This window comes from Nicotiana tabacum, chromosome 7 (assembly GCF_000715075.1).
Source record: "Nicotiana tabacum cultivar K326 chromosome 7, ASM71507v2, whole genome shotgun sequence".
Lineage (NCBI taxonomy): Eukaryota > Viridiplantae > Streptophyta > Magnoliopsida > Solanales > Solanaceae > Nicotiana > Nicotiana tabacum.
The window spans coordinates 10,644,662-10,716,750 of NC_134086.1; the positions used below are offsets into that span (position 1 = coordinate 10,644,662).

General features: G+C 37.2%; 1 protein-coding gene and 1 long non-coding RNA gene across 3 annotated transcripts; both read right to left on the bottom strand.

Annotated features, from left to right (window-relative positions):
• Positions 1-9,132: 9,132 nt before the first annotated feature.
• LOC142182637 (uncharacterized) lies at positions 9,133-18,191 on the bottom strand. The gene is made up of 3 exons (XR_012711478.1): positions 17,600-18,191; positions 12,033-12,075; positions 9,133-9,375 (listed from the first exon to the last, which is right to left on the bottom strand). It is a non-coding gene; the product is annotated as an uncharacterized LOC142182637 (long non-coding RNA).
• Positions 18,192-19,162: 971 nt separating this feature from the next.
• On the bottom strand, positions 19,163-39,546 carry LOC142182638 (tryptophan--tRNA ligase, cytoplasmic-like). Of its 2 annotated transcripts, XM_075256931.1 has the most exons (14): positions 39,312-39,546; positions 38,801-38,973; positions 33,136-33,203; positions 29,744-30,115; positions 29,466-29,651; positions 28,756-28,807; positions 28,606-28,671; positions 28,172-28,258; positions 24,945-25,037; positions 23,260-23,340; positions 20,950-21,021; positions 20,427-20,495; positions 20,172-20,282; positions 19,163-19,590 (listed from the first exon to the last, which is right to left on the bottom strand). In XM_075256931.1, exons 4-14 carry the CDS (start codon positions 30,082-30,084, stop codon positions 19,540-19,542), a joined length of 1,209 nt encoding a protein of 402 aa, XP_075113032.1. In that variant the 5' UTR covers positions 30,085-30,115; positions 33,136-33,203; positions 38,801-38,973; positions 39,312-39,546; the 3' UTR covers positions 19,163-19,539. The 2 variants fall into 2 exon arrangements, with proteins under 2 accessions (XP_075113032.1, XP_075113031.1); XM_075256930.1 differs by lacking the exon at positions 33,136-33,203.
• Between the last annotated feature and the right edge of the window lie 32,543 nt (positions 39,547-72,089).

Consider the following 72,089-nt stretch of genomic DNA (forward strand, 5'->3'; position numbering starts at 1 on the left):
GTGAGTGAATGCAAGAATTGCAGAAGAGTTAAAATTCCAGATGATTTGTGTTTCCACAAGCTTATGAAGGAGTGAGTTCAATCTCACTATGGTATTACAGCAACAATAGAGTATGTGTGTTATGATTTATTGAGTGCGTTTTGTTATATGGCTTTGATCCAAGTTGGGGAGTTTGCTATTAATTAAGTTGATTGCACGGTCAAGAGCTATATTTTTCCAGTCTGCCACAGAGATGCCTCGGTATTATTCGATCCCGGTTCCACCTATCATTATGTGTCCTCATATTTTGCTCATTATTTGGGACCCGTGAGTTTCTTGCTTTACCTATTCATGTATCTACCCCAGTGGGTGATACTGTTGTTGTAGACCGTGTGTACCGGTCATGTGTGGTGACTATTGGGGGTCTAGAGACCCGAGTGGATCTATTGCTATTGAGCATGGTGGATTTTGATGTTATTTTGGGCATGGATTGTCTATCTCCGTGTCGTTCTATTCTAGACTGTCATGCTAAGACAGTCACTTTGGCTATTTTGAGTCGACAGGTTCAAAAATTGAGATCAAAAGATATAGCATAAGTGAAAGTACAGTGGAGAGGTTGGCCCGTGGAGGATGCTACTTGGGAGACCGAGCAGGAGATGCGGAGCAGGTACCCGCACCTATTTGAAACTCCATGTATGTTTTTTAACTCGCTCGAGGACGAGCGTTTGTTTTAGTTGGGGAGAATGTAACGACTCGAACCGTCGTTTCCTGTATTTTCATCCCGTATTCCCCGTTAAATGCTTATTCATGTTTCAATATGTGTACTTGGTGAATTTGAGTCAATTCGGATCGAGTTTGGTATGAAATGGGACAATTAGTCTCTTTAAGGAAGAATTAGTTTGGAAAAGTCAACCAGACGTTGACTTGTGAGTTAGAGGGCTCGGAATTGAATTCCGATGATTCGGTTAGTTTCGGGGGATGACTTAAGGCCTAGGAGCGCAATCGGAATTAATTTTGGAGGTCCAGTGAAGAAATTAGCACATTTTGGCGAAGTTAGTATTTTGGCGATTTCCGGTTGATAGGTGAAATTTTGATCCGACGGTCGGAATGGAATTCTGAGAATTTCTGAAGCTTCTTTATGTCATTTTGGACTTGTGTGCAAAATTTGAAGTCAATCGGTCGTGATTTGATAGGTTTAGGCATCGGAAATAGAAGTTGGAAATTCTAAAGTTCATAAAACTTGGATTGGAGGTTGATTCATGATTTTAGCGTTGTTTGATGTGATTTGAGGCCTCGAGCAAGTCCGTAATGTATTTTGGGACTGGTTGGTATTATTGGTCGGGGTCCCGGGGGCCTCGGGTGTGTTTCGGATGCCCAACGGGTCATTTTTGGAAGATTTTGCCGTTTTGAGCATAAATGTAATGATCTAAAGGTTCATTTTTAGTTCTAGAGATCCAAATTTAATTTCGATACTTCCAGAATTTAAATCATGAATTATAGGACTGATCTGGAAATTTTGGTTTAATTTCATCAAGTCGCGATTGGGTTTTTGACGTGAAATGTGAGTTAATTATTTAACGAGCGAAATGGGTATTGAACTGGGCAAACGAGCTCCGAACTGAGTTTCGATTGAAGGGTTGTGTTCATATTATTATTTGTGACTCATAGGAACAAGAATCGTCTAATTCCGAGTTCGTATGATGGAGTTAGAGCCATTTTAGTGAAAAATGGTTGTGCTGCAAATTTCTTAAAAGCTGTTGTATTTTCTGCAGCAGTGAACAGTACCCGCGCGTGAACAGTAACCGCGCGGGTGAACAATGAACAGTGACCTCATGCGCATGAATAGTGCCCCCGCGTGAACAATACCGAAAATTTCTGGACAGATTTAATGTCCAGCAGTCCGAGTTTGGTCATTTATTTTTGACTTCCAAGCTCGGATTTTGGGCGATTTTTAGCAAGAAATCTTGGGAAATCTTGAGGTAAGTCACTTGTGATTATTTCTACTCCATAATATTGAATTATCATCGAATAATCCGACTAGATTACATGTTTTTGAGGAGTAAATTGAAGATTTAGGCCTAGGGATTTGAAAATAAGATTTGAAGATTTGAGGGGTCATTTGAACTCCGATTTTGGTAAATTTTATATGTAAGGACTCGTGCCGAGACGAGGAATCCGGTGATGTGACTTTCGTAATTTTTCGAGAAGTGGGCCCGGGGCTCGGGTTTTGCGAATTTCGATATTTTTCGAGTCTTTTCGATTGAGTTATATTCCCTTAGCCTATTGTAATGTATTCGTTGTGGTTTTGACCAAATTCGACGCGCGAAGAGGTAAATTCGAGAGGCAAGGGCATAGCGGAGTAGACATTGGACCGTCTTGAGGTGAGTAATGATTTTAAATGATGCACTGAGGGTTTGAAACCCCGGATTGCACAACATACTGCTATGTTGAGATGAGACACGCATTGTGTGACGAGCGCGAAGTCATTTACTATTGGGGATTATGACTTGGTCCCTCCCAGTTGATATTTTTACCGCGTAATTGATAAAGATTTATTGTTTTTCACTATGATTGGGCTTATTGCCATATTTGAGCTTCGTGCCAATTATCTGAAATCTTTTGTGAATTTACATCACTATTTTCCTCATGAATTGAAATATTATTTGAACTCAGTCCAATTGAATTATATTATTTTGTGAACTCAGCTACATTTATACTCAACTCGAGATTTAATGATATTTATAATGCTGTTGAGCTGAGCACTATTGTTTTACTGATGCCCAAGAGGCTTATGATTATTTTCTGCACTGATTGAGGCCGAGGGCCATACGTGAGGATATGTTGAGTGATGTGAGGAGGCTTTCGGCCTCGAGTGTTATATGTGAAGGCTTTCAGGCCTATTGATATTGCGCTTGGGCTGTAGGAGCCCCTTCGGAGTCTGTACACACCCCCGGTGAGCGTAGGGTACCCAGGTGAGTTGGGAGTGGGCCCGAGAGGCCGTTGCTTGTGTGTGGTGAGTTGGAAGTGAGCCCGAGGGGCTGATGTTGTGTGCTGGTGAGTTGGGAGTGAGCCCGAGGGGCTGATACTATACTGAGATTTACATATTGAGCCCGAGGGGCAAGCTTTTGATTTATCCTTTCTGTGGAAATTATTTGTCTTTACTGTTTTAAAAGAAGAATTATCTGATACTCACTATTTTACTGTATAACTGATTTTACTGCTTGGGATAGCGCTATATTGTGCCGTTATGAGATTTCATGTTTTCAGTCGTTATTTATTTTTATTACTCACTAGGTCGGAGTACTCACATTACTCCCTGCACCATGTGTGCAGATACAGGCAGAGCTGAGTTCGCTCCTGAGCGCTGATTCTTTCCAGACCAGGCGGTGACTAGGAGTAACGAGGTAGCTGTTGACGTCCGCAGCCCCGTTTTCTCCCTTATCTTTGTTATTTATGATAATTCCAGACTTTGTAAAATATTAGTATAGCGTTACGATGTGAAATTCCGAGGTTTGAAACCCTCAGGATATCATTTACAAGCATTACTCACCTCGAACCGGTGAAATCTCTAGCCCGCGACGCCTTTGCTCTTCAAATCGGCCTCCACGCGTGTCGAATCTATCTAAAATTAGAGCGAATACATCACAATATGATAAGGGAACAATACCCAATCGAAAACAATCGAGAAATAGAAAAAAATCTTGAAACTAGCAAAACCCGAGCCCCCGACCCGCTTCTCGAAAAATTACAAAACTCACATTACCGGATTCCTCGTCTTGCCACGAGTCCATACATACCAAGAACTCCCAAATCCGAGCTCAAATGACCTATCAAATACCAATTTGAAATATCAAAAACTGAAGCCCTAGTTCATCAATTTTAGGCTTAATTTCCATGAATTTCTAGACCAATTTCACAATATAATCGAGTTTTAAGTTCAAAGATCTTACCTCCAATCAATACTCTTCGAAACCCTCTTCATTTGCTCCCAAAAAGCTCTCAAGATGCTCAAAAATGGAGGAAAATGACCCAAAAATCGCGGATATAAACTCACTGCCCATATTTTTTGGAATTACTGTTCACCCGCGCGGTACTGTTCACGCGCATTGTCACTATTCACCCGCGCGGTTACTGTTCACGCATGGGGTTACTGTTCACGCTGCTAAAAAAATACTGCAACAACCACAGAAAATTGCAACACTTTTATTTTTCATTAAAATGGCTCTAGCTCCATCATATGAACTCGGAATTCGATGATTCTTGTTCCTATGAGTCACAAATAAAAATACGAACATAGTCCTTCAATTGAAACTCAATTCGAAGCTCGTTTGCCCAAATCAATACCCATTTCGCTCGTTAAACAATTAACTCATGTTTCGCGTCAAAAACCCAATCGCGACTTGATGAAATTAGACCAAAATTTCCAGATCAGTCCTATAATTCATTATCAAAATTCCGGAAGTCCCGAAATCAAATTTGGATCTCTAGAACTAAAAATGAACCTTTAGATCATTACATGCTTATGCTCAAAACGGTAAAAATCTTCCAAAAACTCTTCCAAAACTTATCCGAGCCTCATGGGATCCCAATAAAGTATACTAACAAGTCCCATAATATAACACAAATTTAGTTGTTCCTTTGAATCACCAAAAACAACGCAAAAATACTAAATTCACCTCGGATTCAAGCCTATGATCTTTGAAACTTCTAACTTTCACATCCGATGCCGAAACACGTCAAAACTAGTCCGAATGATCTCAAATTTTGCAGACAAGTCCAAAATGACATAACGAAGCTACAGCAACTCTCAGAATTTCATTCCGACCCTCGAATCAAAATCTCACTTATCAACCGGAATTCGCCAAAATACTAACTTTGCCAATTCAAGCTTAATTCTACACCAGTCATCACAAAAATATTCTGGACACACTCCTAAGTCCCAAATCACCTAACGAAGCTATCCGAACCATAAAATTCGCATTTCGATTGCTCTAACACATAAGTCAATATCCAGTTGACTTTTCCAACTTAAGCTTCCTTAAAAGAGACTAAGTGTCTCAAACCTTGCCAAAATCATTCCGGAATGACTTCAAATTTTGCACACAAGTCACAATCGACATTACGGACTTGTGCCATCTTTCGGAACCGCATTCCGACCCCGATATCAAAATTTTCACTTCCGGTCGTATTTTCTCAAAAACCTTCAAATTTCTATATTTAGCCAAATGACTTCAAAATGATCTCCGGACATCCGAATTCACTTCCGATCGCGCTCCCAACTCCAGAATCACCATACGGAGCTATTCCCAGACTTTGAATCCCAAACGGATATCTATAACACTGAAATGCCTTCCAACCCAAATTTATGCAATTCTTCTAAAATACTAACTTCCACAATATACGCTGAAATGCTCACGGGTTATCCAAAACCAAATCCGGACATACGCCCAAGTCCGAAATCATCATACGAATATGCTGGAACTTTCATATCTCAATTCCGAGGTCGTTTACTCAAAATTCCAATCTTAGCCATTTTCTTCAACTTAAGGTTGCCGCAATGAAAAGTTTCTTTCCAATTTGACTCCGAATTTCCCGAAATTCAACTCTGACCATACGTACAAGTCAATATACCTGAAATGAAACTGTTCATGACTTCCAACTGCTGAACGACGTGCTAGAGCTCAAAACGACCGGTCGGGTCGTTACATTCTCCCACACTTAAATAGGCGTTCGTCCTCGAAAGTTCCAAGAACTGCTCTTACGTTATCTGAAATCACTGTTTAACACCTCGTGCACCTGCCCATGCTACCACAACTCATATGGACACATTAGTTTGATCAAATCTGCACATATCCTCTTTTATCCATACAATAAGCTCAGAACCCAATTCCAATACCTGAAATTCTCTGACAGACCCGTTCCCTGTATATAAACACTGTATTAACTACACACGAGGTACCAGAACACGACTGCGTACCTTTGTTCAATTAGCACCATGTATCGCATAATTCACCATCTAACCACAATGACACTCCATGAACCTTAATAGCCAAAATTCTACGACTCTGATGCTCCCAATGCATATGATGATATACCTATACATTCTGTTATAATGCTGACGATACAACCACAACGGAGGAGATGTGCAGAAATTTCTAACCAATTGCAGAGTTAACCAAACATTAATTCTCTCATTTTTGACTAAAATCATCACCTCATTACTACCCAAATACTGGTAACTGCCCTGTAATATACCTCACATAATCTCACTGCAATGGTCCCCGATACCAATAGTCTCGCCTCACCTAGTACGAGCTGCTCAGACAACCAATCACCACAAACAATGACCAACGGTCGCACAAGATGCAAAAATGCGCCAATAGGCCATAATGCGAACAAGATACATAAGGAAATGATCCAGGAATGGACTGCTCAACTCACACAACTAATATGGACTTTTCCCCAGAGAATAGGAATTTATCAAGTCGTTTCACAACACACATGGCACAATCACAATATTACATGAGTTGACGAACATGGAACAACATATGATATTCCAACACCCCTCCTTGAGGAGCGCTATACTAAAATGAACACATCTGACTCACATGAAGCCCATAATCCTATTTAAATCCATTCACCCACTTCAGGTCGATTCTCCTCGCACTGAACTAGGCTGGTAGCCTTTCCTGGACCCGTAATAAGTCATTTCTTCTCATAACATGAAAGAACTACCACCATAGCCGGGACAACACCCCACAATCCACAACCAAATGAACCGAACGACTTCATATAGATCTTAGATATTCTTCCAACATTTCAACTTTCTTAAGTCCCCAAAATTTGACTAACTCCCAGATTTTTCAAATATTTCGGCAGAGTCTCCCTTGTAATTGGGTCTATCCACCTGTCAGAGTAACATCAAAACAACTCCTAACAGCATGTCCACAACCCAACAAGTACCACAAGTATATCAATAACACTAATCTCCACATTACAAGCCCGATATTATCACAATGATATTTTGACATGAAACGCATCATTTGTATGATCATCACCATATTTCTGGTCTTAATAGTTGTTCATAAATAATTCCACCATTATCAATAAATCTCATATTAACCACCATCTCATTCCAAATTTTCACAATACTGACAACAGAATGTGAGGCATGAAGACCTCATTATTACTTACTCGGATTAATGAGTCACATTTAACGCCACCTGGGAACTCATCTCATTAGCTAAAACTCAATGTTTACAGTACAAAAATGGCTGAATATGAACATAAAATATACAAGAATTATCAATTCAACCTAACTGGCATGACTCCCTTTTAATATTATCGTACGAATTAAACTTTACAAAGGAAAACTTTAAACTCATAATTATTTACCACAAGGACCTCGTCCTTACATAACCTCCACCGCAGCTTGCAGCCCGGTTTAAATATTTCACATTGTGCCAACTGCAGTTTTCAATTTCCTTTCTTTCTTCTTCTCAATAAATTTCGTAAACATTTTTTTTTCATAGCACATAACGAACCCTCATACCGATAGGGCATATAATTCATAAAAAAGTTGGAACCAATTATTCTGAAACACAGTAAACTCATTGTAGTGAATAATAAACATTACTTTAACCTTACCCTAAATCCTTCGAGCCCAATTTCTAACATCCAGAATTCTTTTCAAGGCCCGAATCTTACATACACACACTGTATAAGTCCAAACAAACTGTGTCAAGCCATAACAATAACCCTAGATATAATCGCATAACATACTACACAACTCATATACTCGCAACACCATTCTCGATCACCATAACCACTCAAACCAACCAAGTACCAGTAGGAAACCCCACATTAAACAGAACCTCGCTCCAAAACCTTCGTACCCCATCAATAATGAAGAAATATACAGGAACTCACAATACACAACACGTTCCCCATACCTGTAGAAAGCCTCTATTTTAAACCATGGTAGAAACCATCAAGAACACTTGGAAATCCATTTTCTCCTAATCAAGCTATCAGAACTAAATTCTCTAATTCAACCAGGCCACGCAGGTCATCAAACTCAGAAATATTGCCATATTACTACAGCTAGTTCAACAAAAATTCTTCACAAGCTTAGGTAACACAGACCGTAAAATACCTCAATTCCACTACTAAGGTCACCTTCATTCTCGTGACAATCAACTCAAATTTCTCAATTAGAGTCAAATTCAAATCTCAACACACACCCTGTTAGTAGAAAGAAACTCTCTACTCAACATTATAAGGAACACACCTACGTAGATTATTCCGCATGAGATAACCCACCTACTTTGCCTCCAATTAACATTTTTGTATACCTTCCACCGTCGTACACATTACACAATCATTTAGTCTTCCTAGGTCTAAACTCATCCTGTAACATGAAATTTACTTCACTCCAAACAGGAGACTTGAAAAGATTCTTCACGCCCATAACTCGGAGCTACACCTCTAATCACAATGGAAATCATACACTTAATAGTTCACCTATCATCTAGCAGATCTTCCTCGACACTTCCAAGTCATATAGAAACATCTCGCAGTACTAACATACCCATCACATTGCTACCCAGCCATCATTCCTACTAATAGGGCTATACCAGACATATAAGTTCAAAACACTTGCTCACACAATCAGCACCTCAGTGCTCAAGTCGTAGGAAAAGATCCGGCCTCAAGTCCTTCAGACTGGCCCAACATCAACTCATAGAGATCACGTCTCGCCCCTCAATCAGGGAATCACAAGCCATCAGGGCACATCTGATACTGAGCGCTCATCGCGCATGCGAACGCGTCGAAGGAATTTCAAGAGTTACTTTTCAAGCTGAATCAAGAACGCACGATAAGAATTCAAGAATGTGAAGTTTTCCTAAAGGTTCTGCAGCCTCTCGAGGATAAATACAGACGTCTCCGTACCGATCCGCGAGACTCTACTAAACCGACTCATGACTCGCGAGACCAATTAACCTAGGCTTTGATACCAACTTGTCACGACCCAAAATCCCAACCCGGTCGTGATGGCGCCTATCGTGAGGACAAGGCCAGCCAATCAACAAAACAGTACATCTCTTTATAATTACTTAGCAGGAATAAGTCTAAATCATGGGCAATATAATCTTAAATGCGAAATAAACGTGATAGAACAAGGAAAACCCTCCCAACTCAGCCCGAAATCGGGGTGTCACAAGTCATGAGCTACTACAGAGTTTACTAATATTTTACAAAGTCTGAAATTATCATAAATAATAAAGATAAGGGAGAAAACGGGGCTGCAGACGTCAACAGCTACCTCGTTACTCCTAGTCACCGCCTGGTCTGGAAAGAATCAGCACTCAGGAGCGAACTCAGCTCTGCCTGTATCTGCACACATGGTGCAGGGGGTAATGTGAGTACTCCGACCTAGTGAGTAATAAAAATAAATAACGACTGAAAACATGAAATCTCATAACGGCACAATATAGCGATATCCCAAGCAGTAAAATCAGTTATACAGTAAAAATAGTGAGTATCAGATAATTCTTCTTTTAAAACCGTAAAGACAAATAATTTCCACAGTAAGGATAAATCAAAAGCATGCCCCTCGAGCTCAATATGTAAATCTCAGTATAGTATCAGCCCCTCGGGCTCACTCCCAACTCACCAGCACACAACATCAGCCCCTCGAGCTCACTTCCAACTCACCACACACAAGCAACGGCCTCTCGGGCCCACTCCCAACTCACCTGGGTACCCTGCGCTCACTGGGGGTGTGTACAGACTCCGGAGGGGCTCCTACAACCCAAGCGCAATATCAATAGGCCTGAAAGCCTTCACACATCACACACGAGGCCTCAAAGCCTCCTCGTATAACACTCGAGGCCTGAAAGCCTTCTCACATCACTCAACATATCCTCACGTATGGCCCTCGGCCTCAATCAATCCAGAAAAATAATCATAAGCCTCTTGCAGTATTTTGGAGAGCGCGAAGCGCAAAAAAGCGACAAGGGCTCGCTTCGCTTCAAAAGCGAAGCGCAAAGCGAAGCGCACGCTTTATTAAAGTGAAACGCAATTCTTAAAAAAACATAATGTAAAATTATAAATAATCAAAACTTCAATTTAAATACTTAAAAGTAGGTACTAGGTACCACCAGTGTTTGGAAAAGCGCACGCTTCATCGCTTAAAGCGCGAAGCGACGCGAAGCGACAGAGTATCGCTTTTCTGTGCCTAAGGCGACGCGAACAGCTGAAGCGCACGCTTTAGAGGAAAAATCGACGAGGCGACGAGGCGAGAGAAGCGACGAATCGATCGCTTTTGTTCAAAAATCGCATCTGGGCCTATTTTTTTTAAAAAAAAGATTGGGTCTGTTTTTAATTTTATACGAAACAAACCCCTAATTGCTGCGCGACATAACAGAACACAATTGCTGCGATTTTCTCTCTTCTTCATTGAAAATTAGGGTTTTGGGACAGAAAGTTTCTGCTTTCTTTTCTCTTTTTCATCACAGCAGACCAGCACCAGTCCACAGCTCCAGTCGACCAGTATAGGTAAATTTTCTTCTCCTTTCTTCTTCTCATTTTTTTCTTCTTTCTTTCTTTCTTCTTCTCATTTTTTTCGTCACTGACTCGCTGGGCTGGAGTTTTGTCTTCTTTCTTCCTTCTTCTTTCTTCTTCTGAGTTTTGTCTTCTCTTTTTTACTTCTTTCATTATTTATAATTTATATATTTTATATTTTTCAGTTTATTTGATTTTTTAGTGTATATTTCAGTAATTAAAATTAATTATTATATATGTTATATTTTCAGTTTATGTGATTTTTTAAATGTATATTTCAGTTTATATAATTAATTATTATATATATTATATGTATTTTCAGTTTATTGATTATGTTGATTCTAGTAATTTAGTAGCTTTGATTTTGCTTGTCCTATGGTTTGTGGATGATTTGGTGGTACCTAGTACCTACTTTTAAGTATTTAAATTGAAGTTTTTGATTATTTATAATTTTACATTATGTTTTTTTAAGAATTGCGTTTCACTTTAATAAAGCGTGCGCTAAAGCGAAGCGAGCCCTTGTCGCTTTTTTGCGCTTCGCGCTCTCCAAAACACTGGGTACCACCAAATCATCCACAAACCATAGGACAAGCAAAATCAAAGCTACTAAATTACTAGAATCAACATAATCAATAAACTGAAAATACATATAATATATATAATAATTAATTATATAAACTGAAATATACATTTAAAAAATCACATAAACTGAAAATATAACATATATAATAATTAATTTTAATTACTGAAATATACACTAAAAAATCAAATAAACTGAAAAATATAAAATATATAAATTATAAATAATGAAAGAAAGAAGTAAAAAAGAGAAGACAAAACTCAGAAGAAGAAAGAAGAAGGAAGAAAGAAGACAAAACTCCAGCCCAGCGAGTCAGTGACGAAAAAAATGAGAAGAAGAAAGAAAGAAAGAAGAAAAAAATGAGAAGAAGAAAGGAGAAGACAATTTACCTATACTGGTCGACTGGAGCTGTGGACTGGTGCTGGTCTGCTGCGATGAAAAAAAGAAAAGAAAGCAGAAACTTTCTGTCCCAAAACCCTAATTTTCAATGAAGAAGAGAGAAAATCGCAGCAATTGTGTTCTGTTATGTCGCGCAGCAATTAGGGGTTTGTTTCGTATAAAATTAAAAACAGACCCAATCTTTTTTTAAAAAAAAATAGGCCCAGATGCGATTTTTGAACAAAAGCGATCGATTCGTCGCTTCTCTCGCCTCGTCGATTTTTCCTCTAAAGCGTGCGCTTCAGCTGTTCGCGTCGCCTTAGGCACAGAAAAGCGATACTCTGTCGCTTCGCGCTTTAAGCGATGAAGCGTGCGCTTTTCCAAACACTGCTTGAGAGCAGCGAAGTTAAAAGAGAATTATCCCTAAATGCATGAAATTGATTAGGAACAGAAATGAAACTAAGCAATAACTAGAAAAACAGAGAAAACAAGAACAGTATTAATACAAAGAAAACAAGACAAAATTTACCTGTCTAGTAGAACTCAGAAAAGGAAGATCTTTAGGTGAGTCACTACACAGTAGAGAGAGAGAAATCAACTGCAAATTAGAAGTGAAGCAGATACAAATGAATTGCAAAGTTATCTAAAGTGCATAATCTTGTATTGACCATGAAACATTCCAAAAGAACTCAGAAGCATGAAGGTGAATTACCACTTAGGAATTACAACTAGACTACAACAACAATAACTAGACTACGCTTAAACAAATTTCCTGAATGAAAGAGAAAAATAGCAACAGATCTGATTTCCTCTTGTTTTGACCAGAACTAAGAGTTGGCTAAATTATCCAAATAACATTTTGAGTAAGAAGTGGTTCACCCAAGAACTTGACTCAACCAAATCTCCTTCTCTAATCAACTGAAAAAACATTTTCGAGGATTTCTTCAACAAGTACTAAAATCTTAGGAAAGTTAAAAAAGGACGATGAAATTCATATAGCTGAGTCCAACTTATTGCTTAAGATTGAGATTGAAACGCAGTAATTATCTGCAAAAAAATAAAAAAGATTTGGGATTTGAACATACCTGAAAAATGAGATTCACACTTTGATTTGAGGGATTTTGACAAATGAGATTCACATTTTGGTCAAACCAACTGAAACAAACAAAGCCATATATAGCAGTTCTCAAAAAGCATAGAGCCAGATATTTAAGAGAAAAAGGAAAAAGAAATCGAAGGAAAAGGTTAGAAGAGTGAAATTTTGAAGGAAGCGTACTCAGAAATCTCTGATTCCAGCGGATTCTTAGAAGCGTGTGATACTTAGAAGCGGGATTCAGATTCCATCTCTGAGGGCCGATTCGCTAGGCAGTGAAATTTTCGCTGAGGGTCCGATTCTCTGAGAATTTTGTTTGGTGAAAGCTAGGGTTATGTTTGAAGAATTTGGCTAAGAGGTGAATGTTTCGTTCATACCAAAGAGCGACCCACCAGTACAGCTGAAATGTTTTAATTAATTAGAATAGGTATTTGCCTTTTACAAATTATTTTAAAAGTAAAAATATGTGGTATTTGAGCGACCTAGTCGCTGCAACATAGATTTAGCAGCGACTGTCCAAAAGTCGTCACAAAAAATATGGAGCCAAAATTTATTTTTAGCGGAACTGAAAATTCCAGCCACATCAGTGGGGACAGAAAAATAGTCGCTGCTAAACATTAACCATTTGTAGCGACATCTAAAAGTCGCTGCTAATAACATAGCTGTTGTAGCAACCTATAGAGTCGCTGCTATATATTGCCACTAATAATCCAATTTCTTGTAGTACTATTTCATGTATTTTGTTATTTCCGCACTTTTCAGTAAATTCAGACTCCTATTATATTGTGTTAGTGCTTCTGAAATCTATCTAAGTTTGTGGGAATTGTGGTAATAAGGTCGGGCTTGCCTAGTAGTGTGCTGGGCGCCATCACGGCCGGGTTGGGGTCGTGACAGAAAGCAGTTGTTGTGGATTGATTTGGTCATGAAAGTTTGAGGTAAGTGTTCGGTCTAACCTTAGCTTGAGGGATTAAGAGTCGAGTCATATTTTCTACTTGTTTTGTGTTATGTACGACCTATAGGCATGGTGACGGGTATCTATACGTTGGTGTCGAGCATGACCGTGAGTCCTAAATTGCTAAATTGTTGTATTCTTACTTGATCCTATGAGAACTTTGATAGATGATCTTTGATACTGAGCAAGTATTTAGTTATTTCCATGGACTTTGGTTATGATTGAGTATTGGTGTTAATTGTGTTAATTAGAAATTGAATAGGATTGGTTATAGCTGAATCTCCCTTGCCGGGATAGTTGATTTGATATTTTTGTTCCCTTGCTAGGAAATCATTATGTTATCTTGTTCCCTTGCCGGGAAATCATTATATTATCTTGTTCCCTTGTCGGAATTCTCTTTGTAATAATGTGTTGGATTGAAATGGGAGCGGGTGGTACGCCTACCACAAGATTTATGAAATGGGAGCGGGTGGTACGCCTACCACATGATTTATGAAATGGGAGCGAGTGGTATGCCTACCACAAGGTTTATGAAATGGAAGCGGGTGGTACGCCTACCACAAGATTGATGAAATGGGAGCGGGTGGTACGCCTACCATATGACATTATGAAATGGGAGCGGGTGGTACGCCTACCATGAGATATGAGAAATGGGGTCGGGTTGCACGCCTGCAACAAGATGAAACTTAAAATGAAAGTTGTCTTTATGTCTTTATTCCGTGTTAGAAGTTAAATTTTAGTATTTTCCATATTATTCCTGAGATTCTGCTTTCATCTGCTACCCCCGAAGCATGTTTTCCCCTCCCAGCTTTAATTGTTATATATATATATATATATATATATATATATATATATATATATACACACACACACACACACACACACACACAAATACAAGGGAGAAACAACAGAAATAAACAATTAAAGCTGGGAGGGGAAAACATGCTTCGGGGGTAGCAGATGAAAGCAGAATCTCAGGAATAATATGGAAAATACTACAATTTAACTTCTAACACGGAATAAAGACATAAAGGCAACTTTCATTTTAAGTTTCATCTTGTTGCAGGCGTGCAACCCGACCCCATTTCTCATATCTCATGGTAGGCGTACCACCCGCTCCCATTTCATAATGTCATGTGGTAGGCGTACCACCCGCTCCCATTTCATCAATCTTGTGGTAGGCGTACCACCCGCTTCCATTTCTTAAACCTTGTGGTAGGCATACCACTCGCTCCCATTTCATAAATCATGTGGTAGGCGTACCACCCGCTCCCATTTCACAAATCTTGTGGTAGGCGTACCACCCGCTCCCATTTCAATCCAACACATTATTACAAAGAGAATTCCGACAAGGGAACAAGATAATATAATGATTTCCCGGCAAGGGAACAAGATAACATAATGATTTCCTAGCAAGGGAACAAAAATATCAAATCAACTATCCCGGCAAGGGAGATTCAGCTATAACCAATCCTATTCAATTTCTAATTAACACAATTAACACCAATACTCAATCATAACCAAAGTCCATGGAAATAACTAAATACTTGCTCAGTATCAAAGATCATCTATCAAAGTTCTCATAGGATCAAGTAAGAATACAACAATTTAGCAATTTAGGACTCACGGTCATGCTCGACACCAACGTATAGATACCCGTCATCATGCTTATAGGTCGTACACAACACAAAACAAGTAGAAAATATAACTCGACTCTTAATCCCTCAAGCTAAGGTTAGACCGAACACTTACCTCAAACTTTCATGACCAAATCAATCCACAACAACCGCTTTCTGTCACGACCCCAACCCGGTCGTGATGGCGCCCAGCACACTACTAGGCAAGCCCGACCTTATTACCACAATTCCCACAAACTTAGATAGATTTCAGAAGCACTAACACAATATAATAGGAGTCTGAATTTACTGAAAAGTGCGGAAATAACAAAATACATGAAATAGTACTACAAGAAATTGGATTATTAGTGGCAATATATAGCAGCGACTCTATAGGTTGCTACAACAGCTATGTTATTAGCAGCGACTTTTAGATGTCGCTACAAATGGTTAATGTTTAGCAGCGACTATTTTTCTGTCCCCACTGATGTGGCTGGAATTTTCAGTTCCGCTAAAAATAAATTTTGGCTCCATATTTTTTGTGACGACTATTGGACAGTCGCTGCTAAATCTATGTTGCAGCGACTAGGTCGCTCAAATACCACATATTTTTACTTTTAAAATAATTTGTAAAAGGCAAATACCTATTCTAATTAATTAAAACATTTCAGCTGTACTGGTGGGTCGCTCTTTGGTATGAACGAAACATTCACCTCTCAGCCAAATTCTTCAAACACAACCCTAGCTTTCACCAAACAAAATTCTCAGAGAATCGGACCCTCAGCGAAAATTTCACTGCCTAGCGAATCGGCCCTCAGAGATGGAATCTGAATCCCGCTTCTAAGTATCACACGCTTCTAAGAATCCGCTGGAATCAGAGATTTCTGAGTACGCTTCCTTCAAAATTTCACTCTTCTAACCTTTTCCTTCGATTTCTTTTTCCTTTTTCTCTTAAATATCTGGCTCTATGCTTTTTGAGAACTGCTGTATATGGCTTTGTTTGTTTCAGTTGGTTTGACCAAAATGTGAATCTCATTTGTCAAAATCCCTCAAATCAAAGTGTGAATCTCATTTTTTAGGTATGTTCAAATCCCAAATCTTTTTTATTTTTTTTGCGGATAATTACTGCGTTTCAATCTCAATCTCAAGCAATAAGTTGGACTCAGCTATATGAATTTCATCGTCCTTTTTTAACTTTCCTAAGATTTTAGTACTTGTTGAAGAAATCCTCGAAAATGTTTTTGCAGTTGATTAGAGAAGGAGATTTGGTTGAGTCAAGTTCTTGGGTGAACCACTTCTTACTCAAAATGTTATTTGGATAATTTAGCCAACTCTTAGTTCTGGTCAAAACAAGAGGAAATCAGATTTGTTGCTATTTTTCTCTTTCATTCAGGAAATTTGTTTAAGCGCAGTCTAGTTATTGTTGTTGTAGTCTAGTTGTAATTCCTAAGTGGTAATTCACCTTCATGCTTCTGAGTTCTTTTGGAATGTTTCATGGTCAATACAAGATTATGCACTTTAGATAATAGAACTGTGTTATGCGTACGTATACTCTTTTCTTTTGGCGCATCAAAAATCATGTCACGCGAACGTATCCACAATTAATAACGCTTTGTTTATTTTGTTTAAGAAAAGTTTGGTTGAAGTTGCGCAAACGCATCCCTCGATTTTTTTTTAAAACGAGATTCGTAATTGTGTTACGCGAACGTATACACGGTCACAGTGGTTTGATTTATTAGGAGCGTGCTTAAAACATTTTCTACGAGTGCTTCAAGAGTTGATTGTTTCATATGCGTTTGAATCTGTTTGTGGAAATCTAAAATTTAGGAAATTTTTGCGGAAGGAAAGAGGTGGATTGATTATGGTAAGAGGAGCTAGTTTATGAATTGTCATAAAAATGGGCTAACTCTAAAATGGATCAACAATGTTATTATAGAAATGGGCCTCGCATATTTTCTGTTTCTAGGCCCAAAATTCTTTTACTTCAAAATTAAATCCATAACCAATGTAAAAGCCCAACCTTTCACCTACTCCTAGCAACTTCCCCCCAGATATTTACATTAGATTAAAATATTCTTGCAAAGAAAAAAAACTAATAATCTAATCAACGTTCAAACAAAGAAAAATCAAAGGAAACATTGGCATGATTTCATGTAATTATCAAATAAGACATAATAGCAGTAAAAGAATGAAGCAACAGTAGGAATTGGACTGAGCACCAATTCAAACAATAACAGGCTTTCTTAAACGCATAAAGCTCTATTTTTAACTTTAAACAAATTCTTGAAGATTCAGTATAAAAATGATACAAAATTAAGCAACAGAATACCATTTAATCTCATTCAACTGCTAAACAGATTCAACAAAGAAATTAAAGAAAAAGCGATATATAGAGTGATATGAATCAAACGGGGAATAGATAAACAGAAGTGAACCTGAATCGACTTGCGAGAAAAAGAAAAGAAAACAACTGCCGGAATCCGACAATCCACAGGAACGGAGACCTCCAAACGGACCTCAAATCTACTGGGTTTGGGTGGTGCTTTCAAGCTGCTTTTCGGGATGGTTTGGGAGTTGATTCGGGTCTGTTTTTAAGCTAGTTTCAAGCTGAAATTTGTGGAGAATTTTACTGGTTTTTCAGCGAAGAAGCAGTTGAATTTTCTGTTGTTGTTTGAAGCTTTAGGGACTGGTTTTCATGGTGGAATCAGCTAGTTTTTGAGGTATTTTCAGGTTGTCTTAATGGCTGAAAAGGTGTGCTTCATGGCTGCTTAGGAGCGAAGAAGATGAAGCTCAAAGGGAACAGCTCTGTTGAAGAAGCAGCAACGGCTGGAGATTATCGCCTAAAGAGCTTAGGATGTTCTCTAGCTTTTGGAGAAGATGAAGCACTGGGTGTTTTTCGATGGCTGGAGATGATGACTGCCGTTTTTTGTGTAGTCAAGGTCTACGACCTTTTTCATTTTAGAAGTTATGTGTTATTTTATAGGGGGTAAGATTAGTTTAGGTCAAATATAAATGGGTATGGGCTCAATGTTTTGGGTTTGAAAGAATTTTGGTCATGAATTTGGGCTAATTAACTTTGGATAGGAAGACTAAATAAAAATCTTTTTTTTTTCATTTTTTCTTTTTCTTTGGTTTTAAAATCTAATAAAATCCTAAATTAATCATAAATCAATCTAATTTGTAAAAATTAAAATTGTTTATCTATTAAAATAACTAGTTAACTTAAAACTAAATGAAAACACTACTTTCTAAAGACTAAAAGCTAAATATGTAAAAATAATATTTTTTTGTGATTTCTTAATAAAATTAATTCCTATGTGCAAATTGGACCTAAGATGACATGAAATTAAAACGTGACATTTTTCTATGATTTTAAAATATTAAAAATGCATAAAATGCAACTAAATAAAGAAAAACTTCTAAAATCTATTAAAAATCATTTTTGGTTTATTTTAGGAGTTATCTTCATGTAGGGCAAAAATCACATGCTCACAAGCTCACTGAGAATATGACCCTTGATAAGAGGGTGTAGAGGTCGAGGATTAGGGTAGAAGGTTAGTGGGTAGTTTTTTAGTTGCTCACCAATAGTCTTAGTAGCACGCATGTCCCTTTATATTCTTAGACTTTTATTACGTTATATGATTTTGTTCGCCTCAGGTATTGTATTCCATGTTGCTATTATTTGGTACTACTTATCCTTTATCTCCCTATTTTTCTTCTCTCTTCCTTTCTTGATTTTCTTCCTTTTCTTCTTTCCCTTTACAAGCCGGGGATCTATTGGAAACAATCTCTCTACCTGAATTAGGTAGGGGTAAAATCTACGTACGAACTACCCTCCCCAAACCCCACATTTTGGAAACATACTGGGTTTATTGTTATTTTTTATTAAAAATCTCGTTTTTATTGATATGGGTACACATGCGACGCGTGTATCCTAAAGCTAGTCTTATAATTGCAGTAACTTTGTGTAAAGGCAGAAAAATGTTCTCCATGGTTCAGATAAACTAACCAGAAACAAGAGACTTCATTAAAAATAGGGAAAGGGCCACAAATGCCAGACAAAAAGGGATACAAGTGATTAGAAAACAAATCATGTTAAAGTTACCATCTATGGGGTTGTGGAAGAAAATCTAGTACCTAACCAAACTAGAAGCATTAGGGTCCTCAAAATGGTGTAAATTTCAACGAGAGAATGGAAGAGTAATGCCATCTTCATGACTTTGTTTTTGCAAATATATATAACTGAAATTTACGAGTTATAAAATACATGAAAAAAAGAAATTACAATTAAAGAAGAAACAACTCAGGAAATCGAGAGAAACAATGACTAGTTGCCCCAAGAAAGAACATATCGACGCGACGAAAATTTGCCTATTCAGTTGAACATATTAGGAAGAGGTCTAACGGCCATGAAAGCATCTACCATCTGCAGGAAAGAGCATTCAACAAGCAAGTAAATTAGTGGAATTGAAAACATAAAGAAATAGTAAGAAAAACATAGAGCACGTCGAATGAGAGAGAAGCATAAAAAGGAAAAAGGGATACAGTAATTTGGACCAGCAAAAGATGCACTAAAGAAGAACCTCACAACCCCCTTATTTTTTTTTTATCCCTGAGCGCACATAATCGAAGAGGCAGCAAATTGAGTGTTGAAATAACAGTGAAGGAATGTCATGCTCATAAGAGGAGCAATTCACACCCTTAACATATCTAGTGACTTGTCCGAGGAAGAGTAAACACCACTCAGCAACAATGAGTTAGGTAAAGGATCCTATGTAGTAAAAGAAAATGGAGAACTGGCGCTAATTTCAATCTCTGTGTTCACTTAAGCTAGCAGACCAAGCTGTATTTTTTGGCCACTAAAGAGAAAATTATGTCATTTGAAATTGAGATTAGTCAGGACAAATTGACTTGATAATCTAAGGGAATTTGAAATGGAGAATGAGTACTTTAAAATTCGGAAGAGCTAGTTCACTTCAGGTTACACCAGAAGTTACTGTTAGTTACCTCATCAGTCACCAACGCCCTAGCCCGTCGATGTCTTTCAACTAGATCTGCTAGAACTTCAGTGAGCCTCTTTTTCACTTCACCTGTTAGCATACGTCCAGACCCATATTCCTGAAAGCGAGCATATGACCATTATTGGTAACTTCAACTACTGGTTAGTCCTTGTGCAAACTAAATTAAACACCATATGCTGGAGTTCTACCAATGAAAGTTTTGAATTGTAAAGAAATGAGATGACAAAATATGTACACTAACCTCTCTAATGCGTTCCAGCTCAGCATCATCGTCCAGGAAAAAGCCAAGATACTTAAATGGTATATCAACCTAGACAATATCCAAGATGAGAGGTTTTACTTTGCTTTCTTCTTCTTTTTCCGTGGGTAAAGATGATACAAAATTTTAGCAATCCAATCGAGAAGAGAACAGGCAGAGACAACCCGCAGTCTCAAGATGCTATATTCAGGCACATACAACAACAACAACAACAACAACAACCCAGTATAATCCCACTTAGTGGGATCTGGGGAGGGTAGTGTGTACGCAGAACTTACCCCTACCCTGGGGTAGAGAGGCTGTTTCCAAATAGACCCCAGACGTCCTTCCCTCCAAGAACTTCCCACCTTGCTTTTGGGGAGACTCGAACTCACAACCTCTCGGTTGAAAGTGGGGGTTGCTTACCATCAGAGCAACCCCTCTTGTCAAATTCAGGCACATACAATTATTTAATAGAAATGCAAGTCCTAGGAATTAGCAAGTGGGTCCATATAAATTTGGTTACCTCCAAGTCCGCTCCGTACTTTCTGTGCAACTCAATTGAGTCTTGCCCACCAGAGAATGCATATCTGTTTATCTGCACATAGTTACAATTTAAAGGGTCATTTATTCTGCTTTGTAGAGATAAGTTATTTAGCATAGAGTAATCAGTCTGGATAATATCCATCTAGGAAACCTATATAAGAACTTTTAAAGGGAAAGCAAACTCCAATAGCCTCAGTTTCCGGTGTTACCTAGCTCAAAATTACTGTAGTGGGACTGGACACTGGAACCATAGTAACCCCCCCCCCCCCCAAAAAAGAAAAAGAAACCCCAACTCTTCCCTCCCCACAAACAAGAACTTTAAAAAGAACACATTGAAGTCTGAGAAGGATAAGTATGGAAAAGCAATTACAGAAAAAATTTCTCACTACTGCAAGTATTGATTGAAGACACTAAGGTAACAAAGATGATTTAACAAGATGGTCCAGCAAAATGCTACAATTGTCCCAGTAATACAAACAAAAGGCGCAATAGAAAGCTCATATATTGATCGGATAATCTCAAACATCATATAAGGCTGCAAACAGAAGATTCAGTCAGTAAAATCCACAACTTCAAACTGTATAAAGGTGAAGGCACACTTGTGCCATTGATGAGAATTGCCCAAAATCAGACAGTGTAATTCCATTACGATTATTGTTGAAAGTCATCTACTATTTAGAAGTATCTTTAACATCAATTGTATGATAAGGTTCTTCTCAAGAGTGCCCATCATAAATATCATTTTTTACTCAATAGGTTGGAAAGCTTATCCCCACTTTGGGATTACATTGGGTTTTTTGTTGTTGTTGTTGTTGTAGGGTGGAAGCAATTCAATTACAATTATCAATGATAACAATAACAGAAAAGAAAAACACACATTCCACACTCTGTCCAACAGCTATAGTGAGCGCCCAAAATCTCTTCAATTTGCTCATAAGGTATCAACTAAATAAAACTAAAATTCCAACATAGTGCAGGTTCTTCATCTAAAAGGCATTGAAGGTCAAAATACACTATCAAGCACAGCAACAGCAATTGCTCACATTTATAGACAGGGAAACTTCTTAACATCTAGGATTGGAACCATAGAGTAACTTGACTAAATCCAAGATCTCACCCTAGCTTCTTAACTTCTCCCCTATCTTAACTTATTTTATTTTATTTTATTTATTTGTTTAATTAGTGGTAGCTGAAACCTGATCAGTAGCTAACCAAATGTTGAAATGGGTTAATTTTTTTGAGAAGCTAACAGATTTCATTATATTAAAAGATAGTCCTTAGCACAAAGACTGTGCTAAGGAGTAAAACCAGGGTTACAAGACCCAAAAAGTTGCAAAAACAATCTTGTAACAGCTACAAGGAACCAATGAAATCTTCTAGAGAATCTACATCTTATACAAGGTCCCATGTTGAAATGGGTTATTAATGTGTATGGAGATAGCGAGAGAGTAGAGATGGATTATTAATTGTTAAATCTTATTAACAGAGTTTATTAGGCAGAGAGGAATGTATTGCTCTGTTGGATCTCTAGAGCACAGAGAAATGTGTGTTACTTGTCATGGTTGGCGGCAAGGGGAGTGATTTTGACAGCGGAAAATATGAGAAAGAGGAGGATCATATATATCAGATGGTGTTTCACATGGAAAAGCTCAGGTGAAATGCAGATAATCTCCTATTGCACTGTCAAGTGACTACTCGTTTATGGAGGGTGGTCCTTAATTTGTTTGGGGTGGAATGGGTGATGTCAGGCACAGTAAAAGAAGCATTGCATAGTTGGGCTCATAGGAGGGTAAAGAGAAGTCTGAGCGCTTGGATTCTTGCCCCATTAGCAATCATGTGGGTTATTTGGAAAGAGATAAATAGGATGCCTTTTGAAGGGGTGGAACAAGATTTTGTAAAATTACAAAGTAGTCTTTTGTTTCTAGTTTCTTTTTGGTGTACTTATGAGATCCCAACTTGTATAGAGGATAGGGCCTCTTTTATTGAGAATCATATTTCGGTGTAGGTTCTCTTCTTTTTGGCATACAGCTTGTATATGGGGGCTTCCCCAATTGTAATAATTATTACCTTTATAAAAAAAAATCTGTGTAATGTGCTAGATACCAAAAATAAGAGAGCAGCAAAAGAACAAAGCATATCCTTCCTAAGCATGTAGGGGTTCTAACAAATCTAGAACTGCCAACTCATTATACGGTGATGAATGTGAGATGTGTAAAGTATATTTTTTCGGAAGGAATTATTTTCTGAGAAGGTGTGTAATAATACAGTTCACATCATAAAAAACCCCAACCTTGTTTTTTATCTCTTTTGCTGAATCGGTCACATAAATGGCAGAACTTGGATCACTAGCAGACATTTTTCCATTCTCCCCCTGCAAATGTTCAACAAAATGTAGAATATTAACAGAAAGGCAATGCAGAAGAATTTTTACAAGCAGACCCATTAAAAATCAGAAGCTGAAACAACAAACTAATTTGACAAGTAACAAGGATGAGAAACAGTTGTATTTCTACTTATTTGAAAATAATACAGATTACAAGCATGGAGGTGGCCACATCAGAAAAAGAACAAAGATGAAATGAAATAACCATTATATAGTTAGTAATCCATTTCAATTAAGTTGGAACTTAAGAAACATCTGCAATTGCACTAATTAAGAACCAACTGGGAAGAGCGTGAAAGTGGTAAAAAGAAAGGGAAAAATGAAAAGAAAATACAGATTTTATTTGACATTTTGGAAATATGAAAGATGATTTATTAGTCAACACACATTTCCATCTGTTAGTAGAAGACAACATTTATATGGAGACTATTTGTAATATGGACAACAATGGTTCTAGCAAACAGTGTTCCAACTAGGACGAATCCTTTGTGAAAAAGTTATTGAAGATGTGGGGCTTTGCTTGACTGAATTGAACATCTAACAAGGAAATTCTTTCTTCAGTTTCCTTGGGGACTGTCTTCCACAGGCTTTATGGAATTTTCATTAAACAGTTTTTTGTAATCCAGAGCTAACATTCTGAATAGATTAGCTTGGTCTCTTATTTTGTAACTTGTTAGCTTCCTGCTATAGCACAGACAAATGTAATGAAGCTAACAACACCTCTTTTGTACAATTTGCATCTTCTTGATGCCAGCAATGAATCTACTTACTTCATCAACAAACAAAAAAAATGTTAATATCGATTGAGAAGTTGATGTGTTACAGTAAGCTTAAGTGTTTTTAACTTCTTTTCATATCAATTCTATGCAGGAGGCAACTCGTTTTCCTAGTCGAGAAATACTTCTCTAGCATGAAGAATCACAATCCAGATGCTAGGCACAAGCAGAATTCCAGGGAGAGAATAAAGCTTTCAGGAATGCTGCATTACTCGGTCTATACAAAAATTAAATAAGTAAATGAACAAACTAAATTTATGTTGTACAGGTCTATGACCAAAATATGCTACATTTATTGGTCTCTTAAGCTATGACGAAGCACAAGCAGTGAACTGCAATTTTTTGTCAATCAGAAAGGTGAGAAGTTAACAGTTCCAACTTAGATGCTGAAATACTCATATATAACCAGAATGAAGCACCAAAGCAGAACATTGCTTTCATTTGTAAGAAATTAGGGTCTAAAGAATGTCGCACCTCAAAAGGATCATACCACAGGGCACTGGCAGGTGCTTTAGATTCCAGAATGATGGGTACGGGAGAACGATGGGTACGCGATAATGATTCTATCTAAATGTTTGATTATTGATGACGTAATATCTTTTTTTAACTATAGTAGTGTCCGGGCCAGCTTGCAGCAAGAAAAGTTAAAACCTTGTAGCAACAAGAAGTTGATGACGGATAAATAAATGTCATAGAACAAATTACTAATTAACTGTAAAAGGCGAAGTCACAGAAGTATCATCATAGTGAAACTTCATTGTATTTGTAACAGAACTAATATTGTTCAGTCACTGGTCTATAAGGAAGGAAAAAAACCTGAAGGGCAGGAAAGAAAGATGATTCAATCAAAGCAGGCTTGTGATAACCTATCCGGGGAGCGACATCTCGAGTCATTCGGAAATAAGGATCCTGAAAAATCATTTACCTATGTTAGTTTTTCAGTAGAGGGGGGGGGGGGGAATCTATCAATAATGAAGATCATGGCAGACATTGCAGAGAGAAAAAAGAAAGACATGAAGCAGCAAAACCTCAGCATGATTCCATCTTTTTTTTTAAGTAACATGATATTGTCTATCTATCATCTAACCAGTTTAATTTCAAGCAAACTAGGAGATTTCCGGCTCATGTGACCTACTTAATTAAGCAGATCCGCATCAAAGCTTGAACTTGCTAAATGATGTATCAATAAGCACATCCCATGAACTAGCCAATTTACAATTGTTAAAGAGTATTTGAGCGTAACTGCAAGGTTAAGAAGTATAGTTGAATCAACATTCATACTAAAAAAATTAATCCTTTTCAGAATCGGGGAGAAATTAATCTTATATATTGTTGTTATTTTTATTACGCATTTTTATGGTACTAATATATCATCTGCTATTGCTTTTTGAGCCGAGGGTCTCCTGGAAACAGCCTCTCTACCCTTCCGGGTTGGGGTAACGTCTGCGTACATATTACCCTCCCCAGACCCCACTTGTGGGATTATACTGGGTCGTTGTTGTTGTTGTTGTAGAATCAGGGAGAAAAGTAACATAGTTCACAATTCTTGAGCAGAGATCAACCAAAGATCGTACTTGTATTTAGAAAAAGCATCAAACCATCTCTCTGGTTTTCATTTTGTTTTACCGTCACATAGACAAAAAAGAAAAGTTACTCTGTATTTGATCAATATTCATTTTATATGATCTCATATTTACAACAGTTCTTTGTCTGCCAACTTCTAGAAAAATATAACGAGACAATAACTTGAATCCTAGAAATATTATACCATCATTTGAACAGGAATATGACATGGCCCATCCGGCATTTTCCTTTGACAAGTCAAATATCTTTAGTAGAACATGTTGAAGAGCATCATCTATCCAGTCAATTCAGTTCCAAACTTGGAAGAGCTTGCGGAAGTAATGTGTTGTAAGGTGGGCTCTTTCCCTAAAACATATCTTGGTCTTCCACTGGGAGCTAGACACAAAGCTCTAGGTATTTGTAATGAAGTAATTGAAAATTTTGAAAAAAATGGCTTCCTGGAAAATGCAGTATCTCTCTTTGGGTGGTAGAATTACACTCATCAACAATGTGTTGGATAGCATTCCTACCTACTTCTTATCCCTGTTTCCAACCCCAGCAAAGGTTCAGAGGAGACTTGATCAATTAAGAAGAGATTTTCTATGAGAAGGATTTAGTTAAACTCACAAATTCCATCTGGTTAAATGGTCTCCTCAAAGTGCATGGAGGGTTAGGAAAAAAAGATCTCACTTTACACAACAAGAGTTTGTTAATGAAATGGCACCAGAGGTACAACATGAACAACCCGGGCTGTGGAAAGTTGTAATACAAGCAAACTATGGGGTGGCAAATAACTGGTGTACTAGACAAAGTAGACTGCCACATGGTTCTAAGCCATGGAAACACATTTCAAAGTTATGGGGTGACTTCCAACTCAAGCCATCATTCAAGCTTGGGAATTCTCATATTTCTTTCTGAAAAGACAGATGGTTAGGGACAGAGATTCTGAAAGACGAACACCCAAGTCTATTTTTACCAGCCAGCAACAAGGAATCCACTATTGGCAAGATAACGCAAGGGCACTGCAGTTCAGAAGAGATATCCAAGACTGGGAACTAAATGAACTGCTGAGATTGCTTTCAAAATTATCAAATATTAACGTCAACCCTCAGGTGAAGGACAAGCTGGAATGGGGGGCTTCCAAAGATAGAACCTATACTGTCAAAAGAGGATATAACAATCTATGCTCCAATAAAGAGCTGATTGACAAATGGACATGGCAGCTTATATGGAGAACCAAACTCCCTATAAAAGTAATTGGTTTTATCTGGACAAGCCTATATGAAGCCTGCCTTACTCAAGACAACCTCAGTAGAAGAAGCATTCCGACAGTGAACGAATGTTTTATGTTTTATGTGCCAGGAGGAATTTGAGAGTGAGACATTTGTTTCTCATTGCACGGTAGCAACTGACATATGGAACATGTTTTTACCAGTTTTTGGACTTGATTGGGTCATGCTTTACGGTATCAAGGATGTTTATGAGTGCTGGTGCTCATGGAGAGTTGGGAAATCCATCAAGAAAACTTAGCAAATGGTGCCTGCTTATATTTTTTGGTGCATCTGCAATGAGAGGATTTCAACTCCTAATCAATCTCTTTTTTTCTTATTTGCACCGGGTGTCTGTGTCTCTTCGAGCCTCGACTAATCCCGGGGGTGCACAGGCCCTCGGCAAGGAGTTTCCCGCAAGTGCACCACGGTTAATTCAGGTTTTACCTAGTCCGATGGCCCTCAAAAATTGTTTGCACCCAGTAGGTTTCGAACTTGAGACCTTGAAAGGGAGCAAACCCCAAGGCTCAAGTCAACCCCAGGTTTTACCAAGTCCTAATCACTCTCTTAAAGCAACTTGTCTAATCAATTTATTTATTTAGTTGGTTCAACCAGGCCCCTGTAACAAGTTTTGAATTTTTTGGATTGTGCCAGTAGTTATGCAGGCCTCTGTAACTAGTTTTGAATTTTTTTGGATTGTGTCTGTAGTTATGCAGTAAGTTTTTGTATATGAGCAGCCACACTTTTGTTGTATATTTTTTGCTATGCATCTTCTTGATGGCATTTAATGAAATTTTCTTACTTCATAAAAAAAAGATATTCATAAAGATGTTGCCAACTTAACAATAGTGCAGAATGTGTACAATCAATAAAAGCCTCTCAATAAAACATATAAATCAAAGTAGAGCTCTTTACATGAGCTCAATGGTTTCTATCATAGTGGATGTTATAATTGGGATGTTATGAGGAGATCCTTGATGCCAATCAAGAATGCTTCCAATGATTGGGAAATAACCATCACTTTCAGACAAAAAACACCCATCCGACTAATATATAACCAAAACTATTTTGTTGACAACAAAACATATTGCTCCATTATAATAATTGCAAAACAAATTGCTTAATCATTCAAATATAATTAGAAATTATAAGGAATCACATATCAAAAAAATTGAAGAAATCCGACAAAGAAATATAGGAGCAAGAACAAACCTGGTCTATGGCACATGGAATCAAGCAGCGAATGTTATCATTGCCAGAAAACAGATGAGGAAATGAACTTGGGAAGGATGGAACAGCCTGCAATTTTGTTATTCACCTGTCTAAGTTTCTCTATCATTCTAAACCCAATTCAAATTCCTCAATTTTGAGCAGAGGACGAGTCCATATAAAATTAAAAGCAAGCTACTATTCAGCTTTTTCTTTTTTGGTGTGTGTGTGTGTGTTTTGAGGGTTGGGGGGATATAATGTATACTATTCCACCTTCTTCAGGCTCTCAACTTATCTATTTGACATGAAAATAAGAAAACAAATATGAAACATAAGGCACATATACTTCACTAACTTTGGTATTACAACAAAATCTAAAAAAGTATTAGAGTAAGTTAATAGAAAGACTATGGCTATCACATTGAGGAGGAGGCTACCTGAACTGGTGGAAAACTAACTTTCCCAATGTGATCTTCACCTGTGAAACCAAAAATGCCAACCACCTGAAAAACAAACCGCATAGCGTAATAGGTCAAAAGCCTCTTAACATAAGATGCTCCTGTGGATGTAAAATAAGCAGAAATCACCTTATTGTATGTGACACATTTTGCAACCTTCACCATGTTCTTGTAAAAGGCACTATACAAAAAATTCTTGTTAGAAACAGACCATAAAACTATGTAAATACAACTCCTGGAGCTGTACACACAGAGCAGAAAGAAAACACAAGTTGATTGCATCCTTGTACGACTACGACCACTTAAATTCTACTTATGACAACAACGACAACCCAGTGGAATCTCACAAGTGGAATCTGGGAAGGGTAATGTGTACACACGCCTTACCTCTGCCTTATGAAGGTGGAGAGGCTATTTCCGATAGACCATTTGCTCAAAATTAAATTCTACTTATGACATAACATGTAAAGCTAAAATTTCCATTCTAAAAGGCAACTTTCAGTCTAATCACTTCCATAGCAACAAATAGAAACATGAAAACCAAATAACATATTCACCTCCTCTCCCCGCCCCCTAAAGAAAAGATATTGTTACATTGAGGACACTTCCCATAAAAAAAATCCCAACTCTCATGTCATGCTGTATCAGTTGCTTCAATCATCTGTTAGATATTATTTTCGACTGTTTAACGCAAAATATCACCAAAACAGAATCTTTATACCGTATACAGCTCCTTGTATGATTACCGTATGTATACTTGCTTACCTACTAAACACTGAAAAATATCAAAAAAGGATTCTCATTCCAAACACAATCAGGGAAAAAACAAAGTTACTTACCCACCAACATAATCGAAATCAGAGAAAATGAAAGTCTTGGAAACATCAAATCCACACGCTATAATATCTTTAGCATTCTCACGAGCAAGTCTTTGGCTTTCTTCCACGGACAAATTCTTCCACATACATTTCTCATCATCTGTCAATTGTATTACTAGCGGCACTTTAAATGCATCCTGCAAATATCTAAACACAACAAAAATAAAATAAATTCACACCAAAAAAAAAACTTCTTTTAAAAAAATTTGCAATCAAGTCCTCCCAATTAATTTAATTACTTTGTGAACATGAAGGGGATAAGGTGACCCAAATGCAAGGCTTCAGAGGAAGGTCCTCTGCCAGTATATAGATAGAACTTTTGCCCTTTTTCATAAGCGTCCAATATATCGTTGAAATCACGATGAGCGAAGAAAACTCCGCGGCGGAGGAAAACGTGAGTCGGCCGATTCGTGAGGCGTTGAACACGCTGGATTAAGGATTCGTCGAGCCTCTGGCAACCGAATTTATCGATTAATTTGTCGTAGTCAATCTTGCCGCCGTCTTTTGCTGATACTTCCCATGGGTTCACTACTTGCTCCTCCTCTTCCACCACCTCTTTCGCCTCCTCCCTTTTCTCCATTGTTGTTGTCACACCTCCTTTTTCACTACACCTGCAAGGGCATAAATGAGTTTTTCCAATTAAAGGACAATCGAAACGGGATTTATTTAAAGAATTTCAGAGTCGCCACTTGGGAGATTTATGGTGTCCCAAGTCACCGGTTGAATCCCGAATCGAGGAAAATATTGACTTTGTTTAATAGTCTTCCGAGTGAGGAATTCTGTTAACCCGGGAGAAGGTGTTAGGCATTCCAGGGTTCCGTGGTTCTAGCACGGTCGCTCAACTGTTATATCTGGCTTAGTTATCTGATTTTAAAACATTTTGAACCTATGTGCCAATTTTAGCTTTTAACCGCTTTTATTCGATTTTTTAAAAGAAAGTTGAACATTGTTTAAAACGTGTCTTTGGATGGCGTCACATGAAATGCACCCGCAATCTTGAACACATTTTATTCAACGTTTTGGGATTTGATTTGGGTCACATGAAATGCACACCCGAGTTTAAGAAGGTAAATTATTAAAATACGCGGCTAAAGCAACTACGCGTTTACAATTTGCGAGGGCCATGGAATTTACTAAATGGCACACCTCAAATTCTAAGGACAAAACAAGATTAATCAAATGAGGCCCGTGCAATTGTCATTTTTGTTCAGCACGGCACACCTCTAATTCTAATTTAAAAGAGAACTACATTTGGAGGACCGTCAACTTTCAAACCCCTTTTATTTATTTAAGGACAGTGTTTTGGAGAGCGCGAAGCACAAAAAAACGACAAGGGCTCGCTTCGCTTCAAAAGCGAAGCGCAAAGCGAAGCGCACGCTTTATTAAAGTGAAACGCAATTCTTAAAAAAACATAATGTAAAATTATAAATAATCAGAACTTCAATTTAAATACTTAAAAGTAGGTACTAGGTACCACCAGTGTTTGGAAAAGCGCACGCTTCATCGCTTAAAGCGACGCGAAGCGACAGAGTATCGCTTTTCTGTGCCTAAGGCGACGCGAACAGCTGAAGCGCACGCTTTAGAGGAAAAATCGACGAGGCGACGAGGCGAGAGAAGCGACGAATCGATCGCTTTTGTTCAAAAATCGCATCTGGGCCTATTTTTTTTTTTAAAAAGATTGGGTCTGTTTTTAATTTTATACGAAACAAACCCCTAATTGCTGCGCGACATAACAGAATTGCTGCGATTTTCTCTCTTCTTCATTGAAAATTAGGGTTTTGGGACAGAAAGTTTCTGCTTTCTTTTCTCTTTTTCATCGCAGCAGACCAGCACCAGTCCACAGCTCCAGTCGACCAGTATAGGTAAATTTTCTTCTCCTTTCTTCTTCTCATTTTTTTCTTCTTTCTTTCTTCTTCTCATTTTTTTCGTCACTGACTCGCTGGGCTGGAGTTTTGTCTTCTTTCTTCCTTCTTCTTTCTTCTTCTGAGTTTTGTCTTCTCTTTTTTACTTCTTTCTTTCATTATTTATAATTTATATATTTTATATTTTTCAGTTTATTTGATTTTTTAGTGTATATTTCAGTAATTAAAATTAATTATTATATATGTTATATTTTCAATTTATGTGATTTTTTAAATGTATATTTCAGTTTATATAATTAATTATTATATATATTATATGTATTTTCAGTTTATTGATTATGTTGATTCTAGTAATTTAGTAGCTTTGATTTTGCTTGTCCTATGGTTTGTGGATGATTTGGTGGTACCTAGTACCTACTTTTAAGTATTTAAATTGAAGTTTTTGATTATTTATAATTTTACATTATGTTTTTTTAAGAATTGCGTTTCACTTTAATAAAGCGTGCGCTAAAGCGAAGCGAGCCCTTGTCGCTTTTTTGCGCTTCGCGCTCTCCAAAACACTGGGTACCACCAAATCATCCACAAACCATAGGACAAGCAAAATCAAAGCTACTAAATTACTAGAATCAACATAATCAATAAACTGAAAATACATATAATATATATAATAATTAATTATATAAACTGAAATATACATTTAAAAAATCACATAAACTGAAAATATAACATATATAATAATTAATTTTAATTACTGAAATATACACTAAAAAATCAAATAAACTGAAAAATATAAAATATATAAATTATAAATAATGAAAGAAAGAAGTAAAAAAGAGAAGACAAAACTCAGAAGAAGAAAGAAGAAGGAAGAAAGAAGACAAAACTCCAGCCCAGCGAGTCAGTGACGAAAAAAATGAGAAGAAGAAAGAAAGAAGAAAAAAATGAGAAGAAGAAAGGAGAAGAAAATTTACCTATACTGGTCGACTGGAGCTGTGGACTGGTGCTGGTCTGCTGCGATGAAAAAGAGAAAAGAAAGCAGAAACTTTCTGTCCCAAAACCCTAATTTTCAATGAAGAAGAGAGAAAATCGCAGCAATTCTGTTATGTCGCGCAGCAATTAGGGGTTTGTTTCGTATAAAATTAAAAACAGACCCAATCTTTTTTTAAAAAAAATAGGCCCAGATGCGATTTTTGAACAAAAGCAATCGATTCGTCGCTTCTCTCGCCTCGTCGCCTCGTCGATTTTTCCTCTAAAGCGTGCGCTTCAGCTGTTCGCGTCGCCTTAGGCACAGAAAAGCGATACTCTGTCGCTTCGCGTCGCTTCGCGCTTTAAGCGATGAAGCGTGCGCTTTTCCAAACACTGGCCTCTTGGGCATCAGTAAAACAATAGTGCTGAGCTCAACAGCATTATAAATATCATTAAATCTCGAGTTGAGTATAAATGTAGCTGAGTTCACAAAAAAATATAATTCAATTGGACTGAGTTCAAATAATATTTCAATTCGTGAGGAAAATAGTAATGTAAATTCACAAAAGATTTCAGATAATTGGCACGAAGCCCAAATATGGCAATAAGCCCAATCATAGTGAAAAACAATAAATCTTTATCAATTACGCGGTAAAAATATCAACTGGGATGGACCAAGTCACAATCCCAATAGTAAATGACCCCGCGCTCGTCATACAACGCGTGTCTCATCTCAACATAGCAGTATGTTGTGCAATCCGGGATTTCAAACCCTCAGTGCATCATTTAAAATCATTACTCACCTCAAGACAGTCCAACGTCTACTCCGCTATGCCCTTGCCTCTCGAATTTACCTCTTCGCGTGTCGAATCTGATCAAAACCACAACGAATACATTACAATAGGCTAAGGAAATATAACCCAATCGAAAAGACTCGAAAAATATCGAAATTCACGAAATTTGCAAAACCCGAGCCCCGGGCCCACTTCTCAAAAAATTACGAAAGTCACATCACCGGATTCCTCGTCTCGCCATGAGTCCGTACATATAAAATTTACCAAAATCGGAGTTCAAATGACCCCTTAAATCTTCAAATCTTATTTTCAAATCCCTAGGGCTAAATCTTCAATTTACTCCTCAAAAACATGTAATCTAGTCGGATTATTCGATGATAATTCAATATTATGGAGTAGAAATAATCACAAGTGACTTACCTCAAGATTTCCCAAGATTTCTTGCTAAAAATCGCCCAAAATCCGAGCTTGGAAGTCAAAAAAAATGACCAAACTCGAACTGCTGGACATTAAATCTGTCCAGAAAGTTTCGGCACTGTTCATGCGGGTGAGGTCACTGTTCACTGTTCACCCCGCGGTTACTGTTCACGCACGGGTATTGTTCACTGCTGCAGAAAATACAGCAGCTTTTAAGAAATTTGGAGCACAACCATTTTTCACTAAAATGGCTCTAACTCTATCATACGAACTCGGAATTAGACGATTCTTGTTCCTATGAGTCACAAATAATAATACGAACACAACTCTTCAATAGAAACTCAATTCGGAGCTCGTTTGCCCAGTTCAATACTCATTTCGCTCGTTAAACAATTAACTCACATTTCACGTCAAAAACCCAATCGCGACTTGATGAAATTAAACCAAAATTTTCAGATCAGTCCTATAATTCATGATTTAAATTCTGGAAGTCTTGAAATCAAATTTGGATCTCTAGAACTAAAAATGAACCTTTAGATCATTACATTTATGCTCAATAAATACATTACGGACTTGCTCGAGGCCTCAAATCACATCAAACAACGCTAAAATCATGAATCAACCTCCAATCCAAGTTTTATGAACTTTAGAATTTCCAACTTCTATTTCCGATGCTGAAACCTATCAAATCACGTCCGATTGACTTCAAATTTTGCACACAAGTCCAAAATGACATAACGAAGCTACAGAAATTCTCGGAATTCTATTCCGACCGTCGGATCAAAATTTCACCTATCAACCGGAAATCGCCAAAACACTAACTTCGCCAAAATGAGCTAATTTCTTCACCGGTCATCCAAAATTAATTCTGATTGCGCTCCTATGCCTTAAATCATCCCCCGAAACTAACTGAATCATCGGAATTCAATTCTGAGCCCTCTTACTCACAAGTCAACGTCCGGTTGACTTTTCCAACTTAAGCTTCCTTAAAAGAGACTAAGTGTCTCAAACCTTACCAAAATCATTCCGGAATGACTTCAAATTTTTATATTTAGCCAAATGACATCAAAATGACCTCCAGACATCCGAATTCACTTCCGATCGCGCTCCCAACTCCAGAATCACCATACGGAGCTATTCCCAGACTCGGAATCCCAAACGGATATCTATAACACTGAAATGCCTTCCAACCCAAATTTATGCAATTCTTTATTGTATTATGTACTTCTCCATGGGCATGATGATTCTCTTGTGGTACTAGACATCAAATTGCGCTTGGTTGATATGGGAAATGGTTATGGCTTACCGCGTGATTTAGTCATCATTGGCAGCATATGAAAGTGTGAGATGAGACTTTAGTTGATAAGAGTTTTTCTATCGGCATTCGGGTGTTCTGTGCAGCTGTTGTGATTAGGAGTTATCACTACAAGCGTTTGAGTTATGTGGTCTATCATGTAATAGCACCTGAGGTTGCAGGTGTGGATTATTACAACTTGTTCGGGCTTATTCACAGTATAAATGTGGGATTCTGATCATATGAAAGATTTCAAAAGTGGAAACGTGGTCCTATGGCTTATGGGCTAGATTGGATTGCAAAATTTAAGTTACAATGTATTGTCGGACCTATATGAGATAGGGTGACGTGGGATCACCCCCGGGTATATGCGTGGCGAGGTTACTAAGCGATTGTTTGGCTATTGGGACAACTCTGGGCATGTTCGAGGACGAACGTTTGTTTTAGTTGGGGAGAATGTAACGACCCGAACCGTCGTTTCCTGTATTTTCGTCCTGTATTCCCCGTTAAATGCTTATTCATGTTTCAATATGTGTACTTGGTGAATTTGAGTCAATCCGGAATGATTTTGGTAAGGTTTGAGACACTTAGTCTCTTTTAAGGAAGCTTAAGTTGGAAAAGTCAACCGGATATTGACTTATGTGTTAGAGCACTCGAAATGCGAATTTTATGGTTCGGATAGCTTCGTTAGGTGATTTGGGACTTAGGAGTGTGTCCGGAATATTTTTGTGATGACCGGTGTAGAATTAAGCTTGAATTGGCAAAGTTAGTATTTTGGCGAATTCCGGTTGATAAGTGAGATTTTGATCCGAGGGTCGGAATGGAATTCTGAGAGTTGTTGTAGCTTCGTTATGTCATTTTGGACTTGTCTGCAAAATTTGAGATCATTCGGACTAGTTTTGACGTGTTTCGGCATCGGATGTGAAAGTTAGAAGTTTCAAAGATCATAGGCTTGAATCCGAGGTGAATTTAGTATTTTTGCGTTGTTTTTGGTGATTCGAAGGAACAACTAAGTTTGTGTCATATTATGGGACTTGTTAGTATACTTTGTTGGGATCCCATGAGGCTCCGATAAGTTTTGGAAGAGTTTTTGGAAGATTTTTGCCGTTTTGAGCATAAGCATATAATGATCCAAGGGTCCGTTTTTAGTTCTAGAGATCTAAATTTGATTTCGAGACTTCCAGAATTTAAATCATGAATTATAGGACTGATCTGGAAATTTTGGTTTAATTTCATCAAGTCGCGATTGGGTTTTTGACGTGAAATGTGAGTTAATTGTTTAACGAGCGAAATGGGTATTGAACTGGGCAAACGAGCTCCGAATTGAGTTTCGATTGAAGGGTTGTGTTCGTATTATTATTTGTGACTCATAGGAATAAGAATCGTCTAATTCCGAGTTCGTATGATGGAGTTAGAGCCATTTTAGTGAAAAATGGTTGTGCTGCAAATTTCTTAAAAGCTGTTGTATTTTCTGCAACAGTGAACAGTACCCGCGCGTGAACAGTAACCACGGGGTGAACAGTGAACAGTGACCTCACCCGCATGAACAGTGCCAAAAATTTCTGGACAGATTTAATGTCCAGCAGTCCGAGTTTGGTCATTTTTTTTGACTTCCAAGCTCAGATTTTGGGCGATTTTTAGCAAGAAATCTTGGGAAATTTTGAGGTAAGTCACTTGTGATTATTTCTACTCCATAATATTGAATTATCATCGAATAATCCGACTAGATTACATGTTGCTGAGGAGTAAATTGAAGATTTAGCCCTAGGGATTTGAAAATAAGATTTGAAGATTTGAGGGGTCATTTGAACTCCGATTTTGGTAAATTTTATATGTACGGACTCGTGGCGAGACGAGGAATCCGGTGATGTGACTTTCGTAATTTTTCGAGAAGTGGGCCCGGGGCTCGGGTTTTGCGAATTTCGTGAATTTCGATATTTTTCGAGTCTTTTCGATTGGGTTATATTCCCTTAGCCTATTGTAATGTATTCGTTGTGGTTTTGACCAGATTCGACGCGCGAAGAGGTAAATTCGAGAGGCAAGGGCATAGCGGAGTAGACGTTGGACCGTCTTGAGGTGAGTAATGATTTTAAATGATGCACTGAGGGTTTGAAACCCCGGATTGCACAACATACTGCTATGTTGAGATGAGACACGCGTTGTATGACGAGCGCGGGGTCATTTACTATTGGGGATTGTGACTTGGTCCATCCCAGTTGATATTTTTACCGCGTAATTGATAAAAATTTATTGTTTTTCACTATGATTGGGCTTATTGCCATATTTGGGCTTCGTGCCAATTATCTGAAATCTTTTGTGAATTTACATCACTATTTTCCTCACGAATTAAAATATTATTTGAACTCAGTCCAATTGAATTATATTATTTTGTGAACTCAGCTACATTTATACTCAACTCGAGATTTAATGATATTTATAATGTTGTTGAGCTGAGCACTATTGTTTTACTGATGCCCAAGAGGCTTATGATTAGTTTCTGGACTGATTGAGGCCGAGGGCCATACGTGAGGATATGTTGAGTGATGTGAGGAGGTTTTCAGGCCTCGAGTGTTATATGAGGAGGCTTTCAGGTCTCGTGTGTGATGTGTGAAGGCTTTCAGGCCTATTGATATTGCGCTTGGGCTGTAGGAGCCCCTTCGGAGTCTGTACACACCCCCAGTGAGCGCAAGGTACCCAAGTGAGTTGGGAGTGGGCCCGAGAGGCCGTTGCTTGTGTGTGGTGAGTTGGGAGTGAGCCCGAGGGGCTGATGTTGTGTGTTGGTGAGTTGGGAGTGAGCCCGAGGGGCTGATACTATACTGAGATTTACATATTGAGCCCGAGGGGCAAGCTTTTGATTTATCCTTACTGTGGAAATTATTTGTCTTTACTGTTTCAAAAGAAGAATTATCTGATACTCACTATTTTTACTGTATAACTGATTTTACTGCTTGGGATAGCGCTATATTGTGCCGTTATGAGATTTCATGTTTTCAGTCGTTATTTATTTTTATTACTCACTGGGTCGGAGTACTCACATTACTCCCTGCACCATATGTGCAGATACAGGCAGAGCTGAGTTCGCTCCTGAGCGCTAATTCTTTCCAGACCAGGCGTTGACTAGGAGTAACGAGGTAGCTGTTGACGTCCGCAACCCCGTTTTCTCCCTTATCTTTGTTATTTATGATAATTCCAGACTTTGTAAAATATTAGTAAACTCTGTAGTAGCTCATCCCCATTTCGGGCTGAGTTGGGAGGGTTTTCCTTGTTCTATCACGTTTATTTCGCATTTAAGATTATATTGCCCATGATTTAGACTTATTCCTGCTAAGTAATTATAAAGAGATGTACTGTTTTGTTGATTGGCTGGCCTTGTCCTCATGAGAGGCGCCATTTACTTAAGTGCGCGCTATCATCAAGAATTTTAAGAGAGAAAGTTAGTAATATTTGGTACTACTAGTTGATAATGGAATTCTGTGAAGTGTTATATATGACTTAGGAATCAGATAGGAGTAATTGTAACAATAAAGACATGGGAACATTCAAACAAATAAAACACACTTATCATGCATATATAGTTAGTTAAGAAGCATTTTCTATCTGTTAGTGTTAGTTTATTGCTGTAGGGAAAAGCTCAGATACAAAAGAGCTTAAACAAAAGCAAATAAATAAATGAAAGACAACAAAAGTAGATACTGAAGAAGGAAAATAACAAGTATGTTTAGTATAGCAGACACAAGACCTCATTATTGTAATATGTCTGTTTTATGCAGATGCTTTTTGAAGAACCAGTTCTGTTTGTGGAAATAGCAAACATAATAATAGGAATTGGCTTGACCATCTTACGCTAACTCATATATAGATGCCTACTGCCACATTCTGAGAAAAAAAAATTGACAAAGAGAATCGCCAACTCAAACAAGATTTGTGCACAAACCACTTTAAACTCCAATGTTTACAAGGTACCTGAAGTAGATAACAATACGTAGCAGAACAGCAAAATCCTATTTCAAGTCTTACAGCACCCTCCACTTATCAAGTGGTTCTACCAAGGTAAATTCCCGAATACGAAAAGTTATACAAGTTGGTCCAACTCCTAGCTGCTTCACAAGTTTAGCTCCAAGTCAAACCCGGTTCACCTACATTGCACAAGTGTATTTAGTATTACAAAGAAATGAGGGAAAACAGGTAAATACAGGAAAATAAAAGGATGTGCCCAATCTTGGGCCATCCGGAAATAAATCATGAATGTAAGTTAACTACCTAATTTGTGCACAAATTTGTATGAATTTTTGGCAGAACTCCACCATTAGAAAAAGTCTATTTTGATTGTCAAATTCACAAACAAGAAAAAAAACCAATCGGACATAACCCCCACATCAATTTACATACAAAATCCAAGTGTCTATTTATACAAACAAAAGAGTAGAAAGAGAGGGATGCAGCAGAAACAATTTCGAAATAATTTAAAACTTACCCACTCAAAGAGGCTGTGTAATGGTTGCTCTAGGTGTAGGTGTGTTAATCGGAGACCAAGAGAGCTGGTTTGTTGCTGCTGCTATAGCGAAGAAGAAGGATGAAGCGCCCAAATCCACTTCCAAGCGGGGATTTGCTAAGAAAGAGAAAGAGAAAGGCGTGAGTGAGGCGGAGAAAGAGAAAAGAGTAAAAAAAAGTTGGGGCTTTTGCTGAGAAAAGCTAATTGTAACTAGTACACTTTTTTACTTAATGTAATTATCAATTAATTGCCTAATAAATTATTAATATTAATTAACGATATTGCTAATATAGTTTTACTTACTTTAGTTGTCAATTTAAGATAATTAAACAATCACCAATCTTTGTCAATTAATTAAATTCTAGCTAACAAATTACTATGAATCAATGAAAATCAAACTAATATTACTTAACGATACCGCTAATAAACTCCATTTACTTTAATTATCAAAATAAAGAAAAACAATCACAAACATTTCTCACAAATATCATTAATACACTTCCATTTAGTGTATAATTATCAATGTATCGGCTAATCAATCACTAACGTTAGTTATATAAGGATACCACTAGTTCACTAATTGTTAACGTTACTTAAGAAGAAGAGCCGGAACCCCCCTCTCTCTCTACTTTCTCTCTCCTCTCTCTCTCTCTCAACCAACCCCCTTTGTAAACATTTAGTTTATAGTTTAGTTTATAGTTTGTAAATCAAGTTGAAGAATTAATAAAAGTTTTGAAGTTCATCTTCAGGGCCTTGCTTCTCGGCCTACAAGGTACATATTTTTTTTCTTCCTTTTAGCATTTTTAGTCTCTCTCCCTAGCCGTGACTATGTCCGGCTAAACGGATTCATATCTATGTTGAAGAACTAATTTCTCTTGCATATTAACCATGAAGAATCCAGACTCTTTCAAAATATAAAGAAAATTTTAATATAGTTTCTTGATTTGGTTCCAAGATGGTGGTACAGTCGGTTCTGGTACTACTCTTATTGGCTTTGCCTTAGTGGCTACGTCTAGCCAGCTGTGACATTAAAGCCCGTCTGAAGTTGTCAAAAGGGCTACCTCTTTCACAGTTAGAACTGCTAGACACATGGGCTCAGTAAGAGTATGTATTGGGCTTAGACAGGCCCCTTGCTTGGATAAAAGGATATGGATCCTTCTATACAGTCATTAAACTATAATATAATTTCCGTATATTTCGAATCCTTATTGGTCGTGCGGACTACCGCCAACCTTTAAAGTGTACTAAAGCAGCTAGATCTGGATGGTCGTGCGGACTACCGCCCGCCTACCTAGATCCTGGTGTAAAATTGTATTTCAAAATCGAAAGGCGCCAGCTGAGCCTGCCATCTAGCAAATATTAATTTTGAAGCATCGTGCTTAAAATCTTTGTCAAACATGTATTTAACAGATTGAGCATCAGTTTTTATCAAAAACTTTTGGTTATATAAGTCGTCTTGAAATTTTAATACACACTTAACAATTGTTAACATTTCATGCGCTACAGTAGCATATTTCTTCTGGGCTTCGGTCCATTTACCAGAGTGAAATCTTATTAAGTATTCACTCTTATTATTGGGATTTACTTGTTTCAAAATCCCTCCATATCCAACATTAGACGCATCTGTCTCGATAATTTTTTGCCAAGTAGGATTGGCAAGGGTTAAACAAGGTAAAGATTTAACACGCCCTTTAATACTTTTGACTAACTCAGTATGTTGGTTAGTCCAAGGGTGTTTATGATCTTTTTTCAGCCGATCGTATAGAGGGGCTAGATCTCGTGACAAACTTTTATAGGAAGGGGATATATAATTTAGACTCCCCAAAAATCTTTGTAATTGAGTCCTGTCAGTAATAACATCAGGAAATTTTGAGGCAAAATCAATTGATCTTTGTATTGGGGTAATTTTTCCCTGGCAAATATTATGACCTAGAAAACGAACATTCGTTTGGAATAGACTCATCTTAGGTTTAGAAATTACTAAACCGTTTTGTATAACAATCTTCTTAAAAATATCAAGATGCTGAATATGCATCTCCAAAGTTTTAGAAAATACTAATATGTCATCAATATAAACGATGATAAAATCCAAATATGGGTTAAAAATATCATTCATAATTTTTTGAAATTCAGAAGGGGCGTTTTTCAAACCAAATGGCATAACATTCCATTCATATTGCCCAAATGGAACATTGAAAGCAGTTCTATAAGTATGCTCTTTAAATATTTGAATTTGCCAATAACCAGATTTTAAATCAAATTTTGAAAATATATTGGCGTCATATAACCTAGATAGCAAGTCCCTTTTATTAGGGATAGGATACCTAATCCATTTTAGATGTTTATTTAATGGTTTATAGTTTATAACTAAGCGAGGAATACCTCGTTCCTTTTCTGCCGCATTATTAACATAAAAGGCAGAACATGACCAAGGAGATTTTGAGGGTTTTATCAAACCCTTTTGTAACAAACTATCAATCTCGTTTTTGCAGAATTCAACTAACTCAGCATTCATCTGGCAAGGTCGAGATTTAGTAGGAATATCATCCTCACCGAAATTTTCTTCGTATGGAAGAGTTACAATATGCCTTTTCCTGTTCCAAAAGGCACTAGGGTGATCAGCGCAAACATCAACGACCATTTTTTCAGCAATCAATTTAATCTTTTGCTGAACTTTAACAGATTGTAAAGCATCGAATATATTCATGCTAAGAATTTCTAATTGTAATGAATCAATATGCCTCTGTTTCATATTAATCAAGGCATTAATATCTCTAGTTACGGGATCTGTAACAAAGGAATAACTTATCCTTTTATCTTGGTAATTAGCAGAAAAACCATGTTCATCTATATTATTGAACGGGTAAATAGCATTAATAAAAGGTGTTCCAAGTATAATTGGAGGGTATAACTGGTTTTTTACCAGAAAGAAGAAATGTGGGATGCAGACTTTATTCTGGCAAATATGAGTATTAGGCAATTTATACTCTATATCTAAAGCATGACCAGAAGCGGATTTCACCAAATGAGTGGTCTTTTGAAAATACTTAGTAGGAATTAATCCTTCCTGAATGCAGCTTACATCTGCACCACTATCAATCATAACTATATCAGTTATAGAAAAATTATTATCGATTAAAATAGTACATTTAATATACCATTTGTGTGCAGTAATAATTTGCATCATACCTAAAAATAAATCAGATTTTTCATAAGAAATTTCTTTTCCTTTATCATTAGAAAAATCAGAAAATCCTTTAGTCGAAGATTCAGGTAGAGAATTATTTTTCTCAATTTGTGTAATACGGTGATCGCAAATCATTTGATTTTGCTTAAGAGACTTAATATCTCTTTTCAAATTTTCAATTTCTTCTTTTAAGTCATCAAAAGAAGTATTTCGACTAGGTGTACTGGACTTTTGAAGTCTTCTATTAATTTCAGATAAAGAATATGGTGCAAAATTTTCAAATTCGTTCTTGTATTTTTCAACAGATTTTGAATTACTAGAACTGGAATTTGCAGCTAAATTAATAATTTTTTCACGAAGTTTTTCATCAGTAACTTCTTTTAAAAGTTCTATTACATTGTCAGATGTAATAGTTTTTATATTAAGATTATCAAATTGTGATTGCAATTTATAAAATTCGTCACTATCACAAGTACAACTATCACCTTTGCAAGCAGTGCAAGCAGTATCAATATTTTTATTATTATCAGAAAAATCAATTAACTCAACTTCAGATTCAGATTCAGTCTCTGAGTAATAGTCAGATTCTGATCCCGAAGTGTATAACAAGCCATAAACTTTATCGTGTAACTCATCATCGAGTTCTAAGGCTTTTAGCTTTTGAAGTTTGCAATTTGGGGAAATATGACCAAACTTCCCACACTTATAACACTTAATATCAGCGAGATCACGTTTGGATCTATTCTTCGCAAATCGAGTAGATTTCCTATGCGCTTTTCTAGTATCACGTTCTTCCTTAGGCCTATATCTAGACCTCTTTTTCTTATATGGGCTATCTGGGTTAGGGTACCTATGATATTTGGTTTTCTTCTTCCTATTTTGAGTGGAAGTTCCGGGTAAACCAAACTGGGTACAAAAGTCACCTACTTGGGACCTTTCTTTAAGCTTATCTATCTTAAGCTGTCTAGAAAGCCTTAGCTCATTACACAATTTTAGACCTTCTTCTGTACAAACACCTATAAGCTTACCATAGGTATAATTATTATACAGAATTTCTCCGCAACTACCCTTTAACACATTCCTTACTCTTTCAGCAAATAAGGAAGGGAGGCCGTCTATAAACTTGGCCTTCCAGTGTTCATATCTATTCTCGGGTAGTTCCATAACTCTACTCATAAAAGTATCTTTATACCATCTAAATTCACTAAGGGTCTTACATCTAAGTCCATTAAGTAAAGTTCGGACGGTCTGATGATTTGAGGTAAATCTACCATTGAAATGCTCTAAAATTGTAAGTATAAGGGTATAAACTGCATCTTCTCTACCCACCACTAGAGCCATACCTATGTTATCAACACCTTCGTCGGTTGCTGTAGCATTTATAACGAAAGCCTTTTCTTCTACAGATAAGTGATTATCCCACCAGCCACGAAGTTGGCCAGTAAATCCTGCAATAATCATTTTGCAAATAGTTCTATCTGTATTTTTAACACTTTTACAGATAGTTGAATACATAAGCATTCTGTGAACGAGAATGGTTAATTGTCTATCAGTTAGACCATCAAGATTCCATTCATAAATTTCGGAACCGTTATAAGACGTATTAGTCTGATTCCAATCTCGTTCCTCAATCAACACATCTTGAGGAGTAGGACGAGGATAATAATAGGTTTGCATTCTTGGTTTATCAGCATACCTATGATTTTGTTTAACAATCCCTTTGAGTTTATTAAACTCTGACCAAGTCTCAGTTTTATAATCAAAAACGGTCTCAATTTTATCAGCAAATTTTTTTGATAAATCAATAGGTCTAATATTTAAACCAGAAAGCTTTTTATCTAAAAGCCGGGCTAAGTCATCAAGAGATTTAAATTTAAAATCCTGAATCTCAAGAGGTCTTTGAATATGAGTAAGAATGTTTTGATCAACTGTTTTACTTCCTGAAGTGGAGGCAATATCAGTTGGTCCTTTCTTAGAACTCATTTCTTTTATTAAAATAGTCAAATCATCAAGTTTTTTATCAAGAGAACCAATATGTTCTCCTAAAATTTTTACATATAAATCCAAATAATTGTTTTGAGAAATCAATTTATTAATTTCTGCAATGCTAATAGCTGCTACGTTATCATCAATAAATTTCTGAAAGGCAGTGAAAGTAATACCAGTATTATTAGGTAAAATAAAGGGAGCCTGAGGAGGATAAATTGCTTTAGTAATATTACCACTCCCGTCTTTATAAGATCTTTCCAATACCTTTATATAAAGTGGTAAATAAGTTGTTATGAACCAAGGAACAAAATACATAATTTGATTATGCAAGGAACAAGTTTCATAAAATTCTTGAGATATATTATTCAAATCCTCTTTACTATAAGTATCAAAAAACCATGTTTTAAACTGGTTCCATTTTTCACTAAAAAATTCTTTTTGAATGTAAATACGGGCCCGAGAACCGGGGCTAAAATCAATTTGGTGTGGAATCATTAAATATTATTGGGGTCGAAATCCATCTCGGATAAAGAAGGAATATCTTTATCTGAAATATTGTCATTATCTTGAACAATATTTGTTTGAGGGTTAATCTTAACCCTTTCAACCCTTTTAACCTTTTGATCAGGCTTATCACTAGCAATAGTGTGTAAAGAAGCCGCACGATTGCGGGCTGGACCGTAAACTGGTTCAACAGGGGAAATATGTTGAATAGCAGGTAGAAGTCTATGATTAGAAAATGAATGTCTATTATAAATAGTAGACTTATCATCAAATTGAATACAAATCCTACCATTCGTATTTTGAGTAACATGTGAAAATTCAGTATTTGACAAGTCGTTAGTAATCCGACTTGGGGATATGACTGAATTTAAAGTCCATGTAGTTGGAAAATTAATTTCCTCCCACCAGATAGGTCTCCTTGTGGTGACCTTGGACTTTGCAAAATTGGTTTCGACCAATATGGTCTGATCCGATGTATCGTATAACTTACATTTAGGATTCAAAGTAGATAACAATTTGAAATAAATTCTATAGGACAGACATATAAGTTCCGAACCAGGCGCATAATTATAACCATGCGTTTTCACATTTAAAGTCAAAGCATCAAGAATATTAACATCAGAAAGAGATAGTTGCAAATTGGGTTGAGTATTAAAATATACTGGACCATATGCCACTGTAGATTCTATCGAACCCATTAGAGACTGTCTGAAATTCAAATTTCTAGCATCTCTAAGAGTTGCTAAAAAGGTCTCTGGTAACCCTTTAAGGGTTAAAGGTTTAAATGCAATTTGAACCATACCAATATGCACATAATGGTAATGATGTTTATATAAATCTATATCATGCCTGTTTAACAAACGAATAGTCTGTTCAGACGAATTTAATGCTAAAGACTGTTGAGTCGTTTTTATCAATTGTTTAGAAGAAAGTTTATCAAACCAACCATAATCATAAATAGTTTTTATAGAAACTTTAGGAATAATCCATTTATTTAATAAATCTAGGTTTTGAGGTATATCTACCTCTTCAAGTCTAGTACTTTTAGTACTTGTTTCTCCCAGATCCATTCCAAAACTTCATATCTATGTTGAATCTTTCATATCTAGTACATATTTACCATGAAAATTCCTAGTCTCTGATACCATTTTACACCAGGATCTAGGTAGGCGGGCGGTAGTCCGCACGGCCATCCAGATCTAGCTGCTTTAGTACACTTTAAAGGTTGGCGGTAGTCCGCACGACCAATAAGGATTCGAAATATACGGAAATTCTATTATAGTTTAATGACTGTATGGAAGGATCCATATCCTTTTACCCAAGCAAGGGGCCTGTCTAAGCCCAATACATACTCTTACTGAGCCCATGTGTCTAGCAGTTCTAACTGTGAAAGAGGTAGTCATTTTGACAACTTCAGACGGGCTTTAATGTCACAGCTGGCTAGACGTAGCCACTAAGGCAAAGCCAATAAGAGTAGTACCAGAACCGACTGTACCACCATCTTGGAACCAAATTAAGAAACTATATTAAAATTTTCTTTATATTTTGAAAGAGTCTGGATTCTTCATGGTTAATATGCAAGAGAAATTAGTTCTTCAACATAGATATGAATCCGTTTAGCCGGACATAGTCACGGCTAGGGAGAGAGACTAAAAATACTAAAAGGAAGAAAAAAATATGTACCTTATAGGCCGAGAAGCAAGGCCCTGAAGATGAACTTCAAAACTTTTATTAATTCTTTAACTTGATTTACAAACTATAAACTAAACTATAAACTAAATATTTACTAAAGGGGTTGGTTGAGAGAGAGAGAGGAGAGAGAAAGTAGAGAGAGAGGGGGGTTCCGGCTCTTGTTCTTCAAATGAAGAAGCATCCTTATATAACAAAAAAAAAAAAATCTTGAATAGTAAAATGGGTCTCACATATGGGTCTCTACACAGTGTTTTTACTGTAGATAAACAGTGTTTCTACTGTGGATGAACAGTGTATCTACTGTTTAAGTGGGTCCTGGCGGCTGATAAGCTGTCAAGTCTTCTTTTTGTCCAAATTGTGCATTTGTTGGAGGAATTCTTCCACCTTCTCGATATCTCTGTCAGATAATATCATTTCTGGCTGTATAGGTTGTGTATCTTCTACGAGGTCATCACCACTCGTTTCACTTCTCATCGAAGTGTCTGATTTTTCGCACTGATCTAGTGATTGGAGCAGATTTCTTTTCAATCCTTCTAAGTATTGATTTATTAAATCAATTTTATCTCCGTCTTGGATTGATATTCTCCGAGCAATATGTTTAATAGTGCTTTCTTCTATTATCCTTTTTTGAGGGGCCGTTACATATAAATGGATTTGTGTTTTGATAGAATCTAATAATTCTTGTCCATATAACGTCTTTATTTTGGGATCAGTCTTCATCAATTTGTCCCAAAAATTATTGTAGAATACCCTATATAAACAAGGGATTTGTTCTTCCATATAACCTAATTCCGGAGTCCATTTATGGATCCAGGGGATAGAAAATTCAATAAAGAAGTAGATTTGATCAATTTTTTCTAGGTAGCAGATATGATCTGCGTGATATAACTCTGTTAAGAATGGCGAAGCTTTTGTCCATTCTTTGTATAACTTTAGAAATGGTTCGGGCAAAATCTTGGTAGTAGGACCGTGGTATGACCACCAGTTTAAAAACCAGTTAGGGATAGGTCCTGTAAATACCTTTGCGCATACTTTGATAAACCAAGTATGCTTATGTCTCTCATTGTTATAATAAAGCACCCTATCAAATGCTTGAATATAATCCCAATAAGTGAAATTCATAGGTGATTTATTAAGGCTTATCTGCCTTTCTTTCATTGTTGAAATACCTCATTCTTCAACAGATATAATCTGTTTGATAATGACTTTTGAAAAGTTATAAACATTTTCATTCGTGTTATAACCCGAAAAGTGCTGGAATTCTGCACTACCTGTACTGATCAGGATAGTCTCATAATAGTTGCGGGTTTTATATGATTCACCCGGATAGTATAATCCATTAATCAGATATCTCTGAAATATTTTCCACGGTTCTTCTTTTCTCTGAATCTCAAAGTTTTCAAAGAGAAATATCATTTCTCTCTTTGGTAACTTTTCATATGACTTGATATCATCATTGTCTTCTTCTTTAGCAATTGAAGCAAAAGTATCACTTTGCTTTTTGGATGCCAGATAAGCCTGCATATGTCCATATAACGGACTATCTTCTGGAATATCTTCCAAATGTATAGATTGTCCTGAGGATTCACCTGTATGCGGTGCCTTTGAGTTTATTAAACTCTTTTTCCCTCTTTGTATTACTGGGGAGTTTGATGAGGATCCGTATGACGATCCCTGAGAATAAGTCCTACTAGGGGAAGATCTTCCCCTACCTCTGCCCCTGGTGACCCATGAAGGGTCCATTCTGCAGAAATTGCAAATCATTATTAATTAAAAAGGATAGCATAATTCTAGTGCTGATATTATCTTGACCGAAGGGACACACATTTTCAATTAACTGAAGAATATCAATAACTTCTTGAAAATTAGATTCTTCTTCTTCCAACTAATTTCTCTTGCATATTAACCATGAAGAATCCAAACTCTTTCAAAATATAAAGAAAATTTTAATATAGTTTCTTGATTTGGTTCCAAGATGGTGGTACAGTCGGTTCTGGTACTACTCTTATTGGCTTTGCTTTAGTGGCTACGTCTAGCCAGCTGTGACATTAAAACCCGTCTGAAGTTGTCAAAAGGGCTACCTCTTTCACAGTTAGAACTGCTAGACACATGGGCTCAGTAAGAGTATGTATTGGGCTTAGACAGGCCCCTTGCTTGGGTAAAAGGATATGGATCCTTCCATACAGTCATTAAACTATAATAGAATTTCCGTATATTTCGAATCCTTATTGGTCGTGCGGACTACCGCCACCCTTTAAAGTGTACTAAAGCAGCTAGATCTGGATGGCCGTGCGGACTACCGCCCGCCTACCTAGATCCTGGTGTAAAATGGTATCAGAGCCTAGGAATTTTCACTACCCACCACTAGAGCCATACCTATGTTATCAACACCTTCGTCGGTTGCTGTAGCATTTATAACGAAAGCCTTTTCTTCTACAGATAAGTGATTATCCCACCAGCCACGAAGTTGGCCAGTAAATCCTGCAATAATCATTTTGCAAATAGTTCTATCTATATTTTTAACACTTTTACAGATAGTTGAATACATAAGCATTGTGTGAACGAGAATGGTTAATTGTCTATCAGTTAGACCATCAAGATTCCATTCATAAATTTCGGAACCGTTATAAGACGTATTAGTGTGATTCCAATCTCGTTCCTCAGGATAATCTATACATTTGGAAGATATTCCAGAAGATAGTCCGTTATATGGACATATACAGGCTTATCTGGCATCCAAAAAGCAAAGTGATACTTTTGCTTCAATTGCTAAAGAAGAAGACAATGATGATATCAAGTCATATGAAAAGTTACCAAAGAGAGAAATGATATTTCTCCTTGAAAACTTTGAGATTCAGAGAAAAGAAGAACCGTGGAAAATATTTCAGAGATATCTGATTAATGGATTATACTATCCGGGTGAATCATATAAAACCCGCAACTATTATGAGACTATCTTGATCAGTACAGGTAGTGCAGAATTCCAGCACTTTTCGGGTTATAACACGAATGAAAATGTTTATAACTTTTCAAAAGTCATTATCAAACAGATTATATCTGTTGAAGAATGAGGTATTTCAACAATGAAAGAAAGGCAGATAAGCCTTAATAAATCACCTATGAATTTCACTTATTGGGATTATATTCAAGCATTTGATAGGGTGCTTTATTATAACAATGAGAGACATAAGCATACTTGGTTTATCAAAGTATGCGCAAAAGTATTTACAGGACCTATCTCTAACTGGTTTTTAAACTGGTGGTCATACCACGGTCCTACTACCAAGAGTTTGCCCGAACCATTTCTAAAGTTATACAAAGAATGGACAAAAACTTCGCCATTCTTAACAGAGTTATATCACGCAGATCATATCTGCTACCTAGAAAAAATTGATCAAATCTACTTCTTTATTGAATTTTCTATCCCCTGGATCCATAAATGGACTCCGAAATTAGGTTATACGGAAGAACAAATCCCTTGTTTATATAGGGTATTCTACAATAATTTTTGGGACAAATTGATGAAGACTGATCCCAAAACAAAGACGTTATATGGACAAGAATTATTAGATTCCATCAAAACACAAATCCATTTATATGTAACGGCCCCTCAAAAAAGGATAATAGAAGAAAGCACTATTAAACATATTGCTCGGAGAATATCAATCCAAGACGGAGATAAAATTGATTTAATAAATCAATACTTAGAAGGATTGAAAAGAAATCTGCTCCAATCACTAGATCAGTGCGAAAAATCAGACACTTCGATGAGAAGTGAAACGAGTGGTGATGACCTCGTAGAAGATACACAACCTATACAGCCAGAAATGATATTATCTGACAGAGATATCGACAAGGTGGAAGAATTCCTCCAACAAATGCACAATTTGGACAAAAAGAAGACTTGACAGCTTATCAGCCGCCAGGACCCACTTAAACAGTAGATACATTGTTCATCCACAATAGAAACACTGTTTATCTACAGTAAAAACACTGTGTAGGGACCCAGATGTGGGACCCATTTTACTATTCAAGATTTAGTCCTACTAGGGGAAGATCTTCCCCTACCTCTGCCCCTGGTGACCCATGAAAGGTCCATTCTGCAGAAATTGCAAATCATTATTAATTAAAAAGGATAGCATAATTCTAGTGCTGATATTATCTTGACCGAAGGGACACACATTTTCAATTAACTGAAGAATATCAATAACTTCTTGAAAATTAGAGTCTTCTTCTTCCCTTGTTTTAATTATGTCAGCCATAATTATATCAAGTATAACTTCTTGTAAGTCTCTATTTAATTTAATCACTTTAAGAATAGTGATCAATACCTTATCATCAAAAAACATGGTATAATAATTCATAATCTATTCTAAATATTCCCGGGATAGAAAATCCGGAAGGGAATTATCAATTCCTTTTTTGTATTGTATTTCAAAATCGAAAGGCGCCAGCTGAGCCTGCCATCTAGCAAATATTAATTTTGAAGCATCGTGCTTAAAATCTTTGTCAAACATGTATTTAACAGATTGAGCATCAGTTTTTATCAAAAACTTTTGGTTATATAAGTCGTCTTGAAATTTTAATACACACTTAACAATTGTTAACATTTCATGCGCCACAGTAGCATATTTCTTCTAGGCTTCGGTCCATTTACCAGAGTGAAATCTTATTAAGTATTCACTCTTATTATTGGGATTTACTTGTTTCAAAATCCCTCCATATCCAACATTAGACGCATCTGTCTCGATAATTTTTTGCCAAGTAGGATTGACAAGGGTTAAACAAGGTAAAGATTTAACACGCCCTTTAATACTTTTGACTAACTCAGTATGTTGGTTAGTCCAAGGGTGTTTATGATCTTTTTTCAGCCGATCGTATAGAGGGGCTAGATCTCGTGACAAACTTTTATAGAAAGGGGATATATAATTTAGACTCCCCAAAAATCTTTGTAATTGAGTCCTGTCAGTAATAACATCAGGAAATTTTGAGGCAAAATCAATTGATCTTTGTATTGGGGTAATTTTTCCCTGGCAAATATTATGACCTAGAAAACGAACATTCGTTTGGAATAGACTCATCTTAGGTTTAGAAATTACTAAACCGTTTTGTATAACAATCTTCTTAAAAATATCAAGATGCTTAATATGCATCTCCAAAGTTTTAGAAAATACTAATATGTCATCAATATAAACGATGATAAAATCCAAATATGGGTTAAAAATATCATTCATAATTTTTTGAAATTCAGAAGGGGCGTTTTTTAAACCAAATGGCATAACATTCCATTCATATTGCCCAAATGGAACATTGAAAGCAGTTCTATAAGTATGCTCTTTAAATATTTGAATTTGCCAATAACCAGATTTTAAATCAAATTTTGAAAATATATTGGCATCATATAACCTAGATAGCAAGTCCCTTTTATTAGGGATAGGATACCTAATCCATTTTAGATGTTTATTTAATGGTTTATAGTTTATAACTAAGCGAGGAATACCTCGTTCCTTTTCTGCCGCATTATTAACATAAAAGGCAGAACATGACCAAGGAGATTTTGAGGGTTTTATCAAACCCTTTTGTAACAAACTATCAATCTCGTTTTTGCAAAATTCAACTAACTCAGCATTCATCTGGCAAGGTCGAGATTTAGTAGGAATATCATCCTCACCGAAATTTTCTTCGTATGGAAGAGTTACAATATGTCTTTTCCTGTTCCAAAAGGCACTAGGGTGATCGGCGCAAACATCAACGGCCATTTTTTCAGCAATCAATTTAATCATTTGCTGAACTTTAACAGATTGTAAAGCATCGAATATATTCATGCTAAGAATTTCTAATTGTAATGAATCAATATGCCTCTGTTTCATATTAATCAAGGCATTAATATCTCTAGTTACGGGATCTGTAACAAAGGAATAACTTATCCTTTTATCTTGGTAATTAGCAGAAAAACCATGTTCATCTATATTATTGAACGGGTAAATAGCATTAATAAAAGGTGTTCCAAGTATAATTGGAGGGTATAACTGGTTTTTTACCAGAAAGAAGAAATGTGGGATGCAGACTTTATTCTGGCAAATATGAGTATTAGGCAATTTATACTCTATATCTAAAGCATGACCAGAAGCGGATTTCACCAAATGAGTGGTCTTTTGAAAATACTTAGTAGGAATTAATCCTTCCTGAATGCAGCTTACATCTGCACCACTATCAATCATAACTATATCAGTTATAGAAAAATTATTATCGATTAAAATAGTACATTTAATATACCATTTGTGTGCAGTAATAATTTGCATCATACCTAAAAATAAATCAGATTTTTCATAAGAAATTTCTTTTCCTTTATCATTAGAAAAATCAGAAAATCCTTTAGTCGAAGATTCAGGTAGAGAATTATTTTTCTCAATTTGTGTAATACGGTGATCGCAAATCATTTGATTTTGCTTAAGAGACTTAATATCTCTTTTCAAATTTTCAATTTCTTCTTTTAAGTCATCAAAAGAAGTATTTCGACTAGGTGTACTGGACTTTTGAAGTCTTCTATTAATTTCAGATAAAGAATATGGTGCAAAATTTTCAAATTCGTTCTTGTATTTTTCAACAGATTTTGAATTACTAGAACTGGAATTTGCAGCTAAATTAATAATTTTTTCACGAAGTTTTTCATCAGTAACTTCTTTTAAAAGTTCTATTACATTGTCAGATGTAATAGTTTTTATATTAAGATTATCAAATTGTGATTGCAATTTATAAAATTCGTCACTATCACAAGTACAACTATCACCTTTGCAAGCAGTGCAAGCAGTATCAATATTTTTATTATTATCAGAAAAATCAATTAACTCAACTTCAGATTCAGATTCAGTCTCTGAGTAATAGTCAGATTCTGATCCCGAAGTGTATAACAAGCCATAAACTTTATCGTGTAACTCATCATCGAGTTCTAAGGCTTTTAGCTTTTGAAGTTTGCAATTTGGGGAAATATGACCAAACTTCCCACACTTATAACACTTAATATCAGCGAGATCACGTTTGGATCTATTCTTCGCAAATCGAGTAGATTTCCTATGCGCTTTTCTAGTATCACGTTCTTCCTTAGGCCTATATCTAGACCTCTTTTTCTTATATGGGCTATCTGGGTTAGGGTACCTATGATATTTGGTTTTCTTCTTCCTATTTTGAGTGGAAGTTCCGGGTAAACCAAACTGGGTACAAAAGTCACCTACTTGGGACCTTTCTTTAAGCTTATCTATCTTAAGCTGTCTAGAAAGCCTTAGCTCATTACACAATTTTAGACCTTCTTCTGTACAAACACCTATAAGCTTACCATAGGTATAATTATTATACAGAATTTCTCCGCAACTACCCTTTAACACATTCCTTACTCTTTCAGCAAATAAGGAAGGGAGGCCGTCTATAAACTTGGCCTTCCAGTGTTCATATCTATTCTCGGGTAGTTCCATAACTCTACTCATAAAAGTATCTTTATACCATCTAAATTCACTAAGGGTCTTACATCTAAGTCTATTAAGTAAAGTTCGGACGGTCTGATGATTTGAGGTAAATCTACCATTGAAATGCTCTAAAATTGTAAGTATAAGGGTGTAAAATGGTATCAGAGCCTAGGAATTTTCATGGTAAATATGTACTAGATATGAAAGATCCAGCCCGCAATCGTGCGGCTTCTTTACACACTATTGCTAGTGCTAAGCCTGATCAAAAGGTTGAAAGGGTTGAAAGGGTTAAGATTAACCCTCAAACAAATATTGTTCAAGATAATGACAATATTTCAGATAAAGATATTCCTTCTTTATCCGAGATGGATTTCGACCCCAATAATATTTAATGATTCCACACCAAATTGATTTTAGCCCCGGTTCTCGGGCCCGTATTTACATTCAAAAAGAATTTTTTAGTGAAAAATGGAACCAGTTTAAAACATGGTTTTTTGATACTTATAGTAAAGAGGATTTGAATAATATATCTCAACAATTTTATGAAACTTGTTCCTTGCATAATCAAATTATGTATTTTGTTCCTTGGTTCATAACAACTTATTTACCACTTTATATAAAGGTATTGGAAAGATCTTATAAAGACGGGAGTGGTAATATTACTAAAGCAATTTATCCTCCTCAGGCTCCCTTTATTTTACCTAATAATACTGGTATTACTTTCACTGCCTTTCAAAAATTTATTGATGATAACGTAGCAGCTATTAACATTGCAGAAATTAATAAATTGATTTCTCAAAACAATTATTTGGGTTTATATGTAAAAATTTTAGGAGAACATATTGGTTCTCTTGATAAAAAACTTGATGATTTGACTATTTTAATAAAAGAAATGGGTTCTAAGAAAGGACCAACTGATATTGCCTCCACTTCAGGAAGTAAAACAGTTGATCAAAACATTCTTACTCATATTCAAAGACCTCCTGAGATTCAGGATTTTAAATTTAAATCTCTTGATGACTTAGCCCAGCTTTTAGATAAAAAGCTTTCTGGTTTAAATATTAGACCTATTGATTTATCAAAAAATTTTGCTGATAAAATTGAGACCGTTTCTGATTATAAAACTGAGACTTGGTCAGAGTTTAATAAACTCAAAGGGATTGTTAAACAAAATCATAGGTATGCTGATAAACCAAGAATGCAAACCTATTATTATCCTATCAATGTATCGGCTAATCAATCACTAACGTTAGTTATATAAGGATACCACTAGTTCACTAATTGTTAACGTTACTTAAAGACACCATTAAAACACTTCTACTTATAATAATTATCAATTTAAGATGTGTGTGTGTGTATATATATTAGTATAATATTATATATATATACTAAGTGTATAGTATATAAGCGATATTTGATATAACATTAGCTATATTAATATAGCTAATGTTATATCGAATATCGCATATATATATATATGGTCGGGTTTTTTTCGACCAAATACTATACATTTAGGTAGTGTGATTATGAATTTAGAATAAATCATCGGCCAATCCACTTATGCTTAGTGTAATTATCAATTTATATAAGTTAATTGTCACTAATACACTTCTACATAATGTAATTATCAATTTACGGTCGAATAAAACCTAACATTACTTAAGGATACTACTAAAGGACGTATACTTAATGTAATGTCAATCTATAAGCAAATTACAATTAATACACTAAGTAATTACTATAAGCGACAGAAAAAAGTCCGCATGTACTGCTGCGTCAGTAAATAACTGTTTTTAGTAGTGTGTATAGTATATAAGCTATATTCGATATAACATTAGCTATATTAAGATGTCTATATAGTATAGTATAGTATATCGAATTATAGTATAATCGATCCTAACATTACTTAAGGATACGATTAATGCAGTTCTACTTAGGTTATTATCAATTCATAAACTAATCAATCATTAACATTTCTTAAGGATACTTACACTTCTACTTAGTGTTATTATCAATCTAGAGAATCATTAAGTTACTTAAGGATATAAGCTAAGTACAACTAATATACAACTAATTACTATAAGAGATAGAAAAAGTCTGTCGATACTTCTGCATCGGTAAACAACTGTTTTTTAGTAGTGTGTATAGTATATATAGTATTGTGTGTGTGTGTGTCTCTCTCTCTCTCTCTTTCTCTCTCTCTATACACATAGTATATATATATATATATATATATATATATATATATATATATATATATATATATATATATATATATATATATATATATAAGATGTATATATAGTATAGTATATATATATACTACATTATACTATATATATAAGTATTAAATATTATTTATTTAAATGCTCTTTATTATTTACACAAATAAATATTATTAGATTTATATTTTAATTTGTATAAAAGCGTATTTCCGATCAAATTCGGTCGGAAATATTGAATTATAATTATTTTGGTTGGTTAATTAAATATATATAATTTTTGTCTTGGGCGGGAAACAAAAAATATCAAACTTTGCGACCGAATTCAGTCGGAAAATTGAAAAGAATTTAATAAATAATTATTTTTTACATTATATAGAAGTATGAGACCAATTTCCGACCGAATTAGGTCGGAAATTTAGCAAATTTTTAATAAATAATTAATTTTGTACATTATATACAGGGGAATCTGAATAGTTGACCAATTTCCGACCAAATTTGGTCGAAAATTTGGTATATTTTTAATAACTAATTATTTTTGCACATATGACCAAATAGTTGACTAATTTCCGACCGAATTTGGTCGGAAATTTGGTAAATTTTTAATAAATAATTATTTTTGTACATAATATACAAGTATGACCAAATATTTGACCAATTTCCGACTGAGAAATTTTATTTTTTTGCTGGCAGTCAATTTTTGTTGACTTTTCCGACCAAATACTCTTATTTTCGACCGATTTCGGTCGAAAATTTTTCCGACCGATTTCGGTCGGAAAGCTTTGGACGGAAATCACCTGATTTCTAGTAGTGAATATTGATTAATAATCTAGAAGTATAACATATAATATGAAAAAAATGAGTAAATCAAACCAGTGTTGCTACGCAGTATCGACCTCGAGCCAAAGTAACCTCGAGATGGATCAAGAACGATAAAGCAAGAATAATAAAGCTAAAAGACAATTCTGATGAACAAAGAGCGAAAAAGTAAGAGAGTATATTCTTTGTCAATAATTAAATGATGTTTACAAATGATTGAGGTCCCCTTTATATAATATGGGAGCCCTAAATAAGGTACATTTCTATTTACAGTAAAGAATCTTATTGGGACAACTATTTAACCGCCTAGTACGGATTCGTACAAATCTATTACGGGATTTAAGCCATAATTTTGGGGACGTGGCGAGAATCATTATCATTCTGTTACAAATCCATAACGTCATTATCTCGAGGCCTAGTCATATCAGGCTCTGACGTTCCTCGAACACTTAATTCTTCGAGCCTTGTCCTCTGTCATCGAGCTTGATCCTGGTCCATCGAGCTCGAACTCAAACTATCCTGAACTCGGCTTAAGGCAACCCCTCGACCCCGGGAAATCGGGCATACCTGATTTCGACCATATACAGATAGTCCCCGCGTTTCTTAGAGTAAGACGATAAGAAACGATTTGATCTTCGATGCTCCGACGCCTTGATCCTGATGTCAATCTCGTGATGTCAGTGGCTCAAGTGATTAAAAAGTCACTTTCACACAGTTCCCAAGGTCATTAATTAGAGGCGTCTGATGGTCGGCTATTTGGCTTCCTTAACACGCTTAAACGGCCTCTATAAATAGGTCAACTTTACAATTTTTGCAAACTTTACTTCTCAAATCATCCTTAAAATCTCATTAGCTCTTCCAACTTCTCTGAGTTCACCCTTCTCTCAATTTGTTCTTACTTCAGCATCAACTTTTTCTCTTCTCTTGAATTTCTAAACCATAATGGCTAAAACATCCAAAATTGTTCCCCAAAAAGAAAAAACCTCTTCATAATCGCGGCCGATCAGAAGTAGAATGGTGGTGCCACCTCGTGTCAAGGAGTGTATTCCCCCGCCATGCGAACTAATATCCGATTTCAAAATCGATAAACCTGCATCGACACCAGGCCGATGTGAGCCCATCCCAATACATCTGCTTGATAACCGAAAGTGAGCTTGAGCAGGTGAAAAAGAACTACAACTGGGAGAACAAAGATGTGGTGATCCCTTTCCCTGAAGAGGACATCACTACTCATAAGGCACAGTACTTAAGTGTGTATACCTACCCATTCACGTTGGGTCCTGTAGATCCAGCTCTGGGTCCCATAGATCCAGTTATTCTTTATTTTTGCCAACAATACCAGGTGATGTTTGGCCAGATCTACCCTTCATTCTGGCGCATCATCAATATGATAAGATACTTCTCGAGCCTGGTCGAGGGGATGCCTTTTACCCTCGACCACCTAATCAGGCTATACAGCCCTCACCTTTATCAAGGTGGCCTGATAAAGTTGCACTTCTGATCCACGAAATCTCTCTTTTCCAACATCGATGAGGACAAGGACCGAGGATGGTTGAGCCGGTTTGTCCGAATCAGGACCTCCAACCTGATACCCGATGAGAGGATACCATTCCCCGAGGAATGGAACATGAAATGTAAGTACATGCTTATCGATAGTGACTTAATGTTCTACTTTCCCTACTCTTTCTCGATCTCATCCTTTTCTCAATCTAATCACTTTCTGATGATGCAGTTGTTGCTTGGTTTCCTAGTGCGATCCCGGACCTCGCAGGCTGGGTTCGACAACTGGCCTCTACTTCTCATACGCGGAACACAACTAGTGTGACTTGGCCAAGGGTCGATGGGAGGCTAAAAACCATGGTGAGTTCTCTTGTTTGCATACTTATGTTTCTTAGTGAAATACTTACTTTATATTTATGCAGGCCTCGGAGACGTTGTTGCTATACGGATGCTCCCGCCCGGTGAAAAAGAAATCTCAAACCCCACCAAGGAAAAAAAAAGGAAGAGGGGGTCTCCTGTAAATTCCTCGAAGACAAAGAAGAGCAATGCTTGAAAGCCCAAGGCCGATACCGTGGCCTTATATCTAGGAACGACCCAACGCCTTCGGGATGAGGACGGAGAGGGAGAAAATGACGACTGCCTATTGGTAGCTCAGAAGAGGAAGCACTAATGCTTCGAAGGCCATTGAAACTGTGGTGGCAGACGCGATTCAATCTCGAACCGAAGAAATTTCGGAGGGGAGCCGAGCAAAGTCCCCAAGCCATCAGGCAAAAAAAGTGCACCTTGTCCCGGGGCACACTTGGTGGGTGGGCTCGAAGAGCCTAATTACGAGGCCCTTCAAAGACAGGATAATATCCTAAGTGAATCACTTGGGGTAATCAATGTAGATCATTCTCCGCCAATCCCGGTGTTCTCCGAAGGGCAATTTCGAGATGCCCAGACCATGAGGACTCCTAACGTGGGAACGACCCATGAAGGGAGTGACATTTTTCAAGAGTGACTTGCGAGGATCGAGGATGGTCCTGATCCTTATGCCTCATTTATTTTTTATGAGGCCCAAAAGCTTTTTAAACAAGTAAGTTCTTGTCCTTAAAATTACGCCTGTGCTTTATCCTTATTGTTCTGAGTCTAACTTTTTCCTTTTGTGAAGGCGGTGAGCTCCATCGAGAAGCATTTTCTGAGTCTTGATCTGAGCTTGCTCGATGTGAGGCTGAGCTCAAGAAGCTCTCGGAAGAGAGGGACGACCTTAAGATCCTCTATGTCAAAAAAGAGGGGGAGATCAGCGATCTTTGAGCTGAACTAGCGAAGGCTCATCAAGAACAAACCGAGCTTATTGAAAAGGTAATATAGCCCTTTGAGGGTCTATTATGCATTTATTTGATTTAGCAATTAACACTTCAACTTCGTAGGCCCAGAAGAAGGGAGACCTAGTGGAGCAGCTTCGAGAGGAGCTTAAGATGAAGGATGCCGAGACCCTAGGATGGAAGCAATGTATGGACCATCTCGCCTCAGAAAGATACTCTACGGGAGTAGCTGACTTCAATTGAACGCCAGCTTCAAAACACAAATGAGGAAAGCCTGGCCCGAAGCCGAAAAATCGAGGAGCTCGAAGCTAAATCTGCCGCTGAGCTTGCAAAGGCCAAATCTGATGCAGAGGCATTTGTGTCTTCATACCAAGCTGACGCTGAAGCCGCTAACACTAGGGCACAGGAGATCTCCATTGCAGCCGAAGTTAAGTTATCATGTTATGTCGACCATGCCCGGCGACAGTCCCAGGGAGAAACCCTCGAGGAGGTACATGCTCGTGGTTTCAACCTCTCAACCGACATTGAAAAAGCAAAGACTTTGGAGAAGAGGCTGCCGTTTTGCTCTCTGGTGAAGAGGATTACGCTATTGGTTCCGAGTGCGGGGGAGATGAAGATTAAGTCCCCTAGGAGGAGGTTCCCGAAGATGCGGCTCCCGAGGATGTGGCTTTCAGAGATGTAGTTCTTGAGGATGTGGCCTCGGAGTAGATTAGGTTCCTTTGTTTTGTGTTTTTGTGTAAGGGCCCATTGTGGGTATTGTAAATATCTCTTGTAAACATCTTTTATAAATATAAAGAATTTTTCTGCTTCATCTCTTATTTGTACTGAATTTCGTTTTGTCTTCATTTGTGAAAACATTTGATGTTATAACTCTAACAATTAGTTTGAGTATTGGCTCGGACTCAAAATATAATAAACCTTTAGGTTTTTTATTGATCAATGTGCGATAGAATACCTCTTAAGGTTTTGTTAATCCTCGAGCTAAGCTTAAGTTGATTTGATGTGAGCTCGGGATGACGGGACTCTTGAGTCCGAGTTGAATGAGAGTAAGGTCTCGAACTCTGCATGCTTCAGCCCTTAGGCTCTTTTATATCGGCCCTTAGGCTCTTTAAGTTGGACCACTTCGGCCTCTAAGATGACTATAATTTTTTCTCTTTTGGGCTAAAAGACTTAGTTAAAATTTCTTTATGCCTTAGTATGTGTTTTTGTACCCATTGGGTTTTTCGAAGTTTCGATTGATCGGAACCTCATTTGTGTTACGATAATTGAATATCTCTTGAGTTTTTTTTCGAAGGCTGATTTTATCAAAGCCCTTTTGCTTTTACCGAGGGTAGCCTAGTTTAACCAATTTTTCAAAGTGTTTCAAGGCTTTTAACTTATGGGGGAAGTCAGACATCTCCGAGTCACATTATTTCGGCCGTAGCCTTTGATATGGCTGTAGCCTTTAATATGACCATAGCCTTCGGGTATGTCTCTTGGACTTGTTTCCCGATAACAACTTGTTCAAAAGGTTAGCCCCCGAGTATGATGGCCTTGGCCTTTATGTCGAGGGTATGCCTCTTTGAGGTCTTATGAGTTCGAGTTTAGATGACTCTAGTGCGTTGACTGTTGATGACAGTCCCCGAGTGTTCGAGGTGTATTTGTGTTGGGCCCTTGGGCCGTTTTTTGCAAAATCACAAGTATGACATTCGTGTAGTGGCAAATTTCTTTGAGACACAAAGTGTTTTTTGATATAGAGAGAATGCTTCTTTGAATAATTTGATACGCACGTACATGTTTTGTCGTTAGGGCTCGACTATTCTATATGGACACGGTTCATCTGACCATTTTGTCCATTACAAAGTTTTCTTATCGAGGCCCTCTTTGGCATGAAGTATTTTCCTTGAAAATATAATCTTCGAGGGTGATGCCCCCAGTATTCAAGGTTGATTGAAAAGAAGCCTTGGATATTATTGAGTTCTCCTTAGGTAGCACATAGTTGTTGCCTCGTTAAAAACCTCGCCGGTAAAACCCATTTGGGACAAAATACGATCTAAGGGAAAAAGAGTGCAACACATGCTTTAAAACCCAAGGTCTTCGTGTGGAAAGGTGCCCTCGACATCAATCAAACACCTGCAACGAGTTAGCCTTAAATTTAAATGAGAAAAGGAGAAGGCTATACCTTTGCAGTAATATCGTTTGAGTAGTGATACATTCCAATTGTTTGACAATTGCTTGCCTTCCATCATGCCGAGTTTGTAAGATCCTTTGCCAATAACTCTGATGACTCGGTACGGTCCTTCCCAATTCGGGTCTAGTTTCCCTTCATTCGGGTCTCGAGTATTGAGGGTGACTTTACGTAATAAGTCCCCGATTTTGAAGTGTCGAAGGTTGGTCCTTCTATTATAGTATCTCTCTACTCTTTGCTTTTGTGCAGCCATCTGAACAAGTGTTGCTTCTCATTTTTCATCCAATAGCTCGAGGCTACTATTCGTAGCCTCGTGATTTGACTCCTCCAATGCATGTCGAAACCTGGCACTAGGTTCTCCGACTTCGACCGAAATTAAGGCCTCGGAGCCATATACTAGAGATAACGGAGTAGCCCCCGTGCTGGACTTCGATGTCGTTCGATATGCCTAAAGGACCTCGGATAAAACTTCTCTACATTTTCCTTTTGTATTGTCCAACCTTTTCTTTAGGTTTTGAATGATAGTTTTGTTTGTTGACTCGGCTTGTCCATTCCTGGTTGGATGATATGGTATTGATAAAATCCTTTTTATTTTGTGTGCTTCGAAGAACTCCGTTACCTTGCTGCCGATGAATTGTTTGACATTGTTGCACACGATTTCGATAGGTATCCCACATCGACATACCATGTGATCCCAAATGAAGTTGATAACTTCTTTTTCTCTGACCTTCTCGAAGGCCTGTGCTTCGACCCACTTAGAAAAGTAGTCAGTCATAAACAAAATGAATTTAGCTTTAACTGGTGCCGTTGGTAGAGGGACGACTATGTCCATTACCTATTTTACGAAAGTCCATAGGGACAGGAATGAGTGTAGTTGCTCTCCGAGCTGGTGAATTATCTGTGCGAACCTTTGACATTTATCACATTTTCTAACAAACTCTTTGGTGTCTTTTTCCGTTCTATCCCAGTAATGCCCTGCTTTATAATTTTGCGGACTAAAGACTCGGTGCCGAAGTGATTCCCACAAGTACCTTCGTGGATTTCTCGAAGGATGTAATCGATGTCCCCCGGCCCTAAACATACCGCTAACGGTCCATCGAACGTCCTCATGTACAATGTTCGATCCTCATCTAACGTGAACCTAACAGCCTTGGTTCGTAGGGCCCTTGATTATTTGTGGTCCGATGAGAGTTTTCCATTTTTCAAATAATCGATATACTTATTCCCTCAATCCCAAGTCAAACATGTAGAATTTATCTCGGCATGAACAGACTTCGATAAATGGATGACAATCCCTGGGACGATATCATCTTCTTCAATCGATGACCCTAAATTAGCAAGTGCATAAGCCTCACTATTTTGTTCTCGAGGCACATGATCTAGAGTGCACTCCTTGAAGCGGTGCAAAGTTACCTGTAGCTTATCCAGGTACCGTTGCATCCTATCTTCTCGAACTTTGAAGCTTCTATTTACTTGATTAACCACCAACAGTGAATCGCACTTGGCTTCAATGACTTCTTCTCCCAAGCTTTTAGCTAGCTCGAGACCTGCAATCATGGCCTCATTATTAGTCAACCTAGAAGTTTTGATAGATTGTCTAATAGTACTACCTGTTGGTGGCTTCAAAACAATACCGATCCTGGACCCTTTCACATTCGAGGAAATGTCCATCAAAAGGGTCCATACCCCCGATGATGTACCCGATTTTAGTATAAATTCCTTTTCCATTTCGGGCATGAGGGTTGGCGTAAAATCGGCTAGGAAGTCAGCCAAGATTTGAGACTTGATGGTCGTTTGGGGTTGATATTTGATATCGTACCCGCCGAGTTCGACTGCCCATTTGGCCAATCGGCCCGATAGTTTGGTCTTATGCAAAACATTTCGGAGAGGATAAGTGGTTAATACACATATTGGGTGGCACTGGAAATATGACTTTAACTTTCTAGATGTGTTTATTAATGCAATTGCTAATTTTTCTAAGTGAGGGTATCTAGTTTCAGCATCTCTTAAAGTTCGGCTTACATAATAAATAGGGAATTGCGTACCTTGCTCTTCTCGAACTAGCACCCCACTTACCGCAATATCAGACACTACCAAATATAAGTAAAGCTTTTCATTTACCTTCGAGGTGTGATGCAAAGGCGGGATCGATAAGTATCGTTTCAATTCTTCTAAGGCTTGCTGGCATTCCGGAGCCCATGCGAAATCCTTTTTCTTTTTGAGCAAGGAAAAGAACCTATGACTTCGATCTGATGACCTTGAAATGAATCGACCCAAGGCAGTTATTCGACCTGTTAGCCTTTGCACAACCTTCACACTATCCACGATTGTGATATCCTCGATGGCCTTGATCTTGTCAGGGTTGATTTCGATGCCCTGATTCGATACCATGAAGCCGAGGAACTTACTCGAGTCGACTCTGAAGGCATATTTTTTCGGGTTAAGCTTCATGTTGTATTTCCTCAAGATTTTGAAAATTTCCTGCAAATGAGTTAAATGGTCCTCTGCGCGCAGGGACTTAACCAACATATCATCAATGTAAACTTCCATCGATTTACCTATATGTTCCTCAAATATTTTGTTAACTAGACGTTGGTATGTAGCTCCTACATTTTTATCCTGAAGGGCATTACGTCGTAACAATAGGTTCCAAACTTAGTGATAAACGAGGTCTTCTCCTGGTCCCTCGGGTTCATCTAAATCTGATTGTACCCGGAGTAGGCATCGAGAAAGGTAAGGATATCGTTGCCGGCCATGGAATCTATCATGCGATCGATGTTAGGCAATGGAAAAGAGTCTTTAGGGCATGCTTTGTTTAAATCCTCATAATCTATGCACATTCTAAGTTTGTTTCCCTTTTTAGGAACTACAACTACGTTGTCTAACCACTCGAGGTATTTTACCTCTCGAATAGACCCTATTTTAAGAAGTTTGGTTACCTCATCCTTTATGAATGCATGCTTCACCTCATATGGAGGTCTCCTTTTTTGCTTTATTGGTTTGAACCTGGGGTCGATGCGTAGCCGGTGCGTTGTTATTTTAGGTGGAATTCCTGTTATGTCTAAATAAGACCAAGCAAAACGATCCATATTATCGATAAGAAATTGAATGAGTTTTTTCTTGAGTTCGGGTGTTTATCCCGTTCCGAAGTATACCTTTTTCTCGGGCATGTACTCGATCAGTATGACCTGTTCCAATTCCTCTACCGTTGACTTGGTTGCATTTGAATCTTCTGGAACACGAAAGTTCGAGGAGTAAAGAAATCCTCTTCTTCATCTTTGATTACCCGTTCCTCCAACTCGATCGGGACTGGAATCGGTGATTGTTATTTGGCCGTCTGTTTACCTTTGGCCCCCAATTTTTTTGAGGTTGAAGGCACTGGAATTGGTGTCACCTCATTGACTGCAAACATTTCCTTTTCAGCGTATTGTTCTCTATAGACCATTTTCGCACCATCCACTATTGAGAATTTCATCATCTGATAAAGGGTTGAAGTTACAACCCTCATGTTGTGGATCCATGGCCTCCCGAGAAGTGCATTATACCTCATGCTGCCTTCGATGACATGGAATTTCATATCTTGGATGGTTCCGACCACATTCACTGGTAGGATTATCTCCCCATTCGTTGTTTCGCTTGCCATATTGAAGCCATTCAGGACTCGGGATGCAGGCATAATTTGATCCTGTAGGCCGAGCTGTTCTACGACCCTCGATCTGATTATGTTTGTTGATCTACCTGGATCTACTAGAACACATTTAACTTGAATTTTATTTAATAAAATAGAAATTACCAGGGTGCCATTATGCGGCTGAGATATGCCTTTCGCTTCCTCATCATTGAATGATAGGACGCCCTCGGGCACATAGCTTCGAGTCTGTTTTTCTCTGGTGATTGACACCTTGGTGCATTTGAACACAGGGCCCTTGTGGAATATCGACACCGCCGACGATCATGTGGATTACATGCTGAGGTTCTTTCAACTAATTTTTCTTGTTTGCATCTCTTTCCGTGAAGTGGTTCTTAGCTCGATCACTGAGAAATTCTCGAAAATGACCCTCGTTGAACAACCAAGCTACTTTTCCCTTAGTTGTCTGCAGTCTTCGGTTCTATGGCCATGTGTGCCATGATACTTGCACATTAAGTTTGGATTTCTTTGAGAAAGAACAGTTTGGATAGGCCAGGGCTTAAAAACGTCTGATTTTCTTGCTGCCACGTTTATGGCCCTGGCATGTGATTTCACGAAGGCTTCTACTAACATAGCAAATGAATCAATAGAGTTCGGGGGCAAGTTGTGATACCAAATCATGGCTCTCTCTGACAAAGTTTCCCCAAACTTCTTCAACAATGCTGATTCGATCTCATCATTATTTAAATCGTTTCCTTTAATCCTGCAAGTATATGAAGTAATATACTCATTAGGGTCGGTTGTCCCATTGTATTTGGGTATATCGCGCATGCGGAACTTTTTAGGAATAGGCTTCAAAACTGCACTCGGAGGGAACAACTTTTTTATGGACTTTTTGACATCCAAACCTTTCAAGATCGGAGGTGCCCCTGGTATTTGATCAACACGGGAGTGATAAGTCTCCACCTTTTTGTCATTACCCTCAATCTTCTTTTCCCCAGACTCGATCCTCTTAGTGAGTTCTTCGAGCATCCTCATAATTGTAGGGTCAGTCCCCGAGCCACTACTGTTTGATCTCTCTGGCTCCGGTGTAGCACGTCGAGTGTTTTCTGGTTCGGCTACACTCAGTGTTTTATTCTGACTTTGAAATTGAGCGATGGTAATCTGTTGAGCTTGTAGCATCTCGAATATTACTTGAAGCTGACTCCCCCATCTCCTATACCCTGCATTTCTTAGCCACCAGATCGGGCTTCTCTACGTACACTCCCTTCGGGGTCTGTGCCTAAATTCGCGTTTAGAGTAATGTGTGGACTAACATCAACTGGTTCCATATTTGGCACTTCCCCAGGGTTTATTTGTGGTATATCGACCCATATATTGTTGTTTTCCCCATAAAATCTTAGACCATCGTTGTCGTGCACAAGTGCGTTTTGTGAGCTAGACATGTTTCAACCTGAGAATAAAAAATTCTTGACAAGAAAAAGTGTAAAAATAACGTGTGTTATGAGAATCAGTAATGAAATAATCACTATTATCTTTAGCCCCATGGTGGACGCCAAACTATTTACCTCGAAAATACGAGTAACAATTAAATTTAATTTGTGTTCTTAAAGATACGTGATATAGTTCAATACTGATTAGTAATCAAGAAGTATAACATATAAATGAAAAAAATGAGTAAATCAAACCAGTGTTGCTAGGTAGTATCGACCTCGAGCCAAAGTGACCTCGAGATGGATCAAGAACGATAAAGCAAGAATAAAAAAGCTAAAAGACAATTATGATAAATAATGAGCAAAAAAGTAAGAGAGTATATTCTTTGCCAATGATTAGATGATGTTTACAAATGATTGGGGTACCTTTTATACAATATGGGAACCCTAAATAAGGTACATTTCTATTTACAGTAAAGAATCTTATTGGGACAACTGTCTAACCGCTTAGTACATATTCGTACAAATCTATTCCGGAATTTACTCCATAATTTTGGGGACGTGATGGGAATTTTGCTCATTCTGTTACAAATCCATAACGTCATTATCTCGAGGCCTAGTCATATCAGGCTCCGACGTTCCTCGAACACTTAATTCTTCGAGCCTTGTCCTCTGTCATCGAGCTTGAGTCTGGTCCATCGAGCTCGAACTTGAACTATCCTGAACTCGGGCTTAAGGCGACCCGAGCTCGGAAAATCGAACATACTTGATTTCGACCGTATACAATGGTGACTAACAGTATTTCACCATTCGCTTCCCTAGTTTTGTTGGTCAAGAAAAAAATCTAATTGGAGACTGGGGGATGACTATCGAAAGTTGAATAAAATAACATGTGAAAAACAAATACCCGATCTCTTTTTTTTTCTGCTAAAGAAAGGAGAGTCTATCTATATTATATGAAAAGCACGAAGGCCCTTACCGAAATGTCGTTCGTCTTTTTTACCATTTAAAAATAGATTTCATATTGGGTTGAATAGTCATTTCATAATTTCCTAATATTAAGAACTTTCAAATCAAAATAATATTTTCTTACTAAATTCTCACTTATTTAAACTAGGTAAAATAACCATAATACATTCCAATTAAATTACTTTTCCTTATTTGAAATTAACGAAAGTTCCATAATACAATCCAAGTTACTTTTCCTTATTTGAAACTAAGTTTTTACTACTAAATCTAAATAAAATACAATTAGGTTAGAAAAATACATCTATAAAAGAACAATGAATGTAAAATTGAGTTAGCCACAACGTCCAATCAAGTTATGAACTGCATTGCTTTATCTAACTTTAAATTGGTTTGATTATACTTGATATTAGACGTTGTAATTATATATTCTTTGGTTTTACTGCAATTCGTGTTGTTTCCTAAGTTCTATGCTATCTGTTGCTATACATTGTATATTTGGTTTCGGCGAATATCGTTTATAATTTTTGCGTCGTGTTTTTAATTTATGATAATTCATGGTATTTTATCTATGTTTTCTATTTCATGGTTTAGCGAATATTAACTTGAAAAAATTGGGAATGCCAATAAAGAAATTATCTTTTATGCGTGAACATGTATTCACCATGCGAACGCTATTTCTAGCAAAGTAGAAGCTATGGTGGGTGTGTACTTTAAATTTTCTTCATTGAAGACCAAATTTTTTCATTTAAAATTTTATAAGTATTAAATGCTGAGTGAAGAAAAAATATCTTTCCTACTCGTGGATTGTTATGGTTTACTACTTTTATTAGGAAATAAACTTTAGTTTGTGTTGTTTTAATTCCAGGGATATGCACTGTGCCGCTTAGGTCATGAAAATTTCTACTATTGTATCAGGTATGTCATGCAACACTATAGTAGCACTTCAGGCAGAATTACAATTCGTTTATGTTTGAATTAGTACTATTGTTTAGTTTGATAGTAATTTTAATATGTTGTATTCATGGATTGTTTAATCATTAGGAAAAAAGTTAAAAAATAATCAACCTTAATTCTTCTCACATCAAAAAGTTTCTTCTCAAAGTACACAGATTGTAAAGATTAAAAAGAACGTCACAAATTCAAACATTTTGAAGGACCATTAAATAAAATGTTAAAAGAGTTTTAAGTTATGCGGAGTATTATATCAAATAGCAAATTTTTAAATATAATTATGTAACGACCCAACCTGTCGTTTTGAGCTCTAACACGTCGTTCAGCAGTTTGAGCCCACGAGCAGCTTCACTTCAGGTATCATGACTTGTGCGCCCGGTCGGAATTGAATTCTGGAAAGTTCGGAGTTGATTTGGAAGGAGAATTCTCATTTCAGAAGCTTTAAGTTGAAAGAATTGACTAAGGTTGGATTTTTGAGTAAACGACCTCAGAATCGGGATTCGAAGGTTCTAGCAGGTCCGTATGATGATTTCGGACTTGGGCGTATGTTCGGACTGGGTTTTGGAAGACCCGGGAACGTTTCAGCGCCTATTGTGGAAGTTAGCATTTTTGGAAGAATCTCATAAGTTTGGATTGAAGTGCATTTGAGGGTTATCAATGTCCGTTTGAGATTCCGAGTCTGGGAATAGCTTGGTATGATAATTCTGGAATTGGGAACACGATCGGAAGTGAATTCGGAAGTCCGTAGGTCATTTGGCTAAAGATAGAAATTTTAAGGTTTTTGAGAAGTTTGACTGAGGGTTGACTTTTTGGTATCGGGGTCGGATTTTGATTCCGGAAGTTGGAGTAGGTCCGTAATGGCAAATATGACTTTGCGTGCAAAATTTGAGGTCAATCGGACGTGATTTGATAGATTTAACACAGAAAGTAGAAGTTTGAAATTTTAGAGTTCATTAAGCTTGAATTGGAGTGCGATTCATGGTTTTAGTGTTGTTCGATATGATTTGAGTCCTCGAGCAAGTCCGTAATATATTTTGGGACTGGTTGATATGATTGGTTGGGGCTCCGAGGCCCTCGGGTGGATTCCGGATGGTTAACGGATCAAAAATGGAATTTGGAGAAGGTTAGATGCTGCTGGTACTGGTATGACCGCATTTGCTGTGTTTGGATCGCAAATGCGACATCACATTTACGAGAGGGAGCTCGCATTTGCGAACCTGGGTGCTGCTGAAGGAAGATCACATTTGCGAGGGGGCCATCGCTTTGGCGATGCTATCCTCTTCGCATTTGCGAAGAATTTTGTTGCAAATGCGACCAATGCAGGGGAAGCTAGGCTTCGCACTTGTGGTGCATTCATCGCAAATGCAACCTCGCAATTACGAGCCTGGAGTCGCAAATGCGACTTCTGCGTCTGGTGCAGTGGCTTTTATTCAAAGACTTAGCCCATTTCCCTCATTTCCCACTTGGCCTTAGGCGATTTTTGAGAGCATTTGAGGAGGGATTCCATCATCATCAAAGAGGTAAGTAATTTATACACATCATAAGTTAAATACATAGATTATGGGTAGATTAATATGTGAAAATTAGGAAAAATCAAGGGTTTTAGATGAAAAACCTAGAATTTGGTAAAAACAAGATGTAACCACGAAGTTTGTTAGGGAATGGAATAAAAATCATATATTCTTGATCCTTAGTTATGAGTAACAATTTCCTTCAAAAATTTCCGGAATCTGAGCACGTGGGCCCGGAGATGAATTTTAGGAACCTTGCATTTAGGGTTGGGAAATTGGTTTAATAATTAGAATATGAACTTTTGAGCATGTATTGACTAGTTCTTACCCTATTTGAATAGTTTTGGATCGTTCGGCTCCAAATTGGAGGTTTGAGCGCGTTCTTGAATCGGAATATAGGCTTCATTGTGAGATGAGTTTCCTTTCTTACCTTGTAAGAGGGAATTGTCCCCATAGGTGAGTTAATTGGTTATGTGCTCCTATTTGTGGGGGTTACGTACGCACGAGGTGATGAGAGTCCGTGTGTAACTACTATTATGTTATTGTCCGGGTAGTCTAGGACCCGAAAGCATGCTGTACTTGGAAATATTTGTAATCCTATTGACGATTTGAATTGCTTAAATTCTATCGTATTGGTAAATGAATTTCTAAAAGGATTAAAGTTTATTTTTCTTAAATCGTTAAAAAAAGAGAATTTGGATTTTTCTTGGATAGTTGTTCCCTAATGAAGTCTTGATTAACTGTTTGAATATGTGATTCTATGTGTACATGTGTCACATGTATAATTCGCGAGCAGGGTGTTTGTTTATTTTATGTTGACCGTGTCGCATGGATGATTCGCGAACGGGGTAATAGATGCATCTATGGTTCGCGCCGTTCGACTCTCGGCAGTGCACATTTTACATTTATGTTAGATCGAGCCGTATGACCTCAGCATGATGTGTGCATGCTTGTATTGTTGCTTAAGATTTATAAATGTTGATATTTGCCTTTCCTGGCCGGAGATAAATTGATAAGGATAATGAAAAGTAAATCTTTGGAAATCCATTATTATTTGGGAAGTTGTTTACCTGCTATCTGGCTTTATGAATTATAATTGTTGTTCTATAAAATTCTCTGATCTCCTCACATTTTTACTATATTATTAGTGGACCTCTAGTAAGTGTCGAAGTCGACCTCTCGTCTCTACTTCTTCGAGATTAGACGGGATACTCATTGGGTACACATTATTTTCATACTCATACTACACTTGCTGTGCATTTTTGTTGCACGGGCACATGCATCTCTAGTGGCCTAATGGGCGTAGTAGCATGGTTGATACAAAGACTTAGGTAAGCTGCACTTCTCGAGGCGATCCGCAGCCAGCAGAGTCTCTTTCAAATTACTGTATTTACTTTCTTTCCAGTATTGTATTCTGGGCGGTT

Coding starts and splice junctions, on each gene's coding strand:
- LOC142182638 (XM_075256930.1), bottom strand. CDS start 30,084: ATGGAGAAAAGGGAGGAGGCGAAAGAGGTGGTGGAAGAGGAGGAGCAA. Junction 28,808..29,465: donor GATTTCGATTATGTTGGTGG/GTAAGTAACTTT, acceptor TTTTTTGTATAG/TGCCTTTTACAAGAACATGG. Junction 28,259..28,605: donor TTAGTTTTCCACCAGTTCAG/GTAGCCTCCTCC, acceptor ACAAAATTGCAG/GCTGTTCCATCCTTCCCAAG.